The sequence below is a fragment of the Schistocerca serialis genome, chromosome 3 (assembly GCF_023864345.2).
Source record: "Schistocerca serialis cubense isolate TAMUIC-IGC-003099 chromosome 3, iqSchSeri2.2, whole genome shotgun sequence".
Classification (NCBI taxonomy): domain Eukaryota; kingdom Metazoa; phylum Arthropoda; class Insecta; order Orthoptera; family Acrididae; genus Schistocerca; species Schistocerca serialis.
The window spans coordinates 177,371,120-177,443,208 of NC_064640.1; positions in this window are offsets into that span (position 1 = coordinate 177,371,120).

Sequence of the window (72,089 nt, forward strand, 5' to 3'; positions counted from 1 at the left end):
CTGAGTATCCTGGCTTTTTCGATAAAGACACTACCTCCATTTCCCACACGCTTATGATTTAGATATACACTTACATTTTCATATGAAATTCTCACCGCTGTCAATTTCTATTTGTTCCTACATTTCTGTTCCTTGTATCGTGTGAACTCCAGACTAGTTTACAAATCTTTCCCGTCCTTGTACGTTGTTGTGAATGCTTCGGCAACTTTTCAGAGTGTAGTTGATGGAACGTCGCTTAGGGTAAGAAAAACCACATTAGTATCCTACACACCATTAGCTAGATTGATCTAATCTCGGTTTGTAGCGCCCCACTGACCCATTTATGAAGGCTCTACGGCGCTTATCTTTTACGCCACAGCTCCACCCAGCTTGTCACACAATCTTAGAAGTCTATGATTCACACCGCTCACTCGTCTCAGTACGGGCCTTCGGTCAGTACTGCGGAGAAAACTGAATATTGTAAGTTTCATTGAATCTCCGTGAGCAAGGGCGTGGATTTCGACTTCTGCAGCTCCTATTCATCATATATTTTTTCCAATTTCGCCTCTCTAGTCAACACGGTACAGCACTCACTGCTCCATCAAGTGCTTGCACATTCTGCGAGTACTAAGGCTTTTACTTGTGTTTGTTGCATATGATTCGATCAGTGTCTGCAATCTACTGAACAAACCTGACGAATTTTACTTTCTAATGGAATGTGGGATTAGAATGTCCTTTCTTGTACATGACAAGTGCTTGTCGATAACTGCAGTTGGCTAAACCGTGGAAGGAGACTATGCCATCAATTTCGCGTGTCAATTTATAGCATATCATTTCACCCTTTAGTTGATTCACACTCCAAATCAGTTACTAATTCTGAATCCACCATAAACTCAAAACGACAAATACGGAATATCTTACGCAAGAGGCAAAAGTAATTTCTATGTATTAAAGCAGAATCACGTTCAGAGGACTAAACTCAGAGATAAACTGACAAGATGTGAGCAGTGAACGTCGACACAACTGATTAGAGATATTTCTCAACACAATAAAAGTGGTGTATACCTTAATATCTTGCAACTGTGATAAATTAATACACTGTCGGAATACATAACATGCATTAAAATATTAATACTGGAACACTCGCTCTAGCACTATTGAAGCACACTTTAGTGTTACTCAGTGCACATTACTGTCAATGAACAATCATGAAATGCTGACAACAAACTTACTACTGATTCCCCAAAATTAGGTGTGGAACATGTCAGAATGAATAAAATAAAACATCCAAATACAATGCCTACTCCCGCTATCATGTAGCAGGAACTGCTAATACTTACTGAATTAATACCCAGTAATAATGAAACACTGTAATGCACTTTAAATAAATTTATCATTCACAAAATACCTAATTTTGTCTGTTGTGACTAATTGCTGTCAAAACATACTTCAAACAGACATTTTTACTTACTCTCGTCTAACAATCCCTGTTAAGATATTCATCTATAAAATTGAAGGAGTTACCTTTCAAAAAGACGTTCAAACTCTGTTTAAAACATGTTTCATCTTAAACCGGTTTTTAAAGGTTACTGGTAGTTAATTAAAAGTGTGTGTTTCTGAATATTGGACCACTTATTGGATAACTGTAAGTGATTTTAGGTTTTACGTAGATTGTTGTAATTCCTAGTATTGATACTATGTATTGAGCTGTTGATTGGAAATAGAGATACACTCCTGGAAACAAATTTCGTTAAAGAATACACTTAGAAGCAGTGGTTGGAAAGCAAAGGTCTTTGGAGAGGTTTCTACATGAGTTTCTTGAATTTACACTACAAAATACAAAAATGCAACAAATTAAGCAGGCGACAGAGAATACAAACGTCTAAAAATGAGATCGACAGGAAGTGCAAAATGGCTAATCGGGAATGGCTAGAGGACAGATGTAAGGATGCACAAGCATATATCACTAGGCGTTATGATAGATACTGCCTACAGGGAAATTAAAAGAGTCCTTTGGAGAAATGAGAAACATATGTACGAATGTCAAGACCTAAGGTGGAAAAGCAGTCCATAGAAGGGAAAGCAGAAAGATGGAAGGAGTATATAGAGGGTACATACAAAGGATATGTACCTGAGAGCAATTTTACGGAAATGTAAGAGGACGTAGAGGAAGGCGAGAAGGGAGATAAAACACTGCGTGAAGAATTTGACAAAGCACTGAAAGACTTAAGTCGAAACAAGGCTCTGGGATTGGGCAACATAACGTTACAGCTACTGATATTGTTGGGAGAGCCAGCCACTACAAAACTCTTCCACCTGGTGAGATTGTTGTATGAGACGGGCAGAATACCCTCACACTTCACTAGGAATAAACAATCATAATTCCAAAGAAAGCAGGTGCTGACAGGTATGAAAATTGCCGAAGTATCAGTTAAATAAGTCGCTGTTGCAAAATACTAACACGAATCCATTACAGAAGAATCGAAAAACTTGTAGAAGCCGACCTCGGGAGAGATCAGTTTCGATTCCGAAAAAATGTAGGAACGCCCGAGGTAGTACTGACCCTACGACTGCCCATGGAAGATAGATTAGGGAAAGGTAAACCTATGTTTCTAGCATTTGTAGACACAGAGAAAGCTTTTGACAATATTGACTGTAAAAGCCTCTTTCAAATTCTAAAGGTGGGACCGCCAAAATACAGGTAACGAAAGGCTATATTATTTGTACAGAAACAAGATGGCATTTATAAGAGTCGACGGGTACGAAAGGGAAGCAATTGTTTTGAAGGGAGTGAGACAGGGTAAAAGCTTATCCTAGATGTTATTCAATCTGTATGTCGCGCAAACAGTAAGGGAAACAAAAGGAAAGTTTGGAGTACAAATTATAGTCCAGGGAGAGGAAATAAAAACGTTGAAGTTGGCCGATGACAACGCAAAGTATTTATATGTACAGTTGAACGGAACGTATGGTATCTTGAAAGGAGCATATAAGATGAACATCAAGAAAAGGAAACGAGGATAATGGAATATCGTAGAATTAAATCAGGTGATGCTGAGGGAATTAGATTACGAAATGAGATACTTAAAGTAGTGATTGCTATTTTCGAAGCAAATTAACTGATAATGTTCGCAGTAGGAAAGATGTGCAATGCAGACTGGAAATGGCATGAAAGCCTTGCAGAAGAAGGGAAATTTTTTAACATCGAGCATAGATTTAAGTGTCAGAAAGCACATTCTGAAGCTATTTGTGTGGAGTGTAGCCATGAATGGAAGCGAAACATGTACAATAAACAGTTTACAGAAGAATCGAATAGAAGCTTTTAACGAGTGGTGGTACAGAAGAAAGCTGTACACTGGATGGATAGATGCGGTAACTAATGAGGAGGTGCTGAATAGAATTGGAGAAAAGAGAAATTTCTGACACAACTTGACTAAAAGAAAGAATCCGTTGTTAGGACGCACTCTGAGGCATCAAGGAGTCACTAATTTAGTAATGGAGGGAAGTGTAGGAGGTTAAATTCGTAGGGGGAGAGCAAGATATGAATACAGTAAGCAGATTCAGAAAAATGTAGGTAGCAGCAATTACCCGGAGATGAAGAGGATTGCACAGGGTAGAGTAGCAAGGAGATTTGCTTTAAACCAGTCTTTGGACTGAAGACCAGAAGAAGAAGAAGAACAACAACAACAACCTACATGTGGGTAGCCCCGCTTCTGCTCTTGGCTGTGGCATATGTCTTGATTCCACCGCGGATATGCACACATAACTACATAAAGCAAGTACAGATACAGAACCGTAATAATATTTAATACGTATTTAGCTGGATAAATAAGTTCTCTGCTTCGACGAATGAAGGGCATGTGTCAACACAGTCTGCTTAACTATTTATAAGGAGAGTTAAGAATTTAAGAATTAATACCAATTACCGAACATTATTGATCATTGTGAATTAAAATGTCAATGAGACTCAAACCTGCGACATGAAATGTTTATCGAAACTATAAGGCTGCAGATTATGGAATCATGTTAGTTCAGTTTTGATAATACAGTGAGAAGTGATAAAATAAACGGACATTAGAAAACTAACTTAAATATCGAAACTACCTAAGGCAGCTGATTATAATGGGAATGAATTGTTTTACGTGGAAGTATGATATCACTGCTTTATTTAAATAGTGGGACAAATCATTTGACTGCAGATGTGTTTATTGCCCTTGATTTGATATAACTTAGTCAGTTTCGATATTCTTCATTGTCATTTATCTCTATTTGGAGTCTGCTACATAATTTTCAGCTCTAATGTAAATAGCCACAGATGTGTCGGAAATAATGGATGTAAGCATTGAAATGTAGTTGCTCCCTCACCTGAGATGTATCCTCTGCAGCAACTGGATATCGCAGGGGCCATAGTAAATCGGATGTCGACGGAAGGACGATAATTTGACGATGGGTTGTATCGAAAATGAATAAAATAATTCACAAAGGTTCGATTAATTCCCACGGTTGAAAAGTTCGCTGATAAGAATTCTGGTACAGTCACCTCCTGTTTCGATAGCTAAAATAACGAGCTCATCTCTTTTGTACACAGTTCCTGTTGGTGCATCGTATATTCTCGTTTTAATATGTCGATTAGTTCCTTCTCACACTTTCGATGTCCGGAATCTTCGACGCAGGAAACAGCAGATCATCGAGACGACCTTCTACTGAACCTTCAGTTCTTCAATCTTACTTCTTACGTCTGCAGTATCTTTTGTCTTCTTTTGTTTGTCGACAACTTCGAAGAACTCCTGTATTCTCTGAAAATTTGGCTTTTCACTGCAACGGTATTGCTATCATAATTAGCTGGAAACTTTATCTTTTCGTATGTTTCTACAGGCTCAATATGCTTTCATTCTCATTGTGCTGCAATTCTCTTCTCCACGTTACACATTCGCACAACTTACTGAACACAATACTACCTCATTCCCTCAAATTATTGCTTTCTTCGCTAATAAACCTACACGTCCATCAGCCCGTCTTTAAAGTGCCACCTTTTTCGTTTATAGCTTGGCTGGTCACGAAAACTTGTTCAGATTTTCCCAGGGAATCTTGTTTGTACCAGGCCTCTATCTCTTTATACGGAGCAAATTGACGGCTATGAACGTCTTTCGTCAGGTATCCGAAAATACAGAAATCACTGAATTCGAGACTGTGCGGAGGATGTGTAAGGGCAGACCAATAAGCTTCTGAATCGTAGTCAAAATAACCGAGACAGCAAAATAACCGTCCTCATATTGCCAAGTTTGTTTTGAGTTCGCTGCTGAAGTTTCGTTGCAAGTTCTTTCACTAACTCCATAAGATCTCGCTTTCTCCCCATGTGATTTCCTTGTTTTTGGAAGATTGAAGGAGGACATTCGTGTTCATCGATTTGCTTCGGATGAAGAGGATCACATCTAGGTACAATCATGGTGCCATAGGCAATCCAAAACATTGTTCCAAAATGTGACAGTCTCGTCTCACAGCAGCATAAATGTTGTAACAGTTATGCCATTTGCTCTTGAAATATTAGACCGTTTGCTTACGTCTTTTTCAACTGTCTCGTTATAATGGGCTGCCTCTTATACAACCGCAACAAAATCACTGATAACATTTTGAGTATGAACATCCTCAGAGACGTCTAGTCTATTTACTGCCATTAGATCGAATATATTACCATTACGAGTTGGCCTCCGAACTCTCTAAGGTATGTACTTTAAGGAAAAATATTTAGAAATGTTCTGCAAGAGTCTCTTAGGATGACCAACACTTACAGATGTGTAATTATTTCGAACGATACCTCTATGATTCAAATCTTCTCTAATCATTATGCTATGACTGAGTACATTAGTTTTGACGAGATGAGTTTTTCTTTAAAGTTTCGGTTAAATCTGGGAGTGGGTTCGCTGGTCAGTAAACAGATTCAGTTATAAGATTGTGCTCAGACTTGATACTGTGTGTTGCCTGAATAATCTGGCATGAAGCTTCATGTTCTATCTAAGTGATTCCAAGTTTTCTCTCTCTTGCGATAAGTACTCTACTTCCATTTCACTGACCACCATGCTTTCAATATACAGTTTCATTTACCACAAAAGTTGTCAACACTGTTAGTTTGGATTTGTACCTCAATTTCTTGTACCTTGTATGATGTGAAAACCACATCTTCTTACGATTGCTTCCAAAAATTGTACGTTGCTTCAGCAGCTAATCAGGGTGAAGTGGATGCAAAGTCAACAAGGCTAAGAAACTCTCCTGAGTACGTTAGGGAAGTTAGGCCTCAAATATGAAATTTTTTTGATGTTGTTATCTTGCTTTAATATTCTCTGGTCTTGCTCTACGTTACTCCAGAAGAACACGTCTATAAATTTGAAAGCAAGCAAACAATTATAAGAACGCTGCTCCAGAACAGTAATGTCCATAGATAAAGAGTTTCCAAATGGGAAGCAAACACAGATTATCCCACGAGCCACTACTTTTTGAAAATTGGGAATTTTAATGCTTGCTCTTAGCTGCTCTGAACGTTGCTTCAGAACAACAATACTTCAGGACAAATAGTGCAGAAATTTGAACCAAAACCATAGTTTGAGCCACCCCTGAATTTTTGGAAAAATAACCAAAAATCACACAATTACAACGCTGGCAAATAAATGATACTGAACCAAGTGGTAACAAAAGACCATTTAATCTAGGAGTTAAAAGGGAAAAATATTTTAGAAATCTACAGTCTTTGTTTTGATTATTCTAAAAAGGCAACTATCTGAATTATATCCTATCCGAAAATAAGTGGGTGCTATCATGTGCTTTCGTTCAGTTGACATAAGTTACTCTCTCACTGACGTGGGTAAATTCTCAATGTAAGAGCATGCAGGTATGACCACGTGAGGTTATCTATTATCTATCATCATGTTTAATTTTTTACAGCTTTATGTCATTTTTAATACATTCATTTATGAAATTGTTTTTTTATGTTTTTATAACCTAACAGGTTTTTCCTACTTCTTTGGCTTGATCTTTTTAATTACGTATCCTGTCCTTCATTGTACAGTCTACTTGATTTCTTTCTTTAAGATTTTTACATTTCTTCAAATGTTGACCATTTGTATCATTTGTATGTTTATGGGTATACATACCTCACTGAAATGGAATGATCATCATATGTGTAATGTTAAACTATAAGTGAAGAGTTTCCAGTGTATGAATTTTATCCCTTTGAAAAACTATGCAAATGAGTGTAGTAAAATGGGAACCATTGACTTCAGCTGCTATAATAAAACCTACAGTTAATGTTACTATTATCATTTACTTACATCATAATTGCTAATTTCTATATTTTTGTCTGTTATTGGTAATGTTTTCTGAGAGCCGTATCGTTTCCTTAAAGCATCAGTTTTAGCAAAACGAGAATTGTGGTATCATGTTGGTGCACTGCTGTATTTACGTCCTGACTTAAAGACAAAAGACAGGATTGATCGAGTGACCTTCAATTACATGTGCTGGTTTCCCATTGTCATAGTTAAATTCAAACCATTCATCACCAAATTTTATAATGGTGATGTAATGCGCTAGTGACTTTACATTACAGCCTCCTCAATAATTAACTATACCTACCAAAGTGTACGTATATCATATAAGAGTCTTACTGTACGGGGAAGCTTTGACGCTCACTGTGACTTTAGTATCTCCTATGCACTCGACAAACACATACAGACAGTGTTTGAGGCTTACGTCGTCTTGCCCATTACAAGAGGGACGTATTGTTTACCTCTCTGTAGTATTCCTGAGCTGCTAGTTTTCCATATTAGCGTTTGTTAATCGTATTTAAGTGTAATGATGCTAGTTGGTTGCCTTGGTAATATCTCTCTTACATCTGACACATTTTCGTATTAGACCCCCACAGCACTCATGTTTAAAAATCCATTCAAACAAATTACAAACATTTCAATTGGCGTCATTGGTAGCTACCCTCGATCTATTTCCTTTCTTAACTGGGCTTGAAATGCGAGCTAAGAGACGTGCTCGTTCAGTGTAAACCTGTTTGCATGATCCCATTTTCACAAAAGGCTATACAAACTTCATTGCATCTGACGGTGTGGTTTGAACTGTGTTCTGAAAGCTATCATAAGGACATACGGTGGGCTGTAACTGCACAATACTGTTAAATCCTCAAGTATTAGTCGCAACAATTCGTCGGCCTCTGTCCCTAATACACTCCAAAATATAATCATTCAGTAGAACACTGGTACCGACCTTTCTAGTTTTACAAGATGTGGCCATTCGTAACTCAGGACGAGGATGTAATTACGTACACTTAATTTTTTGGGGGTAATTTTTACTGAGCCATTTGTGTTCAAGTGTTAACTCATGCGAGTTATCTATCGATGATTCTATTCCAGTTTCCATGGTCTTCTGTTATCGCCTCCGATGTCTTCATTTCAGTGTCCATTCATTTGTTTCAACTGGTTCTGCATCATTAAATGTTTCACAGGTCTGTACATTCAATAAAATACTATGTGACATTTCCATTACATGCAGTTTACATTAACTGGTAGCGTAATGCTCAGCATTTATTGAATCAATGTATACTTCTCTGGCCCAAGGTGGCTTGGAACATCCTGAGAGAGATATCAAATGTTTCAGATCGTTAAATTCCCCCTCTACAGCGGACAAGGCGGCATTCGTAGTCCCGTATCAAAATACGTGTATCATGACACCTGAATAAAGGGAAAATAAATCCAAGATCGCCATGATGCTTCGCCCTATAGCTGGTGCATAATAAAGGCTGACATCATCCTCCGTCTATGCTAAGTGCCCACATTCAGCTTCTCTTAAGGATGAATTAACTGATGTAGTTGCCCATTAAACAATTCTGGATTCGCAGTCGTTGTCGTTGTTATCATATAAACACTCAAGTGTTTCAGTCTCTTCATTTTTCATCGGCCCCCCAGGGGCTCAGCATTCATTTGCTGAGTACGGGCTTGGCGACCCCGGGGTCCTGAGCTGGGGACTGGTCAGCGCCGCCAGTCTCCTGTCACCGTAAACCCCGGACATGCTTCAGCGACCACCGCATGGCGCAGCGGTGGAATGTTGTGTGCTGCAGGGAATGGTAATCTTGGCTTGACCGCCTGGATTGCGAGGAAGGTAAACCTCTATAAAAACCCCTCAATCTTACGGTGTGCTGTGCGCCAATAAGATGCATGGCTGTTGGGGTCGAACAGTCGCAAGCGGGCAACCTCTGGGGTACCTGCCGCACCGCAGTTGTATAAGGCTTACTCAGGCACGCGGGGCTCTGTCTGAGCGGACCTTTAGTTCCCTAGCTGCTCGTGGGACCACAATGGACCCTTCAACCTCTACATTTCCCCCTACCAGTGGATTGGGTGGCCCACTGGTAGGAAAACACACACCATCGAAAAGCGACTTCGTGCTGCGAGTCCTCCAGCGCCTGGTGATACTAGAGATTTATCAGACTGTCGTAACAGAGCACATGCTGATATCCAGAATGTGTTTTTGATTGTCAAACGGAAGGAAGGTAGCTTTGAGAGAGTTTCTCCCTTTTACATCCACAAGGGTCTTGAGGGAATTGCAGGAACACTGAAATCTGTGAAGCGTCTGCGCAATGGGACTCTGTTAGTTGAAACTTCTAGTTCCCGTCAAGTCACTTCTCTTAGGAAAGCAACCTGTCTCGGAGAGTACGCTATCGAGACCGAGCTCCACTCCACTTTGAACTATAGTAAGGGTGTTGTGACATGTAGGGACTTGGTGGATATCCCCAAGGACGAGTTGAAATGTGAGTTGGCTGACGAAGGTATTGTCGACGTGCAGCATATTATGAAACGAGTCGATGGGGACCTAGTCAAATCCGACTCGTTTATTCTCACGTTCAAAACGAGACTCCCAGAGCATGTTAAAGCGGGTTTCTTACATTTGCCAGTACGGCCCTATTTCCCCAACCCAATGCGCTGTTTTAAATGTCAGCGCTTTGGGCATACTACGTTGGGGTGCAATGGGATAGCCACTTGTGGTAAATGTGGTCAGCCTGCCCATGAAGGAGCCGATTGTTCATCGCCTGTGAAGTTCGTGAATTGCTCTGGGAGTCACCCTGTCTGGAGCCGGGTCTGCCCCACCTATCTCGAGGAACGGAAGATACAGGAGATCAAAACATCTAAGCACATCCCCTGTGGTGAGGCCAAGAAGCTCCTTAAGGCCATGCAGCCTCCTGTGTTTACAACACACTCTGCAGAAACCGGTACAGTTGGCCACTGTTGCTACACAAACGGAGGTTGCTAGTGTCAGCACTAATACCTGCATTTGCCAGTGCACTTGTGCTGCTGCGGTTGTTTTGCAACCTGCAGCTCTCCCCACAACGTCGGACAAGGCCGTGGGTGCTGACATTGGGTTACTTCCTGCCCCTCCCCATATGGCACCTTCTGCCCAGACGAGTAAAGCTCCAACTGTTGACAAGGTTCTGCATTCTAAGCCCCCCAAGACGAAGACGCCGAAGGTGAAGGTTTTGCCACCTGAGGAGACTAGTCAGGGTCAGTCCGATGACGATGCCATCGTACTATCTGACATCTCCCTTGGGTCGCCATCGGAGCTGATGGACATTGATGTCGACCAGGGGCGATCTTCTCGCCCCAGGAATAAATCTCCGGCCGGTACGGGCTCTCCTCCAAAGCACAGGGGCAGGGTGAAAATTCAACCACCCTGATCACTGGCTCCCATATTACAGTGGAACCTGAATGGGTTCAAAACGCATGTGGCCGAATTACAACTCCTTGTACGAGAGTGCCCCCTTGTGCTTATGTCTCCAAGAGACACATTTCCGGGCCACTGATCTGATGGGGGAAAGGGCAAAGGGTGGTGTTGCGGTTTTTGTCCATGACATGCACCACTCATCTGAGCTCCCTCACGTTACGGACTTGCAAGCAGTTGCAGTTGACCCTCTTGTGGGGCGGAGGCTCACAATCTGTTCCGTTTACTTACCGCCTCAGGATGCAATAGACTCTGAGGCTCTCACAGACCTTATTACCCAACTCCCCCGCCCATTTCTCCTTCTGGGGGACTTCAATGCTCATAATGTCTTATGGGGCTCTACGACTACTTGCCCCAGGGGTCGCATTCTCGAAAGCCTCATGGCATCCGAAGAACTGTGCATTCTCAACTCTGGTGCTCGCACTCATTTCTGTACTGCTTCTGGGTCGTCGTCAGCTATTGACCTTTCCTTTTGCTCTCCAGCACTCGCGGATTCTGCTGTGTGGGAGGTTGCCGCTGACCTCCATTCTAGTGACCACTTCCCCCTTTGGATTCACCTCCTGGATGAGACTGTGGCATTACCAGCGCCGACCAGGTGGCACCTCTGCAGAGCTGACTGGACACTTTTCAGCGATTTAGCTGTTTTGGAACACCGTGCCAGCGTCCACGAATGGGTCTACCATGTTACAGCCGTGATCTCCCATGCTGCTGAATTGTCGATCCCACGGTCCTCAAGTCATCCCAAGAGGCGCCCTGTCCGTTGGTGGACCACTGAGTGCCGCTCAGCCATCCGAGCCCGCCGTGCAGCTCTGCGCCGCTTCAAGTGCCGTCCCTCAGCTGACAATCTTGCGGCCTTTCGGGTGGCAAGGGCCAAGGCACGGCGAGTGATTAAATGTGATTAAACGACGGTCATGGCAATCGTTCCTGAACTCGTTCTCGACGTGCTTTTACCTCCCCTGAATTGCGTCTGAGGGACACCGTTCTTCCTTTGAGAGACACTGTGAGGTTCCTGGGCCTCACTTTTGATTCCAAGTTGTCGTGGTTGCCGCACGTGAAAGACCTCAAGGTGCGGGCCCTGAAGGCGCTGAATATTTTGAAGTGTCTGAGCCATCGGTCCTGGGGAGCAGATCGGGCGCGTCTGCTGCAGTTATATAGGGATTTCGTCCGGTAGCGTCTTGACTATGGATGCATTGTGTATGGGTCAGCGAGGCCTTCGTATCTGAAGATTCTTGACGCAGTACACCATGAGGGTATCAGGCTGGCTACTGGTGCCTTCCGTACCAGTCCCATCCCCAGCCTGTGTGCTGGGGCAGGGGAACCCCCGCTCGCCATCCGGCGGAAACTCCTCATGGTGCGACGGGTGTGTCAATTCCTTGCCTGTCCTACCTCCCCTGCATACCCTACTGTTACCCGACCGCCTATGGAACGTCTATTTTCCAGTCGTCCAAGGGCAACGAGACCGTTTGGGATTCGTGCCAAGCATTTGCTTGAGTCCCTTGGTGTGGAGCGTGTGGCACCCCAACTCCAGGGTTTTACCCGCCTGCCTCCCTGGTTGCTCCAGAGGCCCAGCGTCCTTTTAGACTTGTCAGAGTACCGGAGGAGCTGCACGCCTGCGTTTGTTTTTACCTCCTTATTTTACGATATTTTAAACCAGCATGCCGAGCATGTACCAGTATTTACGAATGGCTCTAAACAGGGGGACTCTGTCGGTTGTGCTGTTGTTTTCCCTGATCGAGTCGTCAAGTTACGGCTTCCTGCAGCGTTTACCATCTTTGATGCCGAATTGTTTGCGATCTTGCGGGCATTGGAGCAGATGAGATGTGTTCCCAGTCTTAAGTTTCTCATCTGTTCTGACTCCCTGAGTGCCCTTCAGACCACGCAATACTTGTACCCAGCGGATACGGTCGTCCAGAACATCCATGATGCCCTACTCCACCTGCAACGGCAGGGGAAGGAGGTTTCTTTCTGCTGGGTGCCGGGGCACGTGGGTATTAGGGGAAACGAACTGGCGGATTTGGCTGCCAAAGATGCATGTTCCCTCCCTCACGTTGTTGAATGTGCCGTCCCCCTCCATGCTGTTACCTCCCTTTTGCGTTTTCGTGTTATGCGTCAGTGGGAAGAGGAGTGGCTGGCAGTCGGTGAAAATAAGCTGCGTCTGGTCAAGGCCACCACGCGGCCATGGCGTACGTCCTACCAGTCATGCAGGAAGGATGAGGTTCTCCTCACTCGCCTCCGCATCGGGTACAGGCCCTTAACGCACGGTTTTTTACTCCGGCGGGAGAACCCCCCAATCTGCAGTGCTTGTGGCGTCCAGATTACTGTCCGCCACATTTTACTTGACTGTCCTTTATTCTCTGACCAGAGGGCGGTGGTTTCCTTGCCACCGGATTTGCCCTCTATTTTGCAAGACGACGCAACGACTGTGGTTAAGGTCTTACGGTTTTGTGTCCTGTCCAATTTCTTGCCTCGGATTTTAGGGAGAGGATTTTAATGTGCTGCTGTGTTACTGGCTCACCCAGGCTTTAGGTCAGAGGTCCGCCAGTCACGATTAGCTACTTGTTTCACTTCGATTTCTGTTCTCTTTTCCTTGTGTTTCCTTTCCTTTTTTAGTGCGTTTCTTCTCCTCTTGTTTTGCCTCTGTATGTGAGGATTTGAAACTGCGTCAGGTCTGTGTCTTTTAGCCGTTCTCCTTGTTCGCTGTCCGTCTTCGTCCCTTCACTGCATGTGTTCCTGTTTCTATGCGTTTGGACGCTGATGACCACGCTGTTTAGCGCCCGAAAACCTCAAACCACACCCACACACACACTCACATTTTTCATCGGTTCTTCTTTGATTGCCACTATTCTGGAGATTGCCAGTTCTCCTCTCCTTACGTGGTGGAGTATCTAGAATGCTTTCTCAGCCAAAAAGGGTAAGTCGTCTTTGTGAATACCATACACTTTGGCTGTTAGAAACTATGACGGCATGTTTAATATTTATTGAAATCATATGAACGTAATGAGAGAAATTGATGCTTAGCAAACACGATAGCAGTGCATAGAACGAGCTGAATAAACATTTCACACATAGTGAGAAATATGCTTTTAGATCTCCAAACGCCATTACAGTAGCATCCAATTGTGCATTGTCGAAATCACAGATAGCGTGTTTTGTACTGGAAATTTTGTAATGTGCTTGCTTCCCAAGTGAATAATTTCATTACGCCAGTATTGCATTGAATTTGTGATTTGAGACTAGATCAACATTTGAAAGACGGGCTGTCTGGAAACTAGGGTTTCAGTGACGATTTGAAAAAGATAGATGTGGAAAATGAGTTCTCCAGTTACTTTCTTCGATCTTTTTACTAATGAATCTGTTCCCTCTATACAGATGTACTGCGAATTCTTTATAAACACAGCAATTTCTTCTTGCATACAATAATGGACATTAAATGAATGTAGAGTGATCGAGTGAATTTCACCGGCGTGACATTCAGTCAATCCAAAAATTGTATTTTGGAACTCTTGTTTGGCCTTACGTGAAACTTAATTTGTTGGTAACTACGGAAACTCAGAGACTCCAAATTTCGTTGGTTGATTTTCCTCGATTCTGGGCCAGATGCGACGTAAGATACTGCGGTCTATCATTTTTGATGGAACATCAATTCTATGTTGTTTTTTTTTTATTTTTGGTTGAGCGTCTTATTATACTTAAAGGATCAATCGAAACAACAACTGCCGAAAAATTGCTTCCGCATGCTTCGCATATATCGTCGATCTTAAGTTACAGTCCAAACTCCAACGCTTTGTATCTCTTAATTGCGATGAGTCATGGTTTCCCCTCACACATTCTCATACAGGGTATCTGCCCAGACTTTTAGAAATAGAATACTGGATTTCAATTTCTATGACTTGGAATTCAATAACATTGGACTGGGTATTATAATGATTTTTGCACAATCGCGTAGAATTTCTGATTACATCACTGATATTCAGGTTATGGCTGAAATTACACATAGAAGTATTAAAGTTCTATTGCGACGTATTACAATCTGCAACAGACATTCCTCTTTCTTTCTCTTCGTAGCCTGCACAACTTTTCAACCGTTCCATTCAATAGGCTGGGTGCAGCTGCAAGACACAAGGAACATTGCGAAATGTTGGAACGTCTATCAGTGCTAACTCGAAAGATATCCAAAGGGAACAAACTAAACATACCTGCAAACTTAGATACATTTGCTCAGCACTTCCTTACAGGAATTTCCTTCCCGAAAGTAATTAGTGGAAAGAAATGTCGTCACTCATCTCCAACGTCAGTGATGCTCTAAAATATTATTTTGGAAGAATACAGAGATAGACAGAAACTTTCGAACCACCACATAAATGTTATCTATAGAGGAGAAAACCTTAACCTCTTTCACACATTATTAGTATTATTCTTGACAATTCAAAAATGTCGTTCAGGAGGCTGTTGAGAACTAGGGTAAGTCAGAACAAACTTAGAAACTATAATTCTTCATAAAAAGGATAACATAATAAGAACAGCTACAGAGACACACAGCAAGGAAGAAAAGACAAAAGTGTAAAAAGGGCAGTTGATAAAAAATGGTTTAATTTCTGTTTCAGTACTATTTCGTTGTCGGGCTAGTACTTCTGAAGCAATGTTCGGAATACGTAGAGTAACTAAAAGCACTCTTTAAAACATCAGATTTTCAAAAAGATGGGTCTGAGACAAAAATTTCTGTTGGTTACCAATTGTAAATTACTACCAAGTTGACATGAAGTAACATTCAGCGTACAAAAAACCAACTTTCAGTTAGAGTGTTCTGGTGGATGGTGTTCTAAAGTAACATTCAGAGTAACTGGAACAACCCTGAGGAGCAGAAAAACCCAATTTTAGAAAATGGGGATTGTGGGGGAAAATATGTTTTCGCTTCCCATTTGAAACCCTTCTATGTGTGGACATTGTTTTCTGTAGAAACGTTGCGGTCTAAACTGACCGAAGCTCGTGAGTATCCCACAGGCCATCAGCTAGATGGACTGGACTCCTGATTGTAGATTCCACAACAAACTCAAAACAACAGATACTGGATGACTTACGTAGGAGACAGCAATGATTGCTATGTATGAAGACATCAACATCTTCATGGGAGCAAACGCAGAGGTAAGTCGATAAGATGTGAGCAATGAAACTCAACACCACGGAGCATACACCGCTCTCGACACAACAAAAGTGGTTCATATCTTAAAATATTAATTAGTGAATATACCTGACCGACTAAATAACATTGATAAAATTATTAATTCTAGAATACTGCGTGTAGTAATACTGAGGCACACTTCAGTATCACTGGATGTAGGTTACTGTCAACGAATACTCACGAAATGCTACCAAAAATCCTGCAAATGTATCACCAAAATAATTCAGCACATCACAATACTTTCTCCTAAGCTACACGAGGCTAGCCTCACTTCTGCTCTCGACTACGACAGGTGACTTGATTATACACACGCACATACACAAATAATCACATAAAACAGGTACAGATATAGACTCGTATAAATATTTATGTAGCTTGTGAATGACGTAACCAGCCCTCGTTGCGACATTCACATACTATAATCAACGGCCACGAAGTTCACTAATTCCAACATGGACTAAATAGCTGTTATGTGGGTATTTAGATAAATCTCTACAACTTGTCTACTTTTTTCTCGCCTACTCGGCTGATAATTACGAAATATGCCCAAACATGATACTGAGTCTTGAGGAATTAACCTGGCATGCAGCTCCAGTCTTATCTCGGCTGATCCGAATTTTTTGTCTCTTGCAGTAAATACAGTACTTCTATTTCCCATACTCTATTGCTTTCCATATACGGTTGCATTTGCCACAAATATTCTCACATATGTCAATTTAGAATTTGTACATAAATTTCATAACCTTCTATTGTATTGATTCCACACCTTTTTTCGAGTGCTACCAATCCTTTTAGGTTGTTACGAATGATTCGGCAGATGATCAGAGTGAGGTGGACGCAAAGTCCCCTAAGCACAATACCCTTGAGTATCCCACACGCCATCAGCAGGTGGATAGGATCTCTGACAGTGCTGCGCCATTGAGACATTTACTGAGACCTTACAGCATTCGAAAGTACAGCGCATAGCTATGAACTCCTAGCCCTGTCCAGCTTGTCAAAAAGTATTCACGTTACCCAATGGTCTCAGAGTAAGAGGTCCCCTCTGTTCTGCAGAGAATGTTGTACATTGTGAGCTTTGTTGAAATTCCGTGAATAAGGGTGTGGCAAAAGACCTCTGGAGCACTTACTTATCAGATAATTTTATTCAGTTTCGCTTCCTACTCGGCACAAAAATCACTACTCCATAAACGACATGTGCATTTTTCATGGTAAATGTCGTTCATCGTACATGACATTTGCTTGTCGATAACCAACTGGTGTTGGCTAAACCGTAGGAGAATACTATGTCATCAAATTCCCGTGTGAAATGATAGTACCTCATTTCACCGTCCTCTTGATTCACACTTCGCAGCAGTCACGAATAGTGTTCTGATCTCATCACAAACGCAAAATGGGAAAGAGGGAATGGCTTACGTAGCAGGCAGCAGAAACATATTCAAAGGAATAAACTAAAAGATAAGACGGTAAGATGTGAGCAATGAATGACAACACCACTTACTATGTATAGTTCTCGACACAACAAATATTTTGCATTTGTTAAAACAATCATAATTTGACATGCAGTTGTAATACATAACACTGATAAACTTTTAATACTGCAATACTCGCTGCACTACTGCTGAACCTCCCTTTAATATTACTGGATATAGGTCACTGTCAATGAACACTCACGAAATGCCTCCACCAAACCGGCCATTGTTTCCCCAAAGTAATTAATTACTACACAAACACTTTCATGTAACCTGCCCGAGGCTAGTCTCACTTCTTCCCTTGACTATGACAGATGACTTGATTCCACACACGCATGTACACACACAACCACATAAAACAGTGACAAATATACAATCGTCGTAGTATTTATGTAGCTATTAAGATAGATGAATAACTCATCTGTATAGACGTCTTTTCATAAGGAGAGCTTAGAATTTGTAAACTAATACGAATTATTACAAAAATTGAGCAGCCGGATTTAAAATGACAATCAGAATGGAAGTTGTGTCATGAAACGTTTATCGAAAGTTAAAATCTGCAGAATATGGAACCATCTTATTTAACTCCAGTTTTGATGATACAGTATGATGTGAAGTGATAAAATAAACGAATTTTAATAAACAAACCTATATTTGCAAATTTCTAATGACAGCTGACGGAGACAGTAATGAGTCATTTTACACTTTGCACATTACTCTCACGTATGCATATTTCACTGCTTCACTTAAATAGTTGAGTAAAGCATTTATCTGCGAGAAATTTATGCAAATTTGTGAAAAAGCAAGTGTATTTGAATTTATCCTTTGTCACTGATACCGTTTTGAGAATAAACATCCTCATACAGGTGTAGTCCATTTATTGCCATTAGATGCAATACATTACCATCACGAGTTGGCTTCCGTAGTAGCTACAGAATGTACTTTATAGAAAAGGCATTTAACAATCTTTAGTGAGGTCTCTTACCATGACCAACACTTACAAAAGTTTAATTATTCTTATCGTTATCTGTATGATTAAAATCTTCTTCATTGTTGACAGTATGAATGCTGAATATACATTTTAGCGAGATAAGTTCGTGTTTAAAGTTTTCGATTACATCAAGGTGGGAGTCCGTGGTTAATAGTTAGATCCAGTTCTAACATTATGCAGTCACCTGATACTGAGTCTTGCCCAAATAATGTGGCATGCAGCTCCAAATTGTACGTCAGCTGGCTCGAATTTGCTGTCTCTTGGCATAAATATAAAAATTTCTTGTCCTAAACGCTTTCACTTTGGATATACTTTTTCATTTACAACAAAAATTCTTATATATGTTATTTCCGATTATTACCTACATTTCTTTAGCGTGTATTATGTGAACTCCACAACTTTTTTACAAGTGCTTCCAATCATTGTAAGTTGCTGTCAATGCTTCGGCAGCTAATCTGGGTGAAGTGGATGAGATGAGAAGTCGTCAAGACTAAAAAACCTTCGTGAGTATCCAACACAGCATCAGCTGGATGGCTCGGATCTCATTTGTAGAGTGCTACTGACTCATTTATGGACACCTTACAGTATTCGACCCTACAACGCAATCTAGGCACTCCCAGTGCTGTCCAGCTAGTCGCAAACATTTCGAAGTCTCTCGTTTATGCCATCCACTCGTCTCCGAACATGGGGTCCACGATCATATCTGCGGAGAATTTGCATATGGTGAGCTTCGATGGGATTCCGTGAGCAAGGGCATGAATTAAGGCTTCTACTGCTCCTATTCATCAAACACTTTTTTTGAATTTCGACCTCTACTCGGTACAACCTTCGCTGCTCCATAAACGACATGCTCTTTCTGCGAGATAAAACGAAATCACTTGTGATTGTTGCTTATGATTCCGTAAGTGTCTGCAAGTCTCTGAATGAACCACTGAGGGTTACTCTGAGATGCTATGTGGGGTTTAAATGTCGTTCGTCGTTCATGAGACGTGACTGTCGATAAATGACATTGGCTAAATTGCAGGAAAATTCTATGTCATGAAATTTCCGTGCAAAATAATAGGACTTCATTTCACCATTCACTTGGTTCAAAGTTCAGAGCAATTACAAATTCTGTTCTGCATTCATCATAACTCAAGGCGACAAATACGAAATGGTGTACCCAGGAAGCTGCAGTAACTGCTATGTATAGAGACAGAAATATGTTGAGAGGAATAAACTTAAAAATAATCCGATAAAATGTGAGCACTGAACGTCAACATTGTAAGTAGGCTGTTTAGGTTTTCTTATTGGTAACGCCACGTAGCGCTCTGTGTGAGAATCACTGGCTGTGCTGTGTGCAGTCTGTGGCTGCTTTGCATTGTTGTAATACTCGCCATTGTAGTGTTAGGCAGCTGGCTGTGAACAGCACGTAGCGTTGCGCAGTTGGAGGTGAGCCGCCAGCAGTGGTGGATGTGGGGAGAGAGATGGCGGAGTTTTGTAATTTGTCATGAACTGCTACATATATTATGATATTAAGGTAAATACATTGTTTGTTCTCTATTAATATCTTTCATTTGCTAACTATCCCTATCAGTAGTTAGTGCCTTAAGTAGTTTGAATCTTTTATTTAGCTGGCAGTAGTGGCGCCTGCTGTATTGCAGTAGCTTGAGTAGCGAAGATTTTTGTGAGGTAAGTGATTTCTGAAAGGTATAGGTTAATGTTAGTCAGGGTCATTCTTTTGTAGGGATTATTGAAAGTCAGATTGCGTTGCGCTAAAAAAATATTGTATGTCAGTTTAAGCACAGTCGTATATAAATTTTTAAAAAGGGGACGTTTCATATGTCGACCCTTAGCCGAGGATACCTCACTGGAATCTTCTGATTTTTTCTTGTAGTTTGTGTAATTAGTGTAGATTTTGTTTATTGCCAGCGCGTAATTATAAAGAGAATTTCCATTGTAGTTGTAGTTTTTCATTGTTGTACAGTAAAACACTTGTGGCATGCATGTAGATTTGCAGCAAGTTTTTCGCAGCTGCGCTTGCAATTAACTAAATATTATTTTCAGTGCTATGTTAATGTGTTCCCCCAAATTTTGCTCTTCAAATTGTGTTTTTCTGTGTTGTCGTGTGAAATACTGTGACAATAATGGCGTGTGAAAAACGTAATACTAGGCTCCAAGGTAAACTGAGAAATGACAGTGAAGACGAAAGCAGTGTGTTAGCGCCGCAGAGTAATGAATTAACTAATGTTCAAAGTAGTAATTTGGTAATTGCGCATAGGGAAATTGAGCGGGCGGCAAACAATGGCGTAGGCAGTGAAACAATTAGTGAACAGGGAAGCATTAGCGATCGATCGATCGGCAACAGCTAGCCTCAGGAATCAGGAATGACAGAACACAATATTGCAAATACTGTAGACTCAGGTTTTGGGTTCTCACCGTTTTCTCAAATGAGTCAAGAAACATTTTCTGCTTGTCAAAATGTGAATGTTGCCGGTGCAACTTCACTGCCGAAAAGCACTGAGGAACATGTTTCAGACACCAGTGCATTGTTATTACAATTAATGCAACAAATGGGACAAAAGCTTGAAAAGTTAGACACAATGGAACAACACCAGAGACAAACACAGCAACAGTTAGACACAGTGGAACAAAATCTCAAAAAGTTAGACACAGTGGAACAAAATCTCAAAAAGTTAGACACAATGGAACAAAATCTTCAAAAGTTAGACACTACACTTGAACAAACACGTGAAGATTTAACCACTGAGTTACATAACATTGAATCGAAATGTCAAAAGGTCTGTAATGACGTAAAAACACAAATTTGTGAGCATTTCCAAGCTATTTTTTCGCGTCATGAAAATGTATTACAGAATCACGAAGCAGCCATAAAAGAACTGCAAACTATTGTTCATGAAAATCATGAGACCTTGCAAGCTAAAATTGACTCAGTTGCATCTACCGATTCGGTTACGCAACTTGCAAAAACTCAGGAAAACTTAAAGGACACAGTAGATACTCTGAAACTTGGTTCAGAAAAACATACAGAGGAAATAATTTCACTATCGGATAAAGTAGCCGAACTTTCAGATCAGTTCACTAACTTATCTACAAAGGTAGATGATGATCTGAATGACACAACACCTGTAGCCTTCACTGACACTGAAGAGTATGTAGAAATTAGAAAATTCAAACAAAATCAAAATCAAATCAATACACAGTACAAAAGAGAAATCCGGGAAGTGCAAGATCAGTTGGCACAAGTAGTACAAGAATTACGTATTTCAGAGGACACGCGCGCCCCAATATGGGAAGAGGGACATAGAAATACGGAACAGCCACAAAATAATAACACAGCGCATTTCGGAAATTATGAAAGAAATTGGCAATGTGCACCGAATTTTGAGATTGAACAGCCGACACGACGTAACAATGACCGACATGCGACTCGCCGACATGATGATTTTGACTATAAGCTGTTCATTACTACACGTAAATTCAAAACATTTAAGAATTCCGGCAACGACATTCATCCACAAGCGTGGCTCCATCAATTCTCTCATTGTTTTCCTCCCAACTGGTTATTGGAGCACAGGTTAGAATTTATGTGTGGCTATTTAGAGAATGAACCAGCTGTAAGAATGCGATCGGTCATTCACGATTGTCACAGTGAAGGAGAATTTTACCATGCCTTCCTCTCAGCATATTGGTCTCAAGCTACACAAGACCGAGTAAAACATGGCATCATAATGATGAAACATTTCGAACAATCTGAATTCTCCAGTCTTGTGATATATTTTGAAGACATGTTGCACAAGAATCAGTACCTGTCAAACCCATACAGCCCCTCAGAACTCATCCGCATTTGCTTAATCAAATTACCTGAACATTTACGACATATTATTTTGGCAGGACGTTGCAAAGACGACATTGAAGCTTTTCAGGGACTGTTACAAGAACTGGAAAGTGACACTGACAATCGCGGAACACAGGAAAACAATCACTACAGGTCACTTCCGTCACAATTCCGTGACGACAGAAACAATAACCGGACACGACAGGTCTATTCTTACAACGCAAATCGTGACCAAAATAGACACCACCCGTACGACAACCATTGGCAGAGTAATAATAATTACAGGGAAAGATCACCTCTCCGCGGTAGTGACTATCACAGAGACAATCAGAGAAACAGACAATATGGGAACCAAAATAATTATTATTACGGGAGACAGAATAACTTTAGACGCAACGGTCCAGCGCGCAGTTACGATTCAGGGAGAAATTCTCCACCACTTAACCGACAAGAAAGAAACTACAGGAACTACCAACGTGACGACAGACGATGTGATCGTAACGACAGACCTGAATTGCATCAGAACTGGCGGGATTCAAACAGACCAGGGCCCTCTCGTCACGGTGAATTTGTAGAAGTTAGGTCTCCAAATCCCAATAACGACGCGCGCCAACAAAGAGACCATAGGCAATGACTCACACCGCTGGCTGCCACAAAACGTACTTATGAAACTGACGACGCAGCTGCCGTAGCTAGTAATTACGTAAAAATGGAAGACATTAGGGACATCTTACTCCAAGAACACGACGTAAAACATAACAACATTGCATATCCTGTGATTCACATTACAGTAAATGACGTAAAATTTACGGCAGTACTTGACTCTGGCAGTCCCATTTCAGTAATCAGTGAAACAGCCTTTAGCAAATGCAACAAATCGAACGATTGCCCCACACTTCCGTTAGGTAAGATTAAATTACAAGGTGCAATCTTTGGAAAAAGTGTAGATGTACGCCAACAAACCAACTTAGAATTCTTTTGTCAAAGCCACAGCTTCTCTACGAACTTTCTTATTGTTCCATTATTGTCGACGGAAATTATACTGGGAGTAGACTTTTTGAATGAATACAAAGCAATCTTAAACTTTCACGATGCTGAAATAACTTTAGAAAAAGAAGGTAAGTCAGTAGCTTTGAAATTTGAAGATTGGCTCTCAAACCATGACGAAGAAATTAATCGGCTTTACCTCCTGTTAGGCAACAGTTCGGAATTTTCGACGGAACTTGACGCTGACAATCATTCTGCAAGTACTGACAGGGATGATATCGACGGCGCATTTGACACTAATAAGTTAATTCAGAATAAAATTCAAACAATTGAGAATTGTAATGACACTGATAGGCAGGACCTTTTTGAGATTTTACAAGCACATTCCACAGTTTTTACTCACAAAACAGGAACAATCAAGGGATTTCAATACCAATTTCTTGTTCGTGAGCATACTAAATTTTGTGTTAGACCATACGTAATTCCAGCACATTATAGGGACCGTGTTAGAACAGAAATACAATCTATGCTTGACGAGGGCATTATTGAGCCTGCAGTAAGCTCATACAACAATCCGTTACATGTTGTTGAGAAGAAAAATGGATCGATCAGGCTTGTCTTAGATTCGAGACAAATCAATACTATCATTATTCCTGAAACAGACAGGCCGCAGACGATGGAAGAACTTCTTCAAAATTTTAATGGTGTAAAAGTGTTGTCTTCCATTGATCTCAGATCCAGCTTTTATCAGATCGAACTTCATCCAGAATGTAGAAAATACACAGCTTTCCTTTGTTTCGGCGTTTGTTATCAGTTTCGGAAACTTCCTTTTGGTTTGAACATTTCTTCAGCAGTATTCATTCTCGGGCTAAATTCCATATTACCTGAATTCTTAAAACGTCACATCACCTTATATGTAGACGATATTCTGATAGCAGAAGCCTCATGGGAACAACACAATCGCATCCTCAACAGCGTGTTACATATTTTTGCAGAATCTGGAATTACAGTTAACTTGGAAAAGTCTGAATTTGGTAGGACAAAAGTGAAGTTTTTGGGACATATTATTTCTTCTGAAGGCATTCAGCCGGGTCCTGAAAAGTTAGAAGCAATCAGAGCCATTCCAGTTCCATCTACAAAAAGACAAGTCCACAGTTTTCTAGGTCTCGTAAATTTTTACCGTCGTTTTCTGAATATGCAAATTCTTGTTACACCAAAACTTTGTTCTCTCACTGGAAAAAATACTATTTGGAACTGGGACGAACAAGCACTGTTGGAATTCAATTCTTTGAAAGAATCGCTACTTAACGCGCCAATACTAGCTCATCCAGATCTGTCACAAGATTTCTGCCTTAGCACGGATTCTTCTAAAGTCGGTCTCGGTGCCCATTTATTTCAAGAAGCCATAGAAAATGACACTACCGTTCAGAAAACCATTGCTTTTGCTAGCCGAGTGCTAACAAAATCTGAAAAAAATTATTCCGTTACTGAATTAGAAGCTTTGGCTATCGTTTGGGCATTTAACAAATTCCGTTTCTTTCTTTCTGGTAAGCAAGTAAAAGTATACAGTGATCATCGTGCATTACAATTTCTTATGTCTTCAAAATTAAATCATGACAGGTTAAAACGTTGGGCATTGTTTCTGCAAGAATTCCGCTTCACAATAGTCTGCATTCCCGGCAAGGAGAACATTGTTGCGGACGCACTGTCACGCGCACCGGCTGGGCTTGAGAAAAGTAACACAGAAGGCAACCTCGAGAAAAATTTCTGTATTCTTTACATTCAGAAAGTCGCCTTTGAAAACTTCATCACCACATCTTTAAAGGACATTGCTCATGAGCAAGATAAAGATCCGATTTGGAAAGACATCAAGAGCAAATGGCATGAAAAGACACACACACAGATTTGGCATTATTACCTGGTTAGAAACAACATACTCTTCAAACGCTGCACTGTTGATAACAAGCTATGGGTACTTTGCATTCCAGACGATTTTGTTAATAAGCTCATTTGGTACATTCATTTCAGCTACGCACATTTTGGTCCACGAAAATGTTATCATATTCTTCGAACGACTTGTTATTTTAACAATATGGAAAAGAGAATTCGAAGAGTCTTGTCTATTTGTAAACTTTGTCAAAAGGCGAAACCATCTACTGTCTCACATCGTGCTCCGTTGTTTCCTATTATTCCTTCTAAATTAAAAGAATTTGCTGCTGTTGATCTCTTGGGACCGCTTGTCAGAACATCTAATGGATTTTCGTACGTTTTAGTCGCTGTTGAACTTACTTCAAAATTTGTTTCTTTCACTCCGTTACGTAAAGCCACTGGACGATCTGTATCCAACGCCTTTGTTAAAAATTTCTTACGTGAAGTTGGACACGTTAGCAAAGTCATTTCAGATAACGGACCTCAATTCAGATCTGCTGTTTGGTCACGCATGCTTCGGAATCATAAAATCAAACCTGTTTTTATTTCATTGTACTCACCACATTGTAACCCGTCTGAACGGATTATGAAAGAAATCAATAAGCTTTGCAGACTTTATTGTCACAGAAAGCATCAGCATTGGGACAGATATTTACACTTATTTCAAAATGTGCTGAATGAAATGCCTCATGATTCCACTGCTTTACCACCTACTCTTCTACTAAAGAATGAAGAACCACCGAACAGAATCAGAGACCTTGTACCTTTCCCAAATACACGTAAACTTCGACACAAAGACATAATTGATTTGGCTCTTAAAAATATAAAATCTGCAGCAGACAAAAGGAGAAAACTACACGGTAAAGCAAATGCAAAGAAATTGTATATTGGTCAGAAAGTTCTCATTAAGGCTCATTCATTGTCACATAAGAAGGAACACTTGAGTCACAAATTCTTTCTAGTTTACAATGGACCTTACAGAATCCGACGTATACCACATGATAATTGCGTTGAAGTTGAAACTCTGCGTACTAGGAAGAGTAAAGGTTTACACCACATTTCACATGTAAAACCGTTTATTGAAAGATAATCTGCTTTTTAACTTTGTCTTTGCCATATAACTTTTCACTTTACAGTACTAGTATGCTGTGTCAGACTTAAGAAACTGTTAACATACAACAATGTTTGAAGTTATACATCCAGTCTAGAACCTAGGGAACATTTTTAAACAGAAATTACGAATGCATTGTTATAGTGAACAGACGACACAGTGTTGTATTTGTACATTCTTGCTTGTTAGTTGCACGATTACGTAACGACTATAAGGCTCACATACTTAGAACATTTACCAGTACTGCTAATGAGATTTTAATGCAACATTTTGGTTTACTTGAAAATATATTCTGGATTTAAAGTACTTTCTGTGAGATACCAGATGACACAGTGGTTAGTTTATGTGACAGCTACACGATTTTATCACGACGCTACTAATGAGTGACAATATACAATGTTGCTTTTGCGGTGTTTCTGTTTTATATCTGCACAGTTTTTCTGTTTTATTCTGGAAAGTAAAACATGTTTTAGTAGTAACTTTTGTGGTATAGCTACGATGAGACTGCCTTTTCCGTAGCACAACAATACGTTACAGCACAGTAATTTCTTCATCACGGCAATAAGCGTAATAACTAAGATATCTATACGCAAAGCATTTCACTTTTGTTTATCATGAGGTAAGTACATTGACTTCTGCAGAACTTAGCTTTCAGAGGACAATAACTACGACACTTTCACAGAGATTATCTTACAGCAAGACGCACATTTAGCGCTGCAAGACATGTGTTTGAGTGATTAATTTTGTACTTAAATATTTATTTTTCAAGATATTTGGAGTACAATGATACAAAGGTTTTCCGTGATACATTTCATTCCATTGCTGTAATCTGTAACACCTGAGGGTATAATTACATTAATCCTCAGGGGGGTACACGCTTACTTTGTGTACCATGTGTGTGGCAACCACAAGGAACCCTAGCTAATATGGTATTTGCTTATACAACCTTACACGTCGGTACCATATTTCTCTAACACACAAATTACACAGCTATCTGATCATGTAACTGAGAGATAAACTTTTTTTTTACATCAGTGACAGATGTTTACGCAATTACACAGTTGGATAACTTTACACTTATGAAATTGTATTTTGTCTGTACTTTGTGAAATGCACATATTTTTTCGGAATCATTGTGATACTATGAGAGCTTTGAATGATATATTTGGTAAGGGAGCATGATTTTAATGTACGTTTGTGGTAGATGACACTATTGAAATGAGCAGAGAATTTTTTTTAGGTTTTGAAATTATTGGAGGAAGCTACGATGATTTTGAGAATTGACTGAGATGTTATGATATTATTACGACGACGATGTGTACTATGCTGTTGAGATATGTTTATGATCAATAAGATGATGCTACCGTATATGAGGAATAAGAAGTATGTTGGAAACCAAGAAGCATACTTTAAGAGTTATGAAATGTGCGTAAATGCGTGACTGTATCACAATGCTGACGAATATTTTATTTGGACACTTATATTTATAGGGTTTTGTTTCTACACATTTGCAACGCAAATTCTCGACCCGTGAAATTTTGTATATGAGACTGTCACTGTAGCGAAAACTGCTGTCGTAAATATTTCCGTAAGAAAGTTAAGTGACCACCTGCACGTAATGCGTCGTGGGCATGCAGCTGTGTCAGACGCCGGGAGAACAAGTCATTAGTGAGTGCCTCACCAGAAGCACAGGTAGAATAAAAGAAAGGGGAGGCCATTGTCCTCGCTATTGACATTTCCTTGTTGAAAGCATACTGTGGAGCTCGTAATTTATGATATTTACTAAAATGCCTAATGAAATGATTAGAAACATTTTACATCTATTGTCTTTGTAGTTAAGAGATTGCTCATTTTGTTTAATATCTGGTTTCCAGCTGTGTTGCAGCATTGGTTTTATAAAATAAACTTAAATGCATCTGCTAATGTGAACACTTTCTGTAAACAGATTTATTAAATACTTATTTTCTGATCCACATTCTTCGAAAAAGGAGCTCTTGGAATGGAGAGAACAATAAGAAGGGACTAATAACAGTAACTGCATCTATAATTTTCTTTTCAAGTACTTGGTAATTTCTTTTGTAGAATAATTTGTGGTGCACCACTTTAATTACATAGATATTAAGATGTGATTATACATTTCCCTTATCTGCATTGTTATCTTTAGTGTACTATTTTTTCTGCTTGAGCTATGTCATGTTTAGGTATACGGGTAAGTTACTGCTGTTTTCCAGGCATAGTGTTACTGAATTTGACTTTGTGTTACGCTGTTAAGCCAGTTTACTACGCATTTATTTTTCTTGTTTGCTGCACAGTGCCTTATATTAGTGGTAATATTGCAATTGCTTTGCCAGTTTGAATTTTTTGTCACTGATGTTTGTGTTAATTGTTTTGTGCTGCTGCATTGCCTCGTCCCTTAGTTTAGCATCTGAGCTCAGTAGATTTAAGTGAGCTTACGTGGGGGTAGACTACATAAGAAACTGACTATGGACAATAGGAAAAAAATGCATTGAGAAGTTATATGAAAAAGATTTGGGCCAAAATGAGTATTGTACACTGAGAAATAATTATTTTGAAAGAAATATGAATAGAATACAGAAAGCAGGTATAGATAGCACTTTTTGAAATAATGAAGAACGAAGGGAGATCTCCAAGAAGTAAAGAAAGTTTTGTTTGCAAAATACTGCAGTAAAACAAACCCTGTCCTTTGCTTTTGTATTATTATGCTATGTGTTTGTGTACCCTTGTGTATTTGTTTTCTTCCTGTCTCTGTGTAGTTTCATAGAATTTTTTCTTCTTTTAATATTAAGCTACATTCACTATGATGAGGAATACTGTTATCCTCGAATATAATTGGCATTAATATGTTATTTACTTTGTAAAGATGTTAGACATTATTAATTCTGTTCTGTTTTAATGCTCATGTGTGAAGTTGTTGTTTCCAAAGCTATTCTGATCTTTATGTGGGTACTTATAATTCCTGTAACACTGATGTATATGTTATTTCGATTCTTTTGTAAAGTCTGTATTACTACAAATGTTATCTGTATTATTATGTTTTTAATGATGTATTTTGTACCTTTGTAATTGTATTCTTATGTTATAAAATTGTATTTGTCACCAGTTCATCATATTATTAACTTGTCAGTTACATTTCACTGCACACGTTTCTGTTGGTCATAGTATATGGACAATATGTGAGAAGTTGGGACTGTTAGTGTTTGCACGTGTGTTACTAATTCAGCAAGGGACTGGATAACAGCATTGCTGGTTCTAAGGACAATTCCAAAAACCTTGTGAGTGCACAAGTGGTGGTTTATGGACTTGCTGTATTCTCCGCAAGACTCTTCGATGGTGAATGTGCACCTGCACAATCGCAACAGATGGCTGCTGGCCATCTCTACAAGGACTACAGTGGGTCTGCACCTCTGGTGGCCCACCAACACCATTATTTCTACAAGGACTACAGTGGGTCTGCATCTTTGATGACCCACCATGTCATTATTTATACAAGGACTATAATGGGTCTGCATCTTTGATGGCCCACCAATTCCACAATCTCTACCAGGACTACAGTGGGTCTGCTCTGTGATGACCTACCTATCAATATTCTTCAAAACTTCGAATGACTCTGTTGTGGGTTTGCTCTATTGTGACCCATTACTTGTCTGCATGTCGAGAGTCAGCACTGTCTTTATGTTGGAAGGACAACACTACTTCTTCAAGACTGCATTGAAATCCACTACTTCCGTGTGCATTGTCTTTTACTGCTCAGACTTTGAGAAAAAAAATAAACTGCAATTTTACTGTGATAACCAATCAGGACTGTCTTTATGGACTGTGAGAAAATTTGAGCTTTTGACCAACATTGTATCAATAAGTGTGTGCATTTGATTTCTTTGTTATTGTAATTATGAAAAATTTTTTCAAATCTGTATTGGCCACTGCCCAAACCAATTTGTAAAATTTTTTGTGGGGAGCATGGGGGCTATGTAAGTAGGCTGTTTAGGTTTTCTTATTGGTAACGCCACGTAGCGCTCTGTGTGAGAATCACTGGCTGTGCTGTGTGCAGTCTGTGGCTGCTTTGCATTGTTGTAATACTCGCCATTGTAGTGTTAGGCAGCTGGCTGTGAACAGCACGTAGCGTTGCGCAGTTGGAGGTGAGCCGCCAGCAGTGGTGGATGTGGGGAGAGAGATGGCGGAGTTTTGTAATTTGTCATGAACTGCTACATATATTATGATATTAAGGTAAATACATTGTTTGTTCTCTATTAATATCTTTCATTTGCTAACTATCCCTATCAGTAGTTAGTGCCTTCAGTAGTTTGAATCTTTTATTTAGCTGGCAGTAGTGGCGCTCGCTGTATTGCAGTAGCTTGAGTAGCGAAGATTTTTGTGAGGTAAGTGATTTCTGAAAGGTATAGGTTAATGTTAGTCAGGGCCATTCTTTTGTAGGGATTATTGAAAGTCAGATTGCGTTGCGCTAAAAAAATATTGTATGTCAGTTTAAGCACAGTCGTATATAAATTTTTAAAAAGAGGACGTTTCAACATCACAGAATATAGACCATTCTCGACACAACTAAAACGTTACATATTTTAAAACAGGAACAATTTAACATGCTGTCTGAATACACAACACTGAGAAAATTATTAGTACTTTAACCCTCGGTGTACTTCTACTGATGCACACTTCAATTTTACTAACATACACGTGGCTCGCCTCCTTTCTGGTCTTGACTGTCCCACATGACTTGATTCGACCCACGCATAAAAACACATAATCATATAATGCAGGTACAAATATAGAATCGGAGTAGTATTTATGTACCTGTTTCGATAGATGAATAATTACTCTTTTTCGACGACTGAAGTGCTGTGTACAACACAGTACGCTTCATTTTTCCTAGGTGAAGCTAAGAATTTATAAAGTAATACGAATTATTCAAGAATATTAAGCAATCGGATTTAAAATGACAATCAGAAAGTAACTTGGTACATGACATGATTATCGAAAGTTACAGCTGCCGAGTTTCAAATAATGTCAGGTGAGTTTACGTTGATAATACAGTTCGACGTGCAGTAATAAAATAAACCAACTTTACAAAACAACCTTAAATTTCCTATTTTCTTACTGCAGCTGATGGAAGCTGTCAAGATTCATTGTACACTGCGTTCTAATGTACGCATGATTTTGCTGCTTCACTGATATACTGAGATAAAGCACTTTACTGTGAGAAAATTTGGCGTCTTAGCGAAATATCATATTTATACTAGGTTCTTGTTCTTGTTTTGAAACAATTGATTCAGTTTAATTATTCTTTATTTTCATTTATTTCTACTTGATGTTTGCTACAAAATGTTTTCCTCGAATGTAAATAGCCACTGATGTGTCGAAAATAATGGCTGGCAGTATGGAAATGTATTTGGTCCCTCAACTGAGGTGTATCTTCTGCAGCAGCTGAGTATTGCAGGAGTCTTAGTAAATAATATGTCCACGGAAGTAGGATAAGTTGACAGTGGGTCGTATCGATAATCAAGTAATCAAAAAAAAAATGCTGTTAATTCACACTGTTCCTCTTGTGTATTGTCGGGCTTAGTAAAGTTTGCTGATAAGAATTGTATTTCAGTCGACCTTCTGTTTCTGTAGTTAAGATTTTAACTGTTTCGTTCACAGTCTCTGTTCGGGCAGCGTATATTCTCGACCTGTGGTGACGATTCATACCATCTCACAAATTCGAGTTCTGGAAACATCGTCGCAAGGAACAGAAGATTGTTGGGACGACCTTCTGCTCGATCTTCAGTTAGTGAATCCTGTTTCATAAGTCTGCTTTACTTTTATCTTCTCTTCTCCGTTGAGAATTTCGCAAAAATCGTGTCTGCCCTCAAAATTTCCTATTTCAGTGCGATGACGCTGCTGTGATATTTAGCTGGACTTTCTTCTTTTCATCCTTCACTGCACTATCAATCTTCTTCTTTTGTCACCGTACTGCCGTTCTCTTCTTCACGTTACACATTCCAACTACGTACTCTGCCCGTCTTTAAACTGGTACATCCCAACTTCAACTGCAATTTTGGTTCATAACTTGCCTCTTAATAAAAAATTGTACAGATTCGTCTAAATGTCGCGTTTCTACCCACGTCTTTACCTCATCGTCCGGAGTATATCGACGGCCACGCATATCTTCGTTAAGGGCTCCGTAGATTTGGAAAACGCAAGGTGAATGATTGGGCTTAACGACAAAATTCTTCAGCATATTGAAATAAGCTTGGAACAAAATGCCCATCCATTTATTTCCAAACATGTTGTTTGATGACTGAAGGAAGACATTCGTGACCACCGATTTTCTTCGGACGAAGAGGAGCACGCCTTGGTACAATCATGGTACCATAGGCAACCGCAAACATTTATCTATAAGTACGTAGACAGGCTTATCACACAGCAGGGTAAATGATTTAATAGTTATGCTAATTGCTCTTGGATTAATAAGCAATTAACTTACGTTTTTCATATCCACTAGATCACTGATATCAGTTTGAGTATGTACATCCTAAGAGATATCTGTTCTATTTACTGCCATTAGATGTAATATATTTCCATCACGAGCTGGCTTCCGATCTATCTGATCTAGGTACATCTTAGAGAAGGTAGTTAGCTATGTTCAGCAAGGTTTCTTACAATAAACACATACAAAAGTGTAATTATTCCCATCGATATCAGTATGATTAAAATCTTCTCCAATATTGACAGTGTGATTGGGGAATACAGATTTTCACGGGAAGAGATTTTCTATACACCTGGGCGTGCGTTCTTGTGTCTATAAATGGCTCCAGTTATAAGATTATGCCCACCCTTGATACTGAGAGTTGCCCGACTAATATAGGATGAAGCTTCAATTTGTATGTCAGTAAATCGGAGTTCGTTGTCTCTTGCGATAAATACTCCACTTTCATTTCACATGCGCTTATGCTTTTGATATACACTTTCGTACACAAAAGTTCTCACCGAGTTTCATGTCGATTTTTACCAAAATTTCTGTACCCTGTATTGTTTGAACGCTACATCTTTCTACGAGTGCGTCGAATTCTTGTACGATGTTGTGAATGCTTCAGTAGCTGATCAGAGTGATGTACATGGAAAGTCACCTAGGCTAAGGAACTACCCTGAGGGCCTCAGGGAAGTTAGGCAACAAAATTGAAAAATTTCTGAAGTTCCGTTGTGTCTTTGGTTTCTCTGGGCTTCCACTACGTTGCCCCAGAAGCTCACACCTATAAAGCTCAATGCAAGCAATGAATAATGATGACGTTGCTCAGGAACAAAAATATCTTCTGACAAACCGTTTCCGAATGGGAAGCAAAAAGAGATTATCCGGCGAGCCATCAGTTTTCGAAAAACCGGAAGAGTTATGGATGCTCTCAGTTACTGTAATCTTTCTGAATCACACTTCATAACAACAATACTTGTGGACTAATAGTGTTTAAATGAGAACCAAATCCATATTTTCATCAACCCTTAAATTTGGAAAAATTGCCATAACATGTGTTTAGATTTGCTTCAGTTGCTGTGGACAACAATATCGGCAAATGAATGATACTGATTTAGGAGGTGACAAAAGTAAGACAATAACGTTTGAATTAAACGTGAAGAGTACTTAAGAAAGCTACAATCATGGTTTCGATTATTCCAAAAAGCCAACTTTCTAAATTAAATCGTAACCGGTAAGTTTGTGGGTGATGTCGTGAGCTTTCATTCACTTAGCATGGGAATATTATCAAAGTAAGAGCATGTAGGAAGGACTACCTGCAGGTTGTCAATTACCTTTCTCCCTTTGTAATTTTTTACAGCTTTATCCTTTCCTTTCCTTATTTGTATATTTCTGTTTGTTTCCGTTCTTTAAGTTTTTTACATTTTTTCTCATGTTGAACATTTTCACCTTTTTTGTGTTTGTTGGGATACATATTCCCCTTTTTTTCTGTTGTTGGTAATCTTTTGTGGAAGAGGTATTTGCTTTCTTAATGTGTCAGTATCAGTAAAACGAAAATTACCGCATAATGTTAGAGTTATGCTGTATTTTCGCCCTGACGTAAAGACAAAATACCGTATTGATCAAGTGGTCTTCAATTATACCTGTCGTTTTCACATTGTTATCGTTAATTTCTAACCCTTCAACAGTAATTTTAGTAATAGTGATATAATCCGCTACCGATCTTACATTACGGTCTCCGTAATAATTAATTATATGTACCAAAGTGTACGCAGATCCGATTATATTCATAGGCTAGTGGAAGTGTTTGACGCTCACTGCGACGCTAGTACCTCTTATACCCTCGAAAAACAAGTGATGGGCGGTATTTGACGCTTACTTCGACCTGTCCTCTACAACTGGAACATAATTTTGGCCACACTGTAGTATCCCTGAGCTCGATAGCCAGCTTTTCATATTCGTGCTTGTTAATCGTGTCAAAGTCTAATAAGACTAGTAGTTTTCCCTTAGCACTCTCCTTCTCTCTCTCTCTCTCTCTCTCTCTCTCTCTCTCTCTTACTTGTCACACATTTTTCTCGCACATCCCCACTGCACCCATCTTTAATAACGCGTTGTAACAAATTAGAAATATTTTCATTGGCATCATTGATAGTTACCCTCGATGTATTTCCTTGCCTGACTAGACTTGAAATTGTTGTTAAAAGTCGTGCTCGTTCAGTTGAAACCTGTTTGCGTTATCCCATTATCACAAAAAACTTTACAATATTGAAAGCATCCGACGATGTGGTCTGGAATGTCTTTTGAAATCTATCATAAGTAAATGCGGTGGCCGGTAACTGTACAGCACTGTCAAATTCACAAGCATTGGCCATAACAATTCATCGGCCTTTGACCCTGACACACTCCAAAATATTATCATTCAATAGAATACTGGTATCGTCTTTTCTAGTATATACTAGATCTGGCCATCTGTAACTCTCGACGTAGATGTAATTGTGTACACCTCACTTTTTGGGGGCCACTTTTACTGAGACATTTGTGTTCAGTTGTTAAATCATGCGAGTTATCTGTCGATCTGTCGATGATTCTACTCCACCTTTAGAAACACGATTTCCTGGGTGTACTGTTATCACCTCCGACGTCTTCACTTCAGTGTCCGCTCATTATTTCCAAGGATTCTGCAGCAATAAAAGTCTGACAGTTCTCTACATTCGATAAAATACTGTCTGACGTTTCCTCTTCATGCTGTTTATGGTGACCAGTAGCAGAATGTTCAGCGTTTATTGAATCACTTTTGACTTCTTTGGTCCAAGCTAGTTAGTAACGTCCTGGCAAAGACGTTAAATGATTAGTTACGTATCTGTCAACTTACACCGGCAGAATCTCATTTCATAACAAGCGATGTTCCAAATCGTTAATGTCCCCCTCTATTGCCCATTTCTGGCATTTCAAGTCATAAATCCCAATACGTGAACCATAACAACTGAATAAATGGGAAGTAGCGCAACTTGAGTTGACGCGTCGTCCGAAAGCTGGTGGGTAATTATGATTGATGTCATCTTCTGTCTGTGCTAAGCGTCCACATTCTACTTCGTTTAAGGACTCATGAACTAAAATAGCTGCCCATGCAACAATTCCGGATTCGCAATCATTCCTGTTGTCTTTACGACTGAAACACTCATCTTTTTATTTTACTTTCTTCGGTTTCCACCGTTTTGGAGACGTCCTGCTCCCCTCTCGTTATGCGGCGCAGTTTTTTAAACGCTTCCTCAGCCAAACTGGGATAGTCGTCTTTGTGCTTACCATACATTTGGCTGTTACTGTATTATATTTTGCGTAAGGATTATTGTATAATTTAACTCACAGAACTAGTTATCTCAGATTCTAATGAGTGCACTAACGTCTTTCAAATGTCAGTTATAGCAATGAAGATCCGTTTACAAGCGTTGAGGTCTCTCTCCTGTGTCATTGTGAACATATTGCTTGACATTGATACATGCTTCCCCACACTTTTAATGCAATGTATGGCTGATGTCATGTTATCTTTCATATGTATTCCTAGATTTTCTGTATATTTGGCGTCCACACAACTTGTGGGGAGGGGGGGTTAATGGTAATAATATTTCTCTGCCTCGTGATGACAGGGTGTTGTGTGTTGTCCTTAGGTTAGTTAGGTTTAAGTAGTTCTAAGCTGTAGGGGACTGATGACCACATATATTAAGTCCCATAGTGCTAAGAGCCATTTGAACTATTTTTGGTAATTATAATAATATATAATCAGTAATAAATAATAGGAGAAAAAATTTGAAATATTCGAATATCGTTGTATTGCTGTAAATATTGGAAAATTGTTCGCCGTCGTTCTATGAGAACCTGGAAACTATTTCTGTGGTCACCCACAAAGTGATGGAGAACATACTGACTGTAGTTCCCAGTCTGCTAGTCCACATTCTTGTCCAGCCCACTGAAAGAAATGTTTTTGTTCTCTATTTTAAACACGGATCTAAGGCACAGTAACATTTAGCTGAGCAGGATGCTCCAGACACCCGCGGAACCTCACATAATTATTGTTCCAGTTGATACTGCTGGTAGGTCGGGAGACACTAGACATGGCCTGCATCTAAATAGGGAGTGGAAAGATAAGTTAGCTTCTCTATTAGCAGATACCGTAATGAGGGCGACAGTCACACAAGGGATGATCCCTGTGGTTAACGGGACAAGGCAGACAGGTTTTTTGGGTTAAAGCCAAACCTCAGGCAGACAGCAAACAAAACAAATAGCATAAACGTATCTTCGTGTACAATAAATAGGGATCAAGCAATAGGTAATAAGAAATTACGTCATCAAAATATCAGGGGAATAAAAAATTAAGTAGATGAGCTGTTAGTGTGTTTAGATGATCTCAAAAATAAGAATGAGATTAATATGTGCACAAGATATGTCGCCTCTGTTGGGTGATTTTCTCTTTTGTGGGGTGTGCTTGATCCTTCTCAGTTACTGCAGACTGCTTTATTTGTGATTTTCTAAATCTCATACAGTGTTTTATACAGCACGATATGAATAGGGACCATGCTTGGCATGTGCGGACGCAGGGAATTTTACCACTGTCCACAAACAACCGGAAGTTGTGTTGACCACAGTTAGCTGGATTCTGGCTACTGCTCGTAGATGCGGCGACATCGCAGCTCTTTAGAGACGCGGCCTGTGAAACATTTGGTGCTGTTGGAATTCCCTTGCGGCCCAGTTGTCACAAACTCGGATACGCAACATCTGACGGGGCTGTCTTCGCTCAAGAGTGACTGACAGTAAATGGTGAGTCTCAAGGCGGAAGGCGGAAGTGGAAACGGACAGCACGGCTGACTCCTTACGCCTTAGCAATGCATACGAGGTGCTACACAGTGTTAATAATACTTCTGAACCACAACAGGACGCCCCTTCTGTTGGACTGTGGCCGATTTTCCTACCCAGTCATGGCAAGAGCATGGGCAGGTACCTTAGTCATTGGAGCTCCAATGATAGGCAGCCAATGGAAACCCTCAGGCAAATATTAGGCAGGGCGGGAAAGAATGCCTCTCCTTGCGTGGCTACAGTCTGGAGCTGAGCGACCGCTACGGTCGCAGGTTCGAATCCTGCCTCGGGCATGGATGTGTGTAATGTCCGTAGGTTAGTTAGGTTTAATTAGTTCTAAGTTCCAGGCGACTGATGACCTCAGCAGTTGAGTCGCATAGTGCTCAGAGCCATTTGAACCTTGCGCGCTCAGTATGTTTGAAAGAGGTCTCATCGGAGACTTAGAGGAGGCCCTGCCGGTGGCTATCAAGTGCACTGTGTGCAACTAACGGCAAATCGTGACTAATGTTGGCACAAATGACGCTTGCCGTTTCGGTTCTGAGGATCTCATCAGTTTCTAAAGACGGATAGCTGGTTTGGTGATGCCAGCTAACATCACTCGTATGGGGCAGGCTAAGATTATTATTCATAGCATCGTACACAGTGTGATGTTCTAAACCAGTAACTCAGACGATACTGCGACGATGTTTGACGCAAGTTCCTCGACGTCTATTATCGTATAGAGAGTTGTAGTGCTCCCCTTAATAGGTGAGGAGTGCAGTAAATGCAGGCTTCGGTAACAGGCTAGGTGCAGCCTGCACATGGAAGCATTTTTAGGATAGAGGAACCCTCCTCTCCCTTGGGACGACGATGAATTGCCTACCGAAATAGGGGATGCATCAGCCACATTCTCCTCAGAGAATGCTCGTCCACACAGATTGGAAGTAGAGAAGATTAATATCATACCAGCAAACTGCAGGACCATCTATCATCTATAATAAGGATTCAGAATTAATATGGCTTATTAAAGGTAATAACGACTAGTCAGTATTAGGAACAGAAATTTGGCTGAAACCGCAGGAAAATAGAAACTAAATCCTAAATACAGATTGCAATGTTGATAATAAGGACAGGTCAGACGCTAAAGAGGACATTCTATTTATGGTTGTAAGGAATTCGGTAATATCTGGTGATGTTGTTACTGATTCCGAATGTGTATTAACTGCATGAATTTAAGCATCAAAGGTGGTTTTAAATGGTAAACGGATGCTTTTATAAACACCTACATCAGGAAATGTACAGGTCGGCCTAATTGAAGAATTTCGTGAATAAGAATCCTGATCAAGCTATCGTAACAGGACTTGATGACGGCTTGCGAGGAATAATATAAGAGCGTCGAGCGATAAAAACACATTCCACTGCCGATAGAATATTGTTTCGTGGTGCTGTTATCACTGTGCAGCCGTCAGTCTGACGCTGACAGGTGTGCAGTGAGCATATATTCAGTTTGTCAGTACAGCTCGATGTATCTGGTACGTGATCTGTATTTCTTAACTGCCGATATCTGCGTGAGGCGCCACGGCAGCGCCTCTGCTTTTACCAAGTGACTATATATCATCTCTTTCACAGCTGTCTTGCTATGTGATATCCCGAAATGCCTAATGTTAAAGTCATTCACTCACCAGCTAATAACGTTTTATTAAGTGTGTAAGTAGGCTGTTTAGGTTTTTTTATTGGTAACGCCACCTCTGTATGAAAATCACTGGCTGTGCTGTGTGCAGTCTGTGGCTGGTTTGCATTGTTGTATGCCATTGTAGTGTTAGGCAGCTGGCTGTGAACAGCGCGTAGCGTTGCGCAGTCGGAGGTGAGCCGCCAGCAGTGGTGGATGTGGGGAGAGAGATGGCGGAGTTTTGAAATTTGTCATGAACTGCTATATTTATATATGATGATATCAAGGTAAATATATTGTTTGTTCTCTATTAATATCTTTCATTTGCTAACCATCCCTATCAGTAGTTAGTGCCTTCAGTAGTTTGAATCTTTTATTTGGCTGGCAGTAGTGGCGCTCGCTGTATTGCAGTAACTTGAGTAGCGAAGATTTTTGTGAGGTAAGTGATCTGTGAAAGGTATAGTTTAATGTTAGTCAGGGCCCATTCTTTTGTAGGGATTATTGAAAGTCAGATTGCGTTGCGCTAACAAAATATTGTGTGTCAGTTTAAGCACAGTCATTTGTAATTGTTCAAAAGGGGACGTTTCATATGTCGACCCTTAGCCGAGGATACCTCACTGGAATCTTCTGATTTTTTCTTGTAGTTTGTGTAATTAGTGTAGATTTTGTTTATTGCTAGCGCGTAATTGTAGAGAAAATCTCCTTTGTAGTTGCAGAGTTTCATTGTTGTACAGTAAAACAGTTGTGGCATGTATGTAGATTTGCACCAAGTATTTCGCAGCTGCAATTAACTAGATATTATTTTCAGTACTATGTTAATGTGATCTCTTATTTTTGATCTTCAAATTGTGTTTTTCTGTGTTGTCGTGTGAAATACTGTGACAATAATGGCGTGTGAAAAACGTAATACTAGGCTCCAAAGTAAACTGAGAAATGACAGTGAAAATGAAAGCAGTGTGTTAGCGCCACCGAGTAATGAATTAACTGATGTTCAAAGTAGTAATTTGGTAATTGTGCATAGGGAAATGGAGCGGGCGGCAAACAATGGCGTGGACAGTGAAACAATTAATGAAGACGGAAGCATTATCGATCGATCGGTCGGCAACAGCTCGCCTCAGGAATCCGAAATGACAGGACACAATTTTGCAAATACTGTAGATTCAGGTTTTTCGTCCTCACCGTTTTCGCAAATGAGTCAAGGCACATTTTCCGCTTGTCAAAATGTGAATGTTGCCGGTGTAAATTCCCTGCCGAAAAGCACTGAGGAACATGTTTCAGACACCAATGCATTGTTATTACAATTAATGCAACAAATGGGACAAAAGCTTGAAAAGTTAGACACAATGGAACAAAATCAGAGACAAACACAGCAAAAGTTCGACACAGTGGAACAAAATCTTCTAACGTTAGACACAATGGAACAACACCAGAGACAAACACAGCAACAGTTAGACGCAATGGGACAAAATCTTCAAAAGTTAGACACCACACTTGAACAAACACGTGAAGATTTAACTAGTGAGTTACATAACATTGAATCGAACTGTCAAAAAGTCTGTAATGACGTAAAAACACAAATTTGTGAGCATTTTCAACCCATTTTTTCGCGGCATGAAAATGTATTACAGAATCACGAAGCAGCCATAAAAGAACTGCAAACCATTGTTCATGAAAATCACGACACCTTGCAAGCTAAAATTGACTCAGTTGCATCTATCGATTCGGTTACGCAACTTGCAAAAACTCAGGAAAACTTAAAGGACACAGTAGATACTCTGAAACTTGGTTCAGAAAAACATACAGAGGAAACAATTTCACTATCGGATAAAGTAGCCGAACTTTCAGATCAGTTCACTAACTTGTCTACAAAGGTAGATGATGATCTGAATAACACAACACCTGTAGCCTTCACTGACACTGAAGAGTATGTAGAAATTAGAAAATTCAAACAAAATCAAAATCAAATCAATACACAGTACAAAAGAGAAATCCGGGAAGTGCAAGATCAGTTGGCACAAGTAGTACAAGAATTACGTATTTCAGAGGACACTCGCGCCCCAATACGGGAAGAGGGACATAGAAATACGGAACAGCCACAAAATAATAACACAGCGCATTTCGGAAATTATGAAAGAAATTGGCAATGTGCACCGAATTTTGAGATTGAACAGCCGACACGACGTAACAATGACCGACATGCGACTCGCCGACATGACGATTTTGACTATAAGCTGGTTTCTTTGACAGCTACACGATTATATCACGACGCTACTAATGAGTGACAATTTACAATGTTGCTTTTGCCGTGTATCTGTTTTATGTCTGCACAGTTTTTCTGAATTCTTCTGGAAAGTAAAACAGGTTTTAGTAGTAACTTTTGTAGTATAGCTACAATGAGACAGGGTTTTCCGTAGCACAACAATACGTTACAGTACAGTACTTTCTTCATCACAACAATAAGCGTAATAACTACGATATCTATACACAAAGCATTTCACTTTTGTCTATCATGAGGTAAGTACATTGACTTCTACAGAACTTAGCTTTCGGAGGACGATAACTACGACACTTCCACAGAGATTATGTTGCAACAAGACGCACATTTAGCGCTACAGGACACGTATTTGAGTGATTGATTTTGTACTTAAAATATTTATTTTTAAAGATATTTGGAGTACAATGATACAAAGGTTTTCCGTGATACATTTCATTCCATTGCTGTAATCTGTAACACCTGAGGGTATAATTACATTAATCCTCAGGGGGGTACACGCCTGCTTTGTGTACCATGTGTTTGGCAAGCACAAGGAGCCCTAGCTAATATGGTATTTGCTTATACAACTTTACACTTCGGTACTATATTTCTCTAACACAGAATTACACAGCTATCTGATTATTTGACAGAGAAACAAACATTCTTTTTGCTACATCAGTGACAGATGTTTACGCAATTACAGAGTTGGATTACTTCACACTTATGAAATTGTATTTTGTCTGTACTGTGTGAACTGTTCATATTTTTTCGGACCCATTGTGATACTATGAGAGCTTTGAATGATGTATTTGGTATGAGATTATGATTTTTAAAGTACGTTTGAGGTAGGTGACACTATTTAAATGAGCAGAGAATTCTTTTTAGGTTTTGAAATTATTGGAGGAAGCTACGACGATTTTGAGATTTGACTGAGGTGTTATGATGTTATTATTACGACGACGATGTGTATTATGCTGCTGGGGTATGTTTATGATTAATAGGCTGATGCTATATGAGTTATTTGATTAAGCCACGTAGCTGTCATGATGAAATATTGAAGAAGTGTCGACGAATAAGGTAAGGAATAATGAGTAGTGTTTAGGGACTCTGGTTTGTGAAAAAGGTTGTTGGAAACCAAGATTCGTACTTTAAGAGTTATGAAATGTGTGTAAATGCGTGAATATATCACAATGCCGGCGAAAATTTTTTGGACACTGTTATATTTATAGGGTTTTGTTTCTACACATTTGCAACGCAAATTCTCGACCCGTGAAATTTTGTATATGAGACTGTCACAGTAGCGGAAAATGCTGTCGTAAATATTTCCGTAAGAAAGTTAAGTGACCACCTGCACGTAATGCGTCGTGGGCACGCAGCTGTGTCAGACGCCGGGAGAACAAGTCATTAGTGAGTGCCTCATCAGAAGCACAGGTAGAAAAAAAGAAAGGGGAGGCCATTGTCCTCGCTATTGACATTTCCTTGTTGAAAGCATACTGTGGAGCTCGTAATTTATGATATTTACTAAAATGCCTAATGAAATGATTAGAAACATTTTACATCTATTGTCTTTGTAGTTAAGAGATTGCTCATTTTGTTTAATATCTGGTTTCCAGCTGTGTTGCAGCACTGGTTTTATAAAATAAACTTAAATGCATCTGCTAATGTAAACACTTTCTGTCAACAGATTTATTAAATAATTATTTTCTGATCCATATTCTTCGAAAAAGGAGCTCTTGGAATGGAGAGAACAATAAGAAGGGACTAATAACAGTAACTGCATCTATAATTTTCTTTTCAAGTACTTGGTAATTTCTTTTGTAGAATAATTTTTGGTGCACCAGTTTAATTACATAGACATTAAGATGTGAATATACATTTCCCTTATCTGCATTGTTGTTTTTACTGTAATATTTTTTGTGCTTGAGCTATGTCATCTTTAGGTATAAGTTACTGCTGTTTGCCAGGCATAGTGTTACTGAATTTGACTTTGTGTTACTCTGCTAAGCCAGTTTTACTACTCATTTATTTTTCTTGTTGCTGCACATTGGCTCATATTAGTTGTAATGTTGCATTGCTTGGTAATTTAGATTTACTGTAGCTTGCTTTGCAATTTTCCATTTTTTTGGTCATTGCTGTTTGTGTTACTTATTTTGTGCTGCTGCATTGCCTCGTCCCTTAGTTTAGCATCTGAGCTCAGTAGATTTAAGTTAGCTTAAGAGGGGGTAGCCTCTAAGAGAAAGAGTTGCGATGAATTGGATGAAATGCATTGAGAAGTTATACGAAAAAAAGTACAGAAAACATGTTTAGGTAGGATTTTCTTGGAAATAAATGTTGAGGTAAGAAATGTGTGAACATATAAATACAGAAAGCATGCTTAGATAGAATTTTTTTGGTGGAAACAAAGGATGAAATAAGAGGAAAGATATATGAAGTTTTGGGTTGGACTGCAGTACCAAATGTTACACTGAAAACAAACCCTGTCCTTTCCTATTGGTGTCATCCCTCTATATGTTTGTGTACCCCTGAGTGTTTGTGTTTTTCCTGTCTTTATGTGTTTGGCTAATAAGATTTATGTTGTAGAATTTTTCAAATACTATGTTATTTTCTTCGTAAAGATGTTTATAGACATTATTAATTCTGTTTTGTTTCAATGCTCATGTGTGAAATTAATGTTTCAAGAACTATTCTCATTATTTTATTTATTTACTTATGTCATAATTCCTGTAACACTGATGTATATGTCTATTTCTATTCTTTTGTAAAGCCTGTATTACTACAAATGTTATCTGTATTGTTATGTTCTTTAATCATATATTTTGTACCTTTGTAATTGTATTCTTATGTTATAAAATTGTAATTGACACCAGTTCATCAAATTAAGTAACTTGTAAGTTACATTTCACTGCACACATTTCTGTTGGTCATAGTATATGGACAATATGTGAGAAGTAGGGACTGTTAGTGTTTGCACGTGTGTTAATAATTTAGCAAGGGACTGGATAAAAGCATTGTTGGTTCTAAGGACATTTCAAACAATTTTTTTTGTGAGTGGACAAGTGGTGGTTTATGGACTTGCTATATTCTCTGCCAGACTCTTTGATGGTGATTGTGCACCTGCACAGTCGCAACAAGTGGCTGCTGGCCATTTATACAAGGACTACAGTGGGTCTACACTTTTGCTGACTCACCAATACTATTAATTCTACAAGGACTGCAGTTGGTCTGCACCTGTGGTGGCCCACCAATACTGTAATCTCTACCAGGACTACAGTGGGTCTACTCTGTGATGACCTACATACCAATACTCTTCAAAACTTCGATTGACTCTGCTGTGGGTTTGCTCTGTTGTGGCCCATTACCTGTCAGCATGTCAAGAGTCAGCACTGTCTTTCCGTTGGAAGGACAACACTACTTCTTCAAGACTGCATGGAAATCCACTACTTCTGTGTGCAATTTCTTTTACTAATGAGTGTAAAAAAAAAACCTGTAATTACTATTATGATGAACGATCAGGACTGTCTTTATGGACTGTGAGAAAATTTGAGCTTTTGACCAACATTGTATCAATAAGTGTGTGCATTTGATTTCTTTGTTATTGTAATTATGAAAAATTTTTTCAAATCTGTATTGGCCACTGCCCAAACCAATTTGTAAAATTTTTTTGTGGGGAGCATGGGGGCTATGTAAGTAGGCTGTTTAGGTTTTATTTATTGGTAACGCCACCTCTGTATGAAAATCACTGGCTGCGCTGTGTGCAGTCTGTGGCTGGTTTGCATTGTTGTATGCCATTGTAGTGTTAGGCAGCTGGCTATGAACAGCGCATAGCGTTGCGCAGTCGGAGGTGAGCCGCCAGCAGTGGTGGATGTGGGGAGAGAGATGGCGGAGTTTTGAAATTTGTCATGAACTGCTATATTTATATATGATGATATCAAGGTAAATATATTGTTTGTTCTCTATTAATATCTTTCATTTGCTAATTATCCCTATCAGTAGTTAGTGCCTTCAGTAGTTTGAATCTTTTATTTAGCTGGCAGTAGTGGCGCTCGCTGTATTGCAGTAACTTGAGTGGCGAAGATTTTTGTGAGGTAAGTGATTTGTGAAAGGTATAGTTTAATGTTAGTCAGGGCCCATTCTTTCGTAGGGATTATTGAAAGTCAGATTGCGTTGCGCTAACAAAATATTGTGTGTCAGTTTAAGCACAGTCATTTGTAATTGTTCAAAAGGGGACGTTTCAAGTGACCTATTCAGCATTTGTGCAGTTCTGTTGCAATTATTCTGAACGTCTTTTCCGAAAATTACATAGAGCAGACAGTTAGAGAGCCAACTCGCCTTAGACCTCCTAGTAAAAGAAGGTTTTGAATGGCTTCAATCTGGAGCTGCGCAGCATAGGGAGGGATGAGGCTATATCTGTCGATAATAAATAAATCGTACTATAATTACGTTAATTCACATCATTCGAAGTTCATTTGTTAATAACAAATTAAATTTACTTGATCTTCGTAATTCGAGGCACTAAAAGAGGCCACATCCGGACTGATATTTAGTACTTTTATTTTTATTTATTTATTTATTTACTTTATTTATTGATTTATTTAACCTGGCAAGATTAGGGTCATCAGGCTCTGTCTTACATCTAACCAATCATTCTACTTATTTTACATTCATATGTTTTAGTAGGCATGTTAAACTACATCTAGTACAAAAAGTGAAATAAACAATTAGAAAGGTACACCTGGAAAAATACATACATATAGAGTTCATATTCGTAGATCATAAGTACTGTTCTAATTAGACATTATTGAAGAGACAAATTTTAGATAGGAGTGCTGGCAGCAGGGAGTATGAGGGAGACTCATGGTGAAGGGAGGAGAAGAATAGACATGATGAAACATAATTAAGGAAATATAAAGGAAAAGAAGATTGCCTGGCTATTAGAGATAGATGAAGAGGAAGGCATCTCAGGAGCAAGATAGGAGACGCTAGCTTTGCTATTTGACAGATGAGAGGATTGGCCTGGTACATTAATTTTGTGGAGAACTTTATGAGGATGACAGTAAGAAATGCTTCAACTTCTTCTTAAAAGCAGCAGGAGATTGAATTTTGCGCAAGGTAAGGGGCAGTTTGTTCCAGAGGCGGACAGCGGCAACTGACAAAGGAGTTTGCAAAAGTTTTTGTTTTGTGAGTGGGCACAGTTAGGATACCAAATAGGAGTGATCTCGTGTTTCGATTATGATGGCATGACAGGTTTTTAATCTCTGAAGCAAGGTACTGGGGTGCTTGCGTGACGAGGAGTCTGTGAAGTAGACATAGAGTGTGGTAGTCACGCAATTTGTCCGGCCGCAGCCACTTTAGCTCGGAGTATGAAGCACTAACATGATCATATCGGCGAATGTTGCAGGTGTAACGCACACAGGCATTCATGGTTAGCTCTAGGCATTTTTTGTTTTCACTACTCATGCCTTGTTGAATCACATCACAATAGTGGAGGTTCGGTAGAACGAGTGCTTGCACGAGCTGGCGTTTCAAGTCCTGTGGAAATATGTTCCGAAACTTTTTGAGAGCATAGAGACATGCAGACATCTTTCGGCACACTGCGACTGTATTCTCCGCCCAGTTGAGATGCTCATCCAAAGTTACACCCAAGTTCTTCACTGTTTTCTGATATGGTATTGGAGTACCATCGAGCAGAATAGGAGGTAGCCGTTCGCGGAAATTTGAACTTATTAATTTCTGATGGGCTATTGAGATTACTTGCGTCTTTTTTGCATTTTGTTTAAGCCCCAGGCTTTTCGCCCATGTCACTACTGAAGACAGATCATCATTCATCTGAGCGATTGCAGTGTTTACGTCTTCAGGTCTGACGCTTAGGTAGAGCTGAAGGTCATCGGTATAGAAATGATATTTACAGGAGGACAGAACCGACGAAATATCGTTGACATATAAAGAAAACAAAAGTGGTCCTAAGACTGATCCTTGTGGAACTCCCAAGGAAACATGTTTCCAGGAAGATTTTTCATTTACGCAGACAACACATTGCTGTCTGTCTTTTAAGTAGCTTTCAAACCATCTCATTGCACTATCAGAGAAATTAAGCTGTTGCATTTTTCTGAGCAATATGTCAAAGTTAACAGTGTCAAAAACTTTGCTGAAGTCCAGTAGCGTCAATATTGTTGCCTTTCGATTGTCGATGGCACATTTCAGGTCATCTGTTACTTTAATTAGAGCAGTGTTTGTGCTGTGATGATTACGGAAACCAGATTGAAATTTGTCATATAGGCTGAATTCATGCAAGTGTTCAGTGATTTGGTCATGAACAATATATTCGAGTGCTTTGGAAACAGCAAGCAGTATGCTAATAGGTCGGTAATCACTAGGCAGTTGCGGGTTTTCGATCTTAGGGATGGGTCGAATTATGCTTCTTTTCCATGCAGTGGGGTATATTCCGTTCACGAGGGAAAAATTAAATATGTCAGTTAAGGCAGGTACTAAGATATCGGCAACATTCTTAATCATGGTTATACCGATACTGTCGTTCCCTATTGCATCAGAAGAGTTTCTCATTATTGCTTTTCTTGCCGTATTTGTTGTTACATGTTTTAGATGGAAGCTATCGTTGTTAGTTATCCTGTTTGGAGATTCTTGTGGACGGTAATTATCAGCCGTACTGGTATTCAGAGGTGCAGAGAAGAATTCATTTAATTCGTTAGCTGACACATGAAAAGTAGTTTCCGATTTTGCCTTTCCGACCCCCAAGCTACGGAGATTCTTCCATAGAGTCGTGGGCGTCAGATCGCTGCATACATGGGAGCGAGAGTGCCTGATTTTAGCATTGCGAATGCATTGTTTCACTCTGTTCCGTAGCTTTCTGTATTCTTCGAAACGCTCGGGTTTCGGATCTGCCTTGAAACGCCTGTGGGCAGCATCCCTATTAGTCATCATTTGACGTAATTCAGCTGTCAGCCATGGAGCAGGAGATTTTCTTACACGGATTGTGCGCACAGGTGCATGTTATTCATAGAGGGCAGTGAGTTTATCACCAAGTTCATTAATTTTGCCGTCGATTGTAGGTTCTCTGATTATTTGATGCCATGAGATTTCTGAGCAATAGGCTGTTAGAGCGTCAAGGTCAATACGTTTCATGTTCCTACAAGTTATGTGACGCGATTTGATCCTTGGGGGCTGCACAGAGTAGGCCAGGAATATTACATCATGTGCTGAGAGGCCAGGGGCCGATGTTTGACCAACATCTCTTACTTTGTCAGTCTGTTTCGTTGCGATTACGTCTATCAGAGTATGACTGTGCGCCGTATGGTGTGTAGGTTGTAATGGAAGAATGTTCATGCTATTGCAACTAAACAATCTTCTTAGGTTTATTGCGGAGGGAGTGTCTCTTAGCAGGTCTACGTTCAAGTCACCCTTTACGATGACATGTTCGTATTGACACTGGAGTGAATGTAATTCCGACTGGAAGGAACTCGCTGAGTTTATTTTTGGCGGCTTGTACACGACGCCAGTCAAGAATTTCCGACTTTGTATGTTTATTTCAATGAACAAGAATTCAGCCTCTTTTTCTTCAGCAGGATTTGACGTACATAAGACTTTCGCTTTGAGATCTGTTCGTATATACGCGCCGACCCCGCCACCTCGCTTTTTTGATCTGTCTGCCCTAAGAAATGTGTACCCTGGGAGATGAATAGATGCAGAGGATATGTGTGGTTTCAACCACGTTTCGGATAAGAGGATTACGTGGTAGTTTAGTTGGTTGAAGAGGAGGCTAAGTTCTTCGTAATGTGCAGGTAAAGACTGGATGTTGCAGTGAGCTGCTAAAAGCTCTGATGCGTTCCACTGAGCAGCCTGGAGTAGGGTGGCAGACTGGTTTGTACCTTTGTTAGGCACTACCTGCCGCGGGGGGCACTGGCCGGTGCTTCCGCCAAGTGACATAACACAGGGGTGTCCGAGATTTTGCGCGCCCTGTTTGTGACTCCGCGAGTGCCGAGAGAAAGGCGACAGCAAGAGATTTCCTGAGGTTTGCGGGAGTATAGAAAATGGATTACTGGTATTCGGTGCAAGGAGAATATGACCAATAATAGTGACGGCTGTGTGTCACTGTGTATCCTATGTCGTAAGAGGAGAAATGTAATTAGCGTATTTGAAGCAGGTTAGGGTGGAAATAAGGGAAAGGGGAGTGATTTAAGAGGCCGATGCTGCCAGCAGAGAGAAGTAAGCTTAATAATTAATAGATTATCGTAGGAAGCTAGAATTAAATTAAAATTTACTAAAGTGATACTGGTAGTGATTATCGTAGGAAGCTACAATTAGATTGAAATTTGCTGAAGTGATACTGATGGTGATTTTTGTTATGAACAATTTAAACCGAAGAGATGCGTGATTAATGAACTAAAGGAGAGACTAATAATTGCAATAGAACTATTACAGAATGGAAGAGAATAAACTGAGAAAATAAAAAAAGTATTAGCAGTAACTAAAATTAAGTAATGGTTAAATAATATAAAAAATAGTGAAAAGTTAATACAGTTACAAAAACAATTAGTTGAAGGTACAAATATGGGTATAATTGAAAAGTTAATACAGTTACAAGACTATATCTGAGTATAGGGCTGTTACAATTTGCGAATGGTGTTAAGTTTGCACTTTTGGCTCGAGTAGCTTCACTTAATACTATTCAGTTCTGTCATGTTTGTGACTGTCTTCTATCCAGCTGCTGTCTTAATGATTACTCTGCCATCCTGAGTCCACACATTCTGAAGACCGAAATGGGATATGGCACTGTTTAAAATCTTTAGCCGTTCGTGTGTCAGATCTTCCCTTATTGTAAGCCCTGTCCTTGCTAACTTCTTCTTCTGGGTAAAGATCTCTGCCCTTTTTCGGTACGAGAGAAATTTAATTATTATTGGACGAGGTTTGGTAGCACCTGGTAGTTTTCGTCCCACCCGATGGCTCCTGTCAATGTCTGCCTTGGTCACTTCAGCACCTAATTTTTCACGCGCAACCTCTATAAGAGGGTTGTCTGTGTCTTCGACCTTATTTTCTGCTACTCCAAACAGTCGTAGACTATTTCGCCTTTGGTACTGTTCTAGCTCGTCTGTTGCGGCAGATAGTTTCACTTCTAACTCTCGTGTCTTTTTCTCGTATTCAGACGCCGACTTTTTTAGTGCTGTAATTTCGGCAGTATTGGCCTCAACAGTTTCACGCATTTTGGCCAATACTGCTGCCGTTACAGTATCTGATATAGTGCCTGCTATCAGATCGAGATTGTTTTTATCGCGAAGCGCAGCGTTTACCTCAGAGCGGACCAGCTCCGCTATACCGGGAGCCGCGGCCGCACCTTCCGCCAAGAGCAGACCCGCCGCACCTGCGGCTTCCCCGCTGCTGGACGCGCTGCTGTTGACTCTTCTGTTTACCATTTTCTCGAAGATATTGGCGGAGCACAGAAAAAAAATAGCACTACTGCACAGAACACTGTTGTTTACACGATTTCCACTTGTACTAGACAGCACCACCTGCGAGAACACCTTCTAAATCAACTAAATTTCGCGAGCCGAACTTAACACGTGTTACACTGCAGCCGCCATGACACAAGATTTTTCACTATTTTATGTATTTTTTCATGTTTCTCGTTTATGTTCATATGTGATTTTCTTATCTTTCCCAAATTTTGCGTAGTTTTATCCAAATTTTGAGTTGTGTCCCACTGACCCTGACGTGACGACAACATCGCGTCACATGAACGTTATGATGATGCTCTCAGCCAAACACAATAAATCAGTATGTGCCCAAAAGCATCCGAATATTATTTATCACTTCTATTCCACTATCAAATTACTAGATTGTGTGTATGGCGTCATAGTGTATGTGTTACAAAAGAACACATATCCCCCATTGGTAAAAATAATGACGTCTGGACGTATTAATGACATCATAGCAAAAACCATAAGTACTGTTATTTTACTGATTTCCAACCGATGATAGCATATATATAAGATAAACCACACCACGATAGGCAAAGCCTTGCCAAGCCACCACTACATTACACTTTTGTAATGTAATGCTTTATGTTTTAGAAAGAGCGTGTTGTTAACAAAAATATAATAATAATAATAATAATAATAATAATGTAACAGCAAAATTCTGTTACATTTAACGAAAAATACTGTGTGTATAACAAATAGCACAGCGTTACAAAATGCCCACCTGGAGGGGTGACCAATATCTCCAGCAAAAGGTATCATGCCTTTACGTTTGGCAACATCTCCAAGGTCGGCGTCTGGAATACAGCTGCGACATCGAACACTGTGTTAGCAACGACCGAGAAATTTGCAATATTATTACAAGTGCGATCGTTTCCGACCTGTCTGCTGATGGAAACAGTACTAGTACGAAGTCAGGCAGAGCCATCAAGCCCACGGCAAGCAGATTCCAAGACTTCACCGGAAATATGTAGACTGTACTGCAAATAGGCCCCAGGCCTCAACCTCCCTTCGTTCTCCCTGGACGACTGGGAATGATGCTTTCAAAACTAGCGTTTATGTGACGACGACGTCAGTCTCGGTCAGCCAGCTCCCAGGTAGAAGGAAAAACCGTGTAACCCGCAATAAATTATTACGTTATTATCAGAGTGTGTTTGACATGTACTCGTACCCAACACAGAAAAAAAAATTAAGAGAGATACCTATCCTCCCGTGCCTCTCATATTGGTAAGCACAATCTAGAGTTTCCTTCAAACGACGGAGGACAAATTTTACTCCATAATGGAGAATAGATCGGCATGGAGATGAGATATAGCAAAATGTCATAGATAAAAGTTGTAGGTGGCAAAGAGGGTCACGAATTGCTACTGAAGAACGTGGGCTTGAACGTGATTTTCACGGTGTTTTGGTGCTTAAAGTGATTCTTATAAAGTGGGGATCCTATTTTTTGATTTAAGATTTGAAAACAGCGACTAATTTTGCGTATAAAATCATAAAGCATTCAAGATCGTGGCTAGTTCAGTGAAGTTCAAAGAAGCAAAAATAGTTTTACTTCTACAATGGAGGAGTGAAGCCAAGAAATGCTGGATGATTGTCGGCTGTTTATTCAGGCGACGCACGCGTGAAAACCAGAAGTTTCAGCACTTCCACGACTGTATAGTAGACCAGTGGATTGATAACGAGCATATGACAAGAGATATGTGGAACTGCAATTGAAGACACCATTGCACAGAATACATCCCTGTAGGAGATATAGAGTAATATCGAAAATTGATCCAAACGTTTAGTCATCAGCAAATAAATCTTCGAGAATAAGCCGAATATCACGGCCATCAGTGTAAACTATTAGTGTCAAATCTCAGTGGGAAAAAGAAGTCGGCAATTAAGAGTGACGAGACTATTAAAAAGACTTCAAAAGGACCCCAAATTCGCGGCAATTAAGAATCATTACTTACTTGTGTGGCCTACAAAGACAAGACACAGTAAAGGAGGAACGTCACACGCGTGTGAAATTATGTAAATATGGAAACGTAATTTAAGTTACGACATATTCATCTCCAGCCTTCTCAATACTGTTCATACTGTAGATAAATTAAATGCGGGACGAAAAGAGACTTCCTCTTTGTGGGGTTCTCAGGAAACGACATAAGGTTTGCTAAATCTCTCAATTTGTGGAATATGCGGTAATGAAGACCGACATGAGTACCTCAAAGGCAGTGCGTTTTGTCGGGAATCATTGCGACATTTCCACAATAAGATTCTTGTAATCGAAACCTATGTCGATCGACGCTGAATACCAAATTGTTACAGGGGACGGTTCTAGGCGATTCTAGGCGCGCAGTCCGGAACCGCGCGACTGCTACGGTCGCAGGTTCGAATCCTGCCTCGGGCATGGATGTGTGTGATGTCCTTAGGTTAGTTAGGTTTAAGTAGTTCTACGTTCTGGGGGACTGATGACCACAGATGTTAAGTCCCATAGTGCTCAGAACCATTTGAACCATTTTTTTTCTCTGCCTCGTGATGACTGGGTGTTGTGTGGTGTCCTTAGATTAGTTATGTTTAAGTAGTTCTAAGTTCTAGAGGACTGATGACCAGAGATGTTTAGGCCCATAGTGCTCAGAGCCATTTGAACCACTTGTTACAGCGGAAACACAGGAAACAACATTCAGCTAAATTCATTTATTCTCCTTCTCATTAATGGAACCTTTTTTCCGAATGAAATACATCAATTAAATTTTTCTTTATTCATGCTGATAGATGTTTCAGTCATTCATATATGTGGTTGCTGTTGTTGCAGTTGTTGCTCTTGTAAGTTGCCGTTAGCTGAAATTTACAAGAATACTGTATCACCAAGTTCGTGTGTAAAATAAAACGACTCCATTTCACTTCCACTTGGTTCACACTCCACTGCAAACACGAATCCTGTTCTAATTCCATCGCAAACTCAAAGCGACAAATACGGAATGGCTTACGTAGGATGCAGCAGTAACTGCTATGCATGAATGCAGAAACATGTTCAGAGGAATAAACTCAGAGGTAACCCGATAAGATGTGAGCAACGAAGGTCAACACCGCTGAGTATAGACCGTTCTCAACACAACTACAGTAGTGGGTACTAATTTAACATTTTGAAAATATAAAATTATTATAGTACTACTGGAGCACACTTTAATATCACTGATAGATCTCACTGTCAACGCTCATTCACGAGATGTTACCACCAAACCGGTTCCTGTTTCGCCAAAATAATTCAGTACCTAGTAAATACTTTTGCACTCTTAGACATAGCTTTCTTCCCTTCTGCTCTTGCCTATGAAGTACGACTTCATTCGACACACGCATGTACACACATGATCACATAAAGCAGGCACAGATATAGATTCGTAATCGTATTTATATAGCTATTTAGATAGATAAAAAATTTCCCTGTTTCAGTGACTGAAGTGCTGTGTGTCGCCACATTTTACTTTGTTTTTCATAAGGAGAGTTATGTATGTGTAAATTAATACAGATAATTTGCAAGATAAAATTAATTATTGATAAATATTGATCAATCTGATTTCAAACGACAATGAAGATGAAGATGAATTTGGCGATGCGAAACGTTTATCGAAAGTTTATGGCTGCACACTATGAAATCGTGTTAGTTAAGTTCAGTTTTGATAATAAAATTTGGCCTGAAGTGATAATATTAACGAATTTTACAATACAAACTTAAAAATCCAAATTACTTACGTCAGCTGATGGAAACAGTAGTGATTCATTTCCCACTTAGCTTTTAAGTAACCATGATTTCACTGCTTCATTTAAATAGTGCGAATAATTATTTGACTGTGATAAAATTGTGCATCTTAATGAATAAACGCATTTATTTGAATTTATTGTTCACTGTCATTTATCTCTACGTGAGATCTGCTACATAACGTTTCCTCGAATGTAAATAGTCACAGATGTAGGCAAGTTAATGGCTTCCAGTAGGGAACCGTAGTTGCTCCCTCATATGGGTTGCATATTCTGCCGCTGCTGAATATCGCGGGGACCATAATAAATCAGATATCCACGGGTGAACGAAAAGTTGACGATTGGTCGTATCGAAAAGGAATAAATTAATTCAGAAATGTGGTATGTGGTGAAATTGCTGGCTAAAGCAATATCGTCTCAGTTATGTGACCGGATGCGTAGTTTCATGTCTGAGAGGTCACAGTTCATAGTGATTGACGGAAAGTCATCGAGTAAAGGAGAAGTGGTTTCCAGCGTTCCCCAGTATAGCGTTATACTGCATCTGCTGTTCCTTATCTATATGAACGATTTAGGAAACAATCTGACCAGCCGTCTCAGACACTTTGCTGGTGACGCTGTTGCTAATCGTCTAGTAAACTCATTACGAGATAAAAACAATTTGCAAAACCATTTAGTAAAGATATCTGAATAGTGCGAAAATTGGCAGTTGAAAAGATAATGTCATCCACTTGAGTGCTAAAAGTAATCAATAAAAGTAGGGTTACACGATGTATCAGTCAGATCTACCGGCCGTAAATTCAGCTACTTTCCTAGGAACTACTTTTGCGAACTATTTAAATTGGAGAACACACAAGTTAAAGACTACCTGTTATTGCGTGAACTCATACAAAATGCGACAGGTGTACTAAAGAGACTGCGTACACTACGCGTGTTCGTCTTTTCGAGTACTGCAGCGCTGTCTGGAATCCTTACCAGATTGAATTAACGCTGTTCATCGAGAAAGTTCAAAGAAGAGTAGCACCTTCAGTTTTATTGAGAAATATGGGAGCCAGTGACACAGAGACGATGCAGGTTTTGGGACGGACACAGTTAAAACACAGGCGTTTATTTGCAGCGACAGATTATTCTCACGAAAAATCGTTCACCATCTCTCTCCTCCGAGAGCGAAAATCGGAGACGACACGGAAAGATATAAGTGTTGGTTTTTTCCGTGCGCTCTTCGAGAGTGGAATTATAGAGAGCTATTGTGAAGGTAGTTCGATGAACCCTCTGCCAACAATTAAGTGTGATTTAAAGAGTATCCATGTAGATATAGCTGTAGACGAATGCTATTAATACATATTGTTGCTCTTGTGCATTACCTGCCCTTGTAAAGTTCGCTGGTAAAAATTATAGTTTCGTCAACCTTCTGTTTCCATAGTTAGAATAACGTGTTTATCTGTTTCGTACTTCGTACACAGTCTCTGTTGGTGCAGTGTGTATTATGTTTTTTTTTTTTTTTTATGGTGCCGATTGGTCCCTTCTCGCACTGTCGATGTCTGTAATCTTCGTCGCAGGAAACAGAAGAATATAGAGACGATGTTCTCCTGGATCTTCAGTTCTTCAGTTTTCTCTCTTATGTCTGCTTACTCTGAGGTGATCTCTTCTGTGGTAATAATTCTGAAAAAAAATTGAGTTGATTCATAACATTGGCTATTTCAGTTCACGATGATAATTATCTGGAAACTTGTTCGTCTCACCCGTCTCTATATGCTCAAATTACATCCATAGTGATCGTACTGCGTTTAACTTCTCCACACTACACATTCAAGCTATTTACTACTCAGAGTAGTACGTCATTTCTGCAAAATTACCCCTTTCTTCACTAATAAACCGACACATTCCTCTGCCTGGCTTCACGCTACCACGTACCAGCTTCAACTGACATTTTCACTTATCACTTGCCTCGTAATAATAAAAAAAATGGGCAGACGTGCCTAAGGAATCACGTTTGCTCCCAAGCCCGTATCTCCACGTACGGAGCAAATGTACGACAGCAAATATCGTTCTTCAGGGCCCCATAGACGCGAAATTTAATCGAAATGCAGAAGGTGCTGTGATATGCAAATGATTAGCTTTTCAGAACATTCACACAAGGTTGGCGCCGGTGGCAACACCTACAACGTGCTGACATGAGGAATGTTTCCAAGCGATTTCTCATACACAAACAGCAGTTGACCGGCATTGCCCGGTGAAACGTTGTTGTCATGCGTCGGGTAAGGAGGAAAAATGCGTACCATCACGATTGCGACTTCGATATAGGTCGGATTGTAGCCTATTGCGATTGCGGTTTATCGTATCGCGACATTGCTGCTCGCGTTGGCCGAGATCCAATGACTGTTAGCAGAATATGGAATCGGTGGGTTCAGGAGGGCAATACGGAACGCCGTGCTGGATACCAAAGGCCTCGTATCACTAGCAGTTGAGATGACAGGCATCTTATCTGCATGGCAGTAACGGATCGTGCAGCGACGTCTCAATCCCTGAGTCAACAGATGGGGACGTTTACAACACAAAAACCATCTGCACGAACAGTTCGACGATGTTCGCAGCAGCATGTACTATCATCTCGGGGACCATGGCTGCGGTTATCCTTGTTGCTGCATCACAGACAGGAGCGCTTGCGATGGTGTACTCAACGACGAACCTGGGTGCACGACTGGCAAAACGTCATTTTTCCAGATGAATCCAGGTTATGTTTACAGCATCATGATGGTCGCATCTGTGTTTGGCGACATCGCGGTAAACGCACATTGTAAGCGTGTATTCGTCATCGGCATACTGGGGTATCACCCGGAGTAATGGTTACACGTCTCGGTCACCTCTTGTTCGCATTGACGGCACTTTGATCAGTGGACGTCCGATGTATTATGACCCATGGCTCTACCCTACATTAGATCCCAGCGAAACCCTACATTTCAGCAGGATAATTCACGACCGCATGTTGCAGGTTCTGTACGGGTCTTCCTGGATGCAGAAAATGTTCGATTGCTGCCCTGGCCACCACATTCTCCTGATCTCTCACCAACTGAAAACGTCTGGTCAATGGTGGCCGAGCAACTGGCTTGTCACAATACGCCAGTCACTACCCTTGATGAACTGTGATATCGTTTTGAAGCTGCAGGGGCAGCTGTATCTCTACACGCCATCCAAGCTCTATTTCACTCAATACCCAGGCGTATCAAGGCCTTTCTTACTGCCAGAGATGGTTGTTCGAGGTACTGATTTCTCGGGATCTATGCACCCAAATTGCGTGAAAATGTAGTTACATGTCAATTCTATTATATTATTTTGTCCAATGAATACCCGTGTGTCATCTGCATTTCTTCTTGATGTAGCAATTTTAATGGCTAGTAGTGTATGGAGAGCGTAATGGCAGAGTTCGGGGATATGTGGAGGGCGTGTAATGGCTTACCAAAAAATTTCTTCAGCGCAGTCTTATTACTACAACCGAAAAGTTGATAAAATAATGCTCTACTACTGTTTACATAACGACAGTTATAAACACGCACTAGTGATGGACGATAAACGAAGTTTTAACCCACGAGTTCCATCTTAAAGTAACGTTCAGCAAGTTCATTCAGCAAGTCGCTGACAATAACTAATCATAAACAACAAACATAAGTGACAGCCGTTTACTTCCAAGAGAGGGTACGTCGTTTATGGAACAGTGAGGGTTGTGTCGTGTAGAATACCAAGTTGAAAAAAAAAATTTTTTTGACGAGTATGAGATGCAGAGGTCTTAATCCACGGCGTTGCTCATGGAATGCCTACGAAGTTTAACATATGTAGCATTCTCCGCAGAGGTGTCGGGAAACGCCATATTCTGAGACGAGTGGGGGGCGTGAACCAGAGAGCGAGCAGATTCTGTGACAAGCTGGACAAGATTCTGTAATAGCAGTGTAAGTTTGAAAACTGTTGGGTCTCCGTAAATGGGTCAGCAACGCACTGCAAGCAGAGATCAGATCCATCCTGTTGATAGTGAGTGGGGTATTCAGAATTTTATGTTTTTACCCTAGGCGACATTCCTCTCACTTCACACTGATCAGCTGCCTAAGCATTCGCAACAACGTATGGATAGGAATTGTTAAACATTTGTGTGAGTAGGTCACGGTAAGGCACCACGCTCAAAATTGCTAAACGTCTTTTCTAAAAAGTACATAGTTTAGATAGTTCGTGAGCCTACTTATGATGAAGAATTATTGGATCTAATGGCAATAAATGGATAGACTATCTGGGGGATGTTGGTACTCAAAATTTGCGGCGGTTGTAAGAGAGATGGCCCAGGAAAACAAGACTTGCGGAAACTGTTTTTTCAAATGGTTCAAATGGCTGTGAGCGCTATGGGACTTAACTGCTGAGGTCAGCAGTACCCTAGAACTTAGAACTAATTAAACCTAACTAACCTAAGGACATCACACACATCCATGCCCGAGGCAGGATTCGAACCTGCGACCGTAGCTGTCCCGCGGTTCCAGACTGTAGCGCCTAGAACCGCACGACCACGACGGCCGCAACTGTTTGTAATCCTCTTATTATTTCAAGAGTATTTGGCATAACTGTTAAAACATGTAACCTGCTGTGGGATGAGACTTTCAGCGCCATTATGGACAAATAATTGTGATATGAATCGTACTATTATTGTACCAAGGCGTATTCCTCATCGTGAAAAGCAAATCAGTGCCCACCAGTTTCTTTCTTTAGTCCTCCAAAAACATGGAACTCGCATGGGGAGCGATCGGGATCGTATTTAGTGTGTGTAAGGGCTTCAGGAGAAACCTCTAGACCGTATTCAAAAAAGCTTAGCATTATGTGGACGGGCATTTAGTTGCGAAAGTCATTTCGACTAAAGCGATGAAGTTCTTTCTCAGCCCTCTCACATCGTCCATAAAGACCCGAAGTCTCTCCATCCGATTTCAATATTTTTGGACCCCTGAAGCAAGATATTCGTGGCCGTAGATTTGCTCCAGACGTATAGATGCAGGCCTGGGTAAAGTCATGATTAGTTAGGCAAATCTGCACAAATTTTTATTATGAGGCAAGTGGTAAATGAGAATGGCAGTTGAAACATGGCAATGGAAGTTTAAGATTGTCAAGGGTCGTGTCGGTTCGTTAGTTAAAAAAGTGGTTATATGCAGAACTAAGATAATCTTTTGTGAAGTAAAGAACTGCAATGTGTAACATGAAGAAGAGTACTGCATTACTTGTGTTTATAGATTGGGTGCGTGTGGGGCTGCAAGTCACTGGATGAACCTGCTGAACAATACTTTCAGATGGAATGCTGATTTAAAATGTTGTTCGTCGTACATGACAAGTGCTTGCCGATCATTTCCGTTGGCTACACCGTTGTTGAATACTACGTCATTAAATTGCCGTCTGAAATAGTAGGACTACATTTCACCGTGCACTTGGTTCACACTCCACAGCAGTCACGAATCCTTTTTCTGATTCCAGCACAAACTCAAAACGACATATGATGGAATGGCTTACGTAGGTGGCAGCAGTTATTACTATGTAGGAAAGCAGAATCATGTTCAGAGAACTAAATTCACGGACAAACCGACAAGACGTGAACAATGAACGTTAAAAGCACTGAGAACAGACTTCTCAACACAACAAAAGTGGTGCTTACCTTAGTACCTTACAACTGCAATAATTTAATATGTCGTCGGAATACATAACACGGATAAAAGTATTATTACTGGAACACTGGTTGTAGTACTTCTTAGGTACACTTTAATTTCAGTGGACAGAGGACACTGTTAATAAATTCTCATAAAATGCCTCCAACAACCACGTTAGTGTTTCGCCAAAAATATTCACTAGCAAACAAACAGTTTGACCTTGACTACACGTGGCTACCTTTCCTGCTGCTCTTGACTATGGCATATGACTTGATAACGCAAGAATTTACACACATAATCATATAAAGCAGGTACAGATACAGAATCGTAGTAGTATTTAGGTAGCAATTTAGATAGAAAAATAATATCTCTGTTGCGACGACTGAAGTACTCTGTGTCAACACCTTTCGCTTCATTTTCTATAACCAGAGTTAAGGATTCATAAATTAATACGAATTATTGATTAACATGGAGCAATATGGTTTCAAATTACGATCAGTAGGAAACTTGAGACATGAAAAATTTATCGACAATTTGTGTCTGCAGAATATGGAACTATGTTAGTTAAGTTCACTTTTGATAATACAATTTGATGTGAAGTGACTATATAAACGAATTTTAGAAAAACAAATTTAAATTTCCAAATTGCTTATGACAGTAGATAGAAACAGTAAAGATTCATCTTACATTTTGATCTCAGGTAAGCACGATTTCACTGCTTTATTTAAATAGTGATATAAAGCATCTGACTGCGAGGAAATCAAGCGTCAGAGTGATAAATGGAATATAATTCAGTTTATGGTTCTTGTTCTGAAATAATTTATTCAGTTTCATTATTCTTCATTGTCATTTAGCTCTACGTGAAGTCCGTTTGGTTCGAATGTAAACAGCCACTGATGTGTCGAAAAGAATGACGTCCAGTAGGGAAATGTAGTTGCTCCCTCAAGTGAGATGTATCTTCTGCAGCAGCGGAATAACGCAGGTGCCATAATAAACCAGATGTCCACGGCAGGACGGTAAGCTGAAGGTGGGTGGTATCGAAAACGAACAAATTAATACAGAAGATTCGTACTGTTCCCGTTGTGCATCGTCTTGCGTTATAAAGATCGCTGACAAGATTTGTGGTCCAGTCAACCTAATGCTTCCTTCGTTAAAATAACGAGTACATCTACATCTATATTCATATTCCGCAATCCACCTGGCGGTGTGTGGCGGAGGGTACTTTGAGTATCTCTATCGGTTCTCCTTTCTATTCCAGTCTCGTATTGTTCGTGGACCGAAAGATTGTCGGTATGCCTCTGTGTGGGGTCTAATCTCTCTGATTTTATCCTCATGGTCTCTTCGCGAGATATATGTAGGAAGGAGCAATATGCTGCTTGACTCCTCGGTGAAGGTGTATTCTCGAAACTTCAACAAAAGCCCGTATCGAGCTACTGAGCGTCTCTCCTGCAAAATTCCCACTGGAGTTTATCTATCATCTTCGTAACGCTTTCACGATTACCAAATGATCCTGTAACGAAGTGCGTTGCTCTCCGTTGGATCTTCTCTATCTTCTCTATCAATCCTATCTGCTACGGTTCCCACACTGGTGAGCAATATTCAAGCAGTGGGTGAACAAGTGTACTGTAACCTACTTCCTTTGTTTTCGGATTGTATTTCCTTAGTATTCTTCCAATGAATCTCGCTCTGGCATCTGCTTTACCGACGATCAACTTTATATGGTGATTCCATTTTAAATCACTCCTAATGCCTACTCCCACATCATTTATGGAATTAACTGCTTCCAGTTGCTAACCTGCTAAATTGTAGCTAAATGATAAAGGATCTTTCTCTCTATGTATTCGCAGCACATTACACTTGTCTACATTGAGATTCAATTGCCATTCCCTGCACCATGCGTCAATTCGTTGCATATCCTCCTGCATTTCAGTACAATTTTTCATTGTTACAACCTCTCGATATACCACACCATCATTCGCAAAAAGCCTCAGTGAACTTCCGATGTTATCCACAAGGTCATTTATATATAATGCGAATAGCAACGGTCCTACGACACTCCCCTGCAGCATTCTTGAAATCACTCTTACTTTGGAATACTTCCCTCCATCGAGAATGAGATGCTGCGTTCTGTTATCTAGGAGCTCTTCAATCCACTCTCACGATTGGTCTGATAGTCCATATGCTCTTACTTTGTTCTTTAGACGACTATGGGGAACTATATCGAACGCCTTGCGAAGTCATGAAACACGGCATCTACTTCGGAACCGGTGTCTATGGCCCTCTGAGTCTCGTGGACGCATAAAGCGAGCTGGGTTTCACACGATCGTCTTTTTCGAAACCCATGCTGATTTCTACAGAGTAGATTTCTTTTCTCCAGAAAAGTCATTGTACTCGAACATAATACGTGTTCCAAAATTCTGCAACTGATCGACGTTAGAGATATAGGTCTATAGTTCTGCACATCTGTTCGACGTCCCCTCTTAAAAACAGGGGTGACCTGTGCCCTTTTCCAATCCTTTGGAACGCTACGCTCTTATAGAGACCTACGGTACACCGCTGCAAGAACGGGGACAAGTTCCTTCGCGTACTCTCTTTTTCGTACACTTTTCCGGTTAGTGCTGTGTATATTCTCGTTTTCTGAGATCTATTGCTCCCTTCTCACACTTTCGATGTCGAGAAACTTCGACGCAAGAAATAGAGGATAATGGAGACGATGTTCTGCTGAATCTTCAGTTCGTAAATTTTTTCTCTTACGTCTGCTTTATCTTTTGTCTTTTCTCCTCGTCTGATGACTCTTAAGAAATCGTGTCCTCTCTGAATATTTGCTATTTCACTGCACCGATGCTGTTATAATAATTAACTAGAAACTTATTCGCTTACCCGTCTCGGCACGTTCAGCGCTTCCATGGTCACCGTACTGCAATTTTCTTCTCCTCGTTACACCTTCCATTTAATCACTACACAGAACACTACCTCATTCCTGTAACATTATAACTTTCTTCACTAATAAGCAGACACGTCCCTTTGCTCGTATGTAAACTGCCACTTTCGTGCTTCTATTGCCTTTCTCAGTTATCACTTCTGTGGATGTGCCTAAGGAATCACGTTTCTATCCAGGCGTGTATCTCTACGTCTCGAGCAAACTTAGGGCTCGAATATGTTCGTTCATGGATATCGCAAGGCAAGAGGATAGGGATGTGTTGACTATGTGTAAGGTCTTACCAAGAAACTTCATCAGTGCACTAGAAATAACCTTCCCCACGTAATGCTCCTCCACATATTATTAAGCTTGTTCTGAATACGCTGCAGAACTTCCACTGGAAGCTCTTACGCATGCGCCATTCAGTCCCGATCTCTACCCACGTGATTTCGTGTTTATCAAATACTGATGTAAGACATTCGTGACCATCGATTTGCTTCTGACGTAGAGGAGCAGGTACTATATGCAACCGCTATCATGTTTCAGTAAGGGCATTGAGAGTCTTGTCTCACAGCAGGATATATGTTTCGACTGTTATGGCAATTACTCTTGAAATAATCAACTGTTTACTTACGTTTTCGCCAGTGACTTCTTTTCACTGGCTCCAACTTATATAAACACCTCAAAGTCACTGATACGACTTTGAGTACAAACATCCGCATACGGGTCTAGTTAGTTTATTACCATTAGATCGAATATATTTCTATCACGAGTGGGCTTCCGAACTATCTAAAGTGGGTACTTTTAAAAAAGCCGTTTAGCAATGTGCAGCTAGGTGTCTCACCATCACCAACACTTATGAATGTTGAATTATTCCTATCGATACAGCTATGATTAAAATCTTCTACAGACAAGACAGTTTGAATGGGGAACATACACTTAAGCGACATGAGTTTGGCTTTAAAGCTTTCTGTTAAATCTGGGGGTGAGTGCAGTGTTTAGTATTCAGATCCAGTTGTAAGACTGTGCCCATACTTGATACTGAGTCTTGCCATATTGGGGCATGCAGCTTCAATTTGTATCTCCGCGAGATCTGAGTATGCTGACTTTTTCGACAAATACACTACTTCCATTTCCCACACGCTTATGCTTTCGATATACACTTACATTTACATCAAAAATTCTCACCGCTGTCAATTTCTATTTTTACCTGTATTTCTGTACCTTGTATGGTGTTAACTCCAGACGTATTTACAAATGCTTCCCATTCTTATACGTTGTTGTGAATGATTCGGCAACTTTTCAGAGTGAAGTTGATGGAGCGTCGCTTAGTCTAAGAAACCCACATCAGTATCCCACAAACCATTAGCTAGATTGATCTGATCTCGGTTTGTAGCGCCCCACTGACCCATTTATGGAGGCTCTACGGCTCTTATGTAATAGGCCCCAGCTCCTCCCGGCTTGTCACACAATCTTAGAAGTCTCCGATTCACACCGCCCACTCGTCTCAGAACAGGTCTTCGGTCAGTAATGCAGAGAAAGGTGCATATTGTAAGTTTCGTTGAATCTCCGTGAGTAAGGGCGTGGATTTCGACTTCTGCAGCTCCTATTCATCATTTTTTTTCCAGTTTCGTCTCTCTAGTCAACACGGTACAATACTCACTGCTCCATAAAGTACTTGCCCATTCTGAGAGTACTAAGGCTTTTAGTTGTGTTTGTTGCTTATGATTCCATCAGTGTCTGCAAGCTACTGAACAAACCAGACGAATTTTACTTTCAGCTGGAATGTGGGATTAATATGTCATTTCTTGTACATGACAAGTGCTTGTCGATAATTGCCGTTGGCTAAACTGTAGGAGAATACTATGCCATCAATTTCCCGTGACCGTTTATAGGATATCATTTCACCCTTTACTTGGTTCACACTCCAAATCAATCACTAATCATGTTCTGATTCCACCATAAACCCAAAACGAAAAATACGGAATATCTTACGCAAGAGGCAAAAGTAATTGCTATGTGGTAAAGCAGAATCACGTTCAGAGGACTAAACTCAGAGACAAACTGACAAGACGTGAGCAGTGAACGTCAGCACCACTGATTACAGTCATTTCTCAACACAATAAAAGTGGTGCATACCTTAATATCTTTACCGAGCGAGGTGGCGCAGTGGTTAGACACTGGACTCGCATTCGGAAGGACGACGGTTCAATCCCGCGTCCGGCCATCCTGATTTAGGTTTTCCGTGATTTCCCTAAATCACTCCAGGCAAATGCCGGGATGGTTTCTCTGAAAGGGCACGGCCGACTTCCTTCCCCATCCTTCCCTAATCCGATGAGACCGATGACCAAGCTGTCTGGTCTTCCCCAAACCAACCAACCAACCAACCTTAATATCTTACAACTGTAATAAATTAATACACTGTCGGAATACATAACATGGATTCAAATATTAATACTGGAACACTCGCTCAAGTAAAATTAAAGCGCACTTTAGTATTACTCAGTACACATTACTGTCAATGAACAATCATTAAATGATATCAACAAATCTGCTACTGATTCCGCAAACGTATTTATTACTACACCAGTACTTTAGCCTAACCTACACGTCTGTCCCCCTCCCTCCTCTACCCCTCCCTTGAACCATAGACCTTGCCGTTGGTGGAAAGGCTTGGGAGAGTGGTACGGTACAGATAACCGTATCAAAGGTGCAGCCACAATGGAGAGGTATCTGTTGAGGGGCCAGACAAACGTGTGGTTCCTGAAGAGGGGCAGCAGCCTTTTTTGTAGTTGCATTGGCCACAGTCTTGATGACTCATTGATCAGGCCTTTTAAGATCAACCAAAACGGCCTTGCTTTGCTGGTACTGCAAACGACTGAAACCGAAGGGTAACCACAGCTTTAATTTTTTCTGAGGGCTCGTAGATCTGGTATATGGTTAAATTATGATGGCATCCTCTTGGGAAAAACATTCCGGAGGTAAAATAGTTCCCCATTCGGATGTCTGGACTAGTAGTACTCAGGAGGACGTCGTTATTTGGAAAAACAAAACTGGCGTTCCACAGATGAGAGTGTAGAATGTCAGATCCCTTACTTGGGCAGCTAGCTTAGGAAACTGAAAGAGAAGAGTGGGTAGGATAAAGTTAGATACAGTGGGAATTAGTGAAGTTCCGTGACAGGAGGAACGAGCGATCTGGTCAGGTGAATATAACGCTATAAATATAAAATCAAGTAGGGACAATGAAGAAGTAGGTATAATAATGAATAAAAAACGCGGAAAGCTAATATAAACAGCATGATGGACATATTACTGTAGCCAAGATAGACACGAAGCCTACACACACGACCGCAGTTCAAGTTTATGTTTCAACTAGCTCCGCCGATGAGGGGGAGATTGAGGAAATATATGATGAGATAAATTAGTCAGATTAGATTAGATTAGATACAGTTTGCGTTCCATAGACCTAAAAATGAGATGTTTCTCGTGAGTGTTGAACATGTTAGAAAGAATAACATAAAACATTCAAATACAATACCTACCACCCTGGCCATGTGTCAGGTTATTGTCAAAATAGGTGAATACATCACAGTAAAATGGAACTGCTAGTATTTACTGAATTAATACACAGTCAGAATAAAACACTGTTATGCATTTTAAATAAATTTATCATTTACAAATTATCTAATCTTGCCTGTTGTGACTAAGTGCTGTGAAAACCAAATTCTAGCACACATTTTTATTTAAGCTGGTCTAACAATCCCTGTTAAGATATTCATTTATAAAGTAGAAGGCTTTACCTTTCAAAAAGGCGATAAAACTGTTTAGAACATGCTACATCTTACACAAGTATTTAGTGGTTACTGGTATTTAATTGAAAGTGTGTGTTCCTGAATATTAGACCACCTATTGGATAATTGTAAGTGATTTTAGGTTTTACGTAGATTGTTCTAATTCCTAGTATTGATACTATGTATTGAGCTGTTGACTGTAAATAGAGATATACTACTGGAATAAATTTCGTTTAGGAATACACTTAGAAGCAGTGGTTGGAAAGCAAAGTCTTTGGAGAGATTTCTACATGATATTCTTGAATTTACACTACAAAATATAAAAATTCAATAAATGAAGCAGGCGACAGGGAATACACTCGTCTAAAAATGAGATCGACAGGAAGTGCAAAATGGCTAAGCAGGAATGGCTAGAGGACAGATATAAGGATAAGAAGCATATATCACTAGGCGTAAGATAGATACTGCCTACAGGGAAATTAAAAGAGTCCTTTGGAGAAAAGAGAACCATCTGTATGAATATCAAGACCTAAGATGGAAAATCAGTCAATAGAAGGGAAAGCAGAAAGATGGAAGGAGTATATAGAGGGTATATACAAAGGATATGTACTTGAGAGCAATTTTACGGAAATGTAAGAGGACGTAGAGGAAGGTGAGAAGGGAGATAAATTGCTGCTTGAAGAATTTGACAATTCACTGAAAGGCTTAAGTCGAAACAAGGCTCTGGGGGTGGGCAACATACCGTTACAGCTACTGATAGTCTTGGGAGAGCCAGCCACTACAGAACTCTTCCTCATGGTGAGCAAGTTGTGTGAGACAGGCAAAATACCCTCACACTTCACGAATAACAAAATTCTAATTCCGAATAAAGCAGGTGCTGACAGGTATGAAAATTACCGAAGTATCAGTTAAATAAGTCACGGTTGGAAAATACTAACACGAATCCATTACAGAAAAATCGAAAAGCTTGTAGAAGCCGACCTCGGGAGAGATCAGTTTCGATTCCGAAAAAATGTAGGAACGCTCGAGGCAGTACTGACCCTACAACTGCTCTTGGAAGATAGATTAAGGAAAGGTAAACCTATGTTTCTAGCATTTGTAGACATAGAGAAAGCTTTTGACAATATTGACTGTAAAAACCTCTTTCAAATTCTAAATGTGGAAGGGTTAAAACACATGGAGCGAAAGGCTATATTATTTGTACAGAAACAAGATGGCAGTTATAAGAGTCGACGGTCACGAAAGGGAAGCTGTTGTTTTGAAGGGAGTGAGACAGGGTTGAAGCTTATCCCAGATGTTATTCAATCTGTACGTCGCGGAAACAGTAAGGGAAACAAAATGGAAGATTAAGGTAGAAATTATAGTCCAGGCAAAAGAAATAAGAACTTTGAAGTTTGCCGATGACAAATCAAAGTATTTATAAGAACAGTTGAACGGAATGTATAGTATCTTCAAGGGAGGATATAAAATGAACATCATGAAAAAGAAAACGAGGATAATGGAATGTCGTAGAATTAAATCAGGTGATGCTGAGGGAATTAGATTAGGAAATGAGACACTTAAATTAGTAACTGCTATTTTGCAAGCAAATTAACTGATGATGGACACAGTGGGAATGATGTGCAATGCAGTCTGGAAATGGCGTGAAAACCTTTCTGAAGAAGGTAAATTTGTTAAAATCGAGCATAAATTTAAGTGTCAGACACTATTTGGGTGGAGTGTAGCCATGTATGGAAGTGAAACATGTCCGATAAACACTTTACACAAGAATCGAATAGAAGCTTTTGACAAGTGGTGGTACAGAAGAAAGCTGAACACTTGATGCGTAGATGCGGTAATTACTGAGGAGGTACTGAATAGAATTGGGGAGAAGAGAAATTTCTGATACAACTTGACTAAAAGAAGGGATTCGTTGGTAGGACACACTCTGAGGCATAAAGGGGTCATCAGTTTAGTAATGGAGGGGAGTGTAGGGGGTTAAAGTCGTAGGGGGAGACCCAGATGTGAATACAGTAAGCAGATTCAGATAAATATAGGTAGCAGTTATTACTCGAAGATCAAGAGGATTGTACAGGGTAGAGTAGCATGGAGATTTGCTTCAATCCAGTCTTTGGACTGAAGACCAGAACAACAACAACAACAGCCTACACGTGGGTAGCCCCGCTTCTGCTCTTGGCTATGGCATGTGTCTTGATTCCCCACACGGATTTGCACACGTAAGCACATAAATTAAGTATAAATATAGTAGAGTCGTAGGTATTTATCAGGGTAAATAAGTTCTCTGTTTCGACGAATGAAGTGCATGTGTCAACACAGTTTGCTTAATTATTTATAAGGAGATTTAAGAAACTAAGGACTAATACGAATTACCGAACATTACTGAACATGGTGAATTAAAATAATGAGACTGAAACCTGCGTCTTGAAATGTTTATCGAAACTATATGGCTGCAGATTATGGAATCATGTTAGTTAAGTTCAATTTTGATAATACAGTGACAAGTGATAAAATAAACGGACATTAGAAAACAGTTTTAAATATCGAAACTGCTTAAGGCAGCTGATGAAAATGGGGATGAATTATTTTACATGAAAATATGTTATCACTGCTTTATTTAAATAGTGGGACAAAGCATTTGACTGCAGATAAATTAGATGAATTATGCGTCTTAGTGAACACTCGAATATATTTTGTGTTTATTGCCCTAGATCTGAAATAACTTAGTCAGGTTCCATATTCTTCATTGTCATATATCTCTATCTGTAGTCTGCTACATAATTTTCAGCTCTAATGTAAATAGCCACTGATGTGTCGGAAATAATGGCTGTAAGCATTGAAACGTAGTGGCTCCCTCACCTGAGATGTATCCTCTGCAGCAACTGGATATCGCAGGAGCCATAGTAAATCGGATGTCCACGGGAGGACGATGACTTGACGATGGGTCGTATCGAAAATGAATAAAATAATTCACAAAGGTTCTATTAATTCAGACCGTTGAAAAGTTCGCTGATAAGAATTCTAGTACAGTCACCTCCTGTTTCGATAATTAAAATAACGAGCTCATCTCTTTTGTACACAGTTCCTGTTGGTGTATCGTATATTCTCGTTTTAATATGTCGATTAGTTCCTTCTCACACTTTCGATGTCCGGAATCTTCGACGCAGGAAACAGCAGATCATTGAGACGACCTTCTGCTGAACCTTCAGTTCTTCAATCTTACGTCTTACGTCTGCAGTATCTTTTGTCTTCTTTTGTTTGTTGACAGCTTCGAAGAAATCGTGTCTTCTCTGAAAATTTAGTTTTTCACTGCAACGGTACTGCTATCATAATTAGCTGGAAACTTCATCGTTTCATATGTTTCTACGGGCTCAAGATGCTTCCATTCTCTTTGTACTGCAATTGTTTTCTCCACGTTACACATTCGCACTACTTACTGAACACAATGCTGCCTCCTTCCCATAAATTATTACTTTCTACACTAATAGACCTACACGTCCATCAACCCGTCTTTAAAGTGCCACCTTTTTTCATTTCCTCATATTCTCCCAAGGAAGCTTGTTTGTGCCAGGCCTCTCTCTCTCTATACGGAGCAAATTGGAGGCCACGAATGTCTTTCTTCAGGTATCCGAAAATATAGAAATCACTGAGTTCGAGACTGTGCGGAGGATGTGTAAGGGCAGACCAAGAAACTTCTGAATCGTAGACGAAATAACCGAGACAGCAGAGTAACGTCAACATATTGCCAAGCTCGTTGCAAGTCCTTGCACAAACTCCATAAGATCTCGCTCTCTCCCCATGTGATTTCCTTGTTTTTGGAAGATTGAAGGAGGACATTCGTGGTCATCGATTTGCTTCGAATGAAGAGGATCACGCCTAGGTAGAATCATGATGCCAAAGGCAACCCAAAACATTGTTCCATAATGTGACAGTCTCGTCTCACAGCAGCATAAATGTTGTAACAGTAATGCCATTTGCTCTTGAAATATTAAACCGTTTCCTTACAACCTTTTCAACTGTCTCGTTATAATGGGGTGCCTCTTATACAACCGCAACAAAATCACTGATAACATTTTGAGTATGAACATCCTCAGAGAGGTCTACTCCATTCACTGCCGTTAGATCGAATATATTTCCATTACGAGATGGCCTCCGAACTCTCTAAGGTAGGTACTTTTTAGGAAAGGTATTTAGAAATGTTCAGCAAGAGTCTCTTATCATGACTAACACTTACAGATGTGTAATTATTTCGAACGATACCTCTATGATTAAAATCGTCTCTAATCATTATCGTATGGTTCAAATGGTTCAAATGGCTCTGAGCACTATGGGACTTGACTTCTGAAGTCATCAGTCCCCTAGAACTTAGAACTATTTAAACCAAACTAACCTAAGGACATCACACACATCAATGCCCGAGGCAGGATTCGAACCTGCAACCGTAGCGGTCGCTCGGCTCCAGACTGTAGCGCCTAGAACCGCACGTCCACTCCGGCCGGCGCGTATGGTATGACTGAGTACGTTAGTTTTGACAAGATGAGTTTTTCTTTAAAGTTTCGGTTAAATCTTGGAGTGGGTTCGCTGGTCAGTAAATAGATTCAGTTATAAGATTGTGCTCAGACTTGATACTGTGTGTTGCCTGAATAATATGGCATGAAGCTTCTTGTTCTATCTAAGTGATTCCAAGTGTTTTCTCTCTTGCGATAAATACTCTACTTCCATTTCCTGACCACTATGCTTTCAATATACAGTTTCATTTACCACAAAAATTGTCAACCCGGTCAGTTTCGATTTGTACGCCAATTTCTGTATCTTGTATCGTGTGGACACCACATCTAGTTACTATTGCTTCCAAAAATTGTACGTTGCTTCGCTAGCTAATAGGGGTGAAGTGGATTCAAAGTCAACAAGGCTAACAAACTCTCATGAGTGTGTCAGGGAAGTTAGGCCTCAAATATGAAAAAATTTTTAAGTTATTATTTTGCTTTAAAATTCTTTGGTCTTGCTCTACGTT